General features: G+C 42.1%; 1 protein-coding gene across 5 annotated transcripts; it reads left to right on the forward strand.

The window, feature by feature from the left end:
* Window positions 1-9,549: 9,549 nt before the first annotated feature.
* On the forward strand, window positions 9,550-31,561 carry zdhhc18a (zinc finger DHHC-type palmitoyltransferase 18a). Of its 5 annotated transcripts, XM_064945201.1 has the most exons (11): window positions 9,557-13,551; window positions 14,969-18,620; window positions 18,964-19,124; window positions 19,355-19,504; window positions 19,583-19,720; window positions 19,847-19,898; window positions 20,428-20,530; window positions 22,796-22,908; window positions 24,709-24,811; window positions 30,121-30,192; window positions 31,440-31,561. In XM_064945201.1, exons 2-10 carry the CDS (start codon window positions 18,394-18,396, stop codon window positions 30,160-30,162), a joined length of 1,089 nt encoding a protein of 362 aa, XP_064801273.1. In that variant the 5' UTR covers window positions 9,557-13,551; window positions 14,969-18,393; the 3' UTR covers window positions 30,163-30,192; window positions 31,440-31,561. The 5 variants fall into 5 exon arrangements, 4 of the variants coding, with proteins under 4 accessions (XP_064801274.1, XP_064801273.1, XP_064801272.1 ...); XM_064945200.1 differs by having other exon boundaries at window positions 9,557-18,620; XM_064945203.1 differs by lacking the exon at window positions 9,557-13,551 and having other exon boundaries at window positions 18,393-18,620; window positions 19,052-19,124.
* Window positions 31,562-72,089: the final 40,528 nt, after the last annotated feature.

The raw sequence follows: 72,089 nt of genomic DNA on the forward strand, positions 1-72,089 counted from the left end.
CACACACACACACACACACACACACACACACACACACACACACACACACACACACACACACACACACACACACACACACACACACACACACACACACACAGAGTCTATCTTCTGTGTTGCATTTGTGTAATTGCAATGAACCCAACAATTGACATAAATACAGGAGTCTTGTATAGGAGTCTATAGTGTTTCTCCTGTTGGAACACTTTTACAACCAAGTCCACGACTGCCGGATTTTAAATTAACAAAATATGTTGGTTGTGTGACTAAACTACATAACGTGTTATCGTGTGCAATGTGTGGATAAAGCCTGCAGACACACGAGGTGTAACAGGTTGTAAAATATACTTTATGTATTTCCCGAAAATCCCTAATTTATTTTAATTTATTATTTAAAAGTTATTTTGAGAAGTATTACCCTACTTTCAAGAGTGAATTATTTTATTGTATTTATTTAATCTAATTTATGTTAATGTGGTGATGTCATCAATGGGAGCCATGATTTTACTCAGTTTGCTCAGAGCCTGATGAGGGGAGCTATGTGTTATGTATGCTCCAATCTTTTGAATACACATGTTCACAAATGCACAAGAAAAGACAAGCAAAAGTTATATTGTCACTGATTTAGTGTTGCATTACTGTTTATAGTAATACATATTTAGGTGAATAGGAATAATGTTCGAGTGCAACTTTGCATGGCTAACCCAGCTACCGTTAGCTTTGTTGCAGGAGTGGGTCTCTTCAAGGTGCAGGCAGCTTGAGTTTTCTGATGATTTTCTTACAGGTATTCTGCACTGTCTTTTGTCTTTTATCAGGCAAATATACTTGTATGGGAGTCCAGACGGCAGCATTAACGTTTGCCTTGTATTTGTACTCATTCCATGCAGTCATTAAAAGAGAGACAACCTGCAGAATTGTGTCCAGAGCCTTATCTTCCACCTACACCTTATCAGAACACAACGCAGAAAGGTACCGGTACAGAGTCAGTTACATTGGTGCCGTGACCCAGATCAACATGGATCATTGTGAATCGCCGTTGATCAACACCAGCTTGGTCGCCGGGAGTTGCTATGCTATAAATAGGTTGGAAGTGAAATATCTTACACAAGGGAAAAAACAAATGTTTTGTTGGGTAAATCTCTTAGATTAACTGATTCATTTGAAATTGTTGATACATATATTTTATTTGTGTATATTGATAGTGAATATGACTTATATTGTTGGAAAAGGAGACTGTGTTTTCAGTGATGAGCTTGTACTAGGTCTTGGGAGAGGGAGGTTTTTCAGGGAGTTGCCTCAAACCCCAGCTAGAAATATAGATGTAGATTCACGAATTTTTTTGCTCTACTCGGGTGCCTAACGACACACCCTTAGCTCCTATAATTATGCCTAGTGACACCCCCTCAGATAGTTCAGAGGTGGCCAATCCTGACTTTGGAAATCTTATCACACAACTCGCTCATCAGATAGGACAGTCTGTATCAGCTCAGATTAGGAAGGAAGGTGAGAGGTAGGAGGATAGAGGCGTACATGCTCAGAGCACCAGTGCAGGCCAGACATTCACTGACACACCTTCCCTGAATTTATCTGGTATGAAGTTGGTCATATAGTCTGATGTGAGTGAGCCCCCATGTTTCAGAGGGGATGGGTCTGACAAGTACTCAGGCCATGAATGGGAGGAGCTCATGGATGTTTACCTGAGAAAAAGGGGTGTGCCGGTCATAGAACAGTCACAGGAGATCATGTCCAAGCTTATGGGGAGAGCAAGAGACATCGTAAAGATAACACTCTGCAGCAATACATCTCTGACACCTCACGAGAACCCTAAAGTGATAATAGATATACTGAAACAGCATTTCAGTGAGTTGACATACTCATCCATCATCCATGCCTCTTACCGAACACTTTGCCAGTATTAGGAGAAAATGCCATGGAGTACTGGATCCGTCTGAGCAAGGCAGTAGATGTGGCCGATGAGTGTTTGAGGAGGCAGGGTTGGAGCATCGAGGACTCCACCCGAGAGGTAACGATGATGTTTGTGAAACACTGCCCAGATCCTTCTTTCTGCGGTTTTAAAGTTCAAAACAGCTGATAGGTGGACAGCAGCTGAGATACAAGAACTTCTAGACGAGTATCAGTCTGAAATGATAGCTCAAATGCTGACCAGGTCAATGTGCCCTGCTGCTGCGAGACAGATGACCACACATGTCCAGATGCCTGTACTTGAAGATGAAGTGCCATCTTGTCCAGTGTCTTCTAGCCAGAGTGAGGTACTTGTGAGGTCACACCCTCTAATCAAACTGAGGGAAACTGCATGCAAACCTTGATGAGCTTACTTGATCGTGTACTAACGCAGAACACGCAGACAACAGTAAGACTGCAGCACCCACCTAACCAAGGGTACTCTTACAGGAAATATTGCAAGGTGTGTAACGATACAAACCACTATGCTTGCACACTAGAAGGGAGGGTCTGTGTTTGTCATGCTTTGAGTCAGGTCACTGGTAGAACAATTGTACTAAGTCTGGGTCTAGATATAGTGAGGAGCCCACACAAGCAACCCATGCATCCGTTAAACTAGCAGGCCCGCATTTGGAGGGTATATATTTTATTTATCTATTTCACCTTTACTTAACCAGGTAGGCCAGTTGAGAACAAGTTCTCATTTGGAACTGCGACCTGGCCAAGATAAAGCAAAGCAGTTTGGCACATACAACAACACAGAGTTACACATGGAATAAACAAACATACAATCAATAATACAGTAGAAAAATCTATATACAGCATGTGCAAATGAGGTAGGATAAGATAGGTCAGGCAATAAATAGGCCATGGTGGCGAAGTAATTACAATACAGCAATTAAAAACTGGAATGGTAGAATGTGCAGAAGATGAATGTGCAAGTAGAGATACTGGGGTGCAAAGGAGCAAAAAAAGAAATAACAATATGGGGATGAGGTAGTTGGGTGGGCTATTTACAGATGGGCTATGTACAGGTGCAATGATCTGTTAGCTGCTCTGACAACTGATGCTTAAAGTTAGAGAGTGAGATATGAGTCTTCAGCTTCAGTGATTGTTGCAGTTCGTTCCAATCATTGGCAGCAGAGAACTGGAAGGAGAGGCAGCCAAAGGAAGAATGGGCTTTTAGGGTGACCAGTGAGATATATCTGCTGGAGCGCATGCTACGGGTGGGTGCTGCTATGGTGACCAGTAAGCTGAGATAAGGCGGGGCTTTAACTAGCAGAGACTTGTAGATGACCTGGAGCCAGTGGGTTTTGCGACGACTATGAAGCGAGGGCCAGCCAACGAGAGCGTACAGGTCGCAGTGGTGGGTAGTATATGGGGCTTTGGTGACAAAACGGATGGCACTGTGGTAGACTGCATCCAATTTGTTGAGTAGAGTGTTGGAGGCTATTTTGTAAATGACATCGCCGAAGTCGAGGATCGGTAGGATTGGTCAGTTTTGTGGGTCAAGAGAAACAAACCCTCGAGTGTGATGAAGATTTAGAACGACGATATGTGAACACATGAAGTGCAGCACCAGAAGGGGTTGGGTCATAGCGAAGAATATACAAAGAGTAATGCCATTTGTTTGATGCCCCAGTCACTGTAAATAACTAGTTCCAATTGAAAGGGATGCTTGACACCGGCTCCATGGCCTGTACTTTAAGCGAAGCAGAATAACAAAGAATGCTTGCGGAAAGTATTAGTCTAGAGAAGAAGCCACTATCAGAGCCAGTCATTCTTGTTGATGTAGGGGGGAAAACGGCACAACCAAAATGCATGTATGAAGTTGACCTTAACGTGTATGGAATGAGTTGTTTAGTTCCTGTGCTCATAGTCCCAGGTCAGCATGATGATCTCATTCTCAGTACAAACTTGATAAAGCACTTTATGCATCAAATGAAGGGTACTGACAAGCACTGGAGACTCATATCAGAATGTACTTCGCAGTCATAACCTGCAGGTGAATACTTCTTGAACACGATGACTAGCCTGACATGCTGGCAGAGTGAACAAACGCCCAGAAAAATATCATGCTTAATCATCATCTCTTCAGTAAGCTTGAGAACTTTATCAAAGTCTCCCCCTGAGTTTTCTCTGAACATTGAAAAGCTGTTTTTGAGGATTTCAATTAAGCCAATACAGTACGTCACAGATAATGTAGAGCTTTGTAATCCCTTCGTAGCGAAATCACTAGTGTCAAACAATTTACTTAAACGTGACTAATAGGAATAAAAACATCTTGTTCTGGATTTGTTGTAAGTGGGCACCGGCTTCTAATTTGGTTTGTCCACAAGCCTCTTGTCCTCTTTGTCCACAAACCTCTAAAATGACATCTAGCAGTAACAGCACTTTACTCACAGACCCTGATTTTGAACTCTACCGTTCATCCGTGGATCTTTCTAGCTCGATACATGGTCTATCGGGATGCAACACTTTCTGTACTTCTATGAATCGAGCATGTCTGTGAGATCCACTCATAAATGTGTGTAGCTGGTTTACTGTGTCAAACAAAGTACTGACATGCCCCGACACTTTTGCCGTGGTGCACAGAACTAAATTCAGACGGTGGGAGTAACAATGCACATATACCGCTTGCTTAAATGTTTGCTTTAGTAGGACATGTACCACTCCTCTGTTCCCTGACATGACTGAAGCGCCATCGAAACAAAAACCCATACACAGATTAGGATCCAATTCCAGGGGTTGCAACACTTAAAGTATTTTCCTCTTGGTGACTGGCCCAACGCTACCTTCCGCCGCAACTTAACTCATTGGTAAAAAGAAAGACGCATTACAGACACCTTCCGCGTCTGCTGTATAGGTTAGGGATCGGCATCCCGTCAACGGGACAGTTGTAAATCGTGCAGCGCCTTGTGTCAGGATTGCAGATTTTAGAGAAACAACAAATGTCGGTACATGCACTGCTCCTAAAAATAAAGGGAACACTAAAATAACACATCCTAGATCTGAATGAAATATTCTTATTAAAGACTTTTTTCTTTACATAGTTGAATGTGCTGACAACAAAATCACACAAATTATCAATGGAAATCAAATTTATCAACCCATGGCGGTCTGGATTTGGAGTCACACTCAAAATTAAAGTGGAAAACCACATTACAGGCTGATCCAACTTTGATGTAATGTCCTTAAAACAAGTCAAAATGAGGCTCAGTAGTGTGTGTGGTCTCCACGTGCCTGTATGACCTCCTTACAACGCCTGGGCATGCTCCTGATGAAGTGGCGGATGGTCTCCTGAGGAATCTCCTCCCAGACCTGGACTAAAGCATCCGCCAACTCCTGGACAGTCTGTGTGTAACGTGGCGTTGGTGGATGGAGCGAGACATGATGTCCCAGATGTGCTCAATTGGATTCAGGTCTGGGGAACGGGCGGGCCAGACCATAGCATCAATGCCTTCCTCTTGCAGGAACTGCTGACACACTCCAGCCACATGAGGTCTAGGATTGTCTTGCATTAGGAGGAACCCAGGGCCAACCGCACCAGCATATGGTCTCACAAGGGGTCTGAGGATCTCATCTCTGTACCTAATGGCAGTTAGGCTACCTCTGGCGAGCACATGGAGGGCTGTGCGGCCCACCCAAAGAAATACCACGCCATGGGGTCAAACAAATCTAGCTAGATAGCCAATGAGCTGAGCTTTATGGGAGTATCCGGAAACCATGTGTCTGTCGCAAATAGTAGGTGCTAACCGTTTGCGACAGCATGCCTTTTCCCTTTTGGGCAAAAATTCGAAGAATATTCAGAGGTATGAAAACTGGTTGTTTTGCAAATGTCGAACTTATATGTCTACTTATACTGGAAAAGCTAAATCAAAGTCGAAGTATATAGATGTGACGATATTCTTGCAGAAAAGTTAATATGAATGCAACTGTCTCCTTCACGATTTGCCCATATGTAGTTGGATGACATCACACTAAATGTCATGGAGAATGCTCATACTTCAAGTTTTCCGTCTGAAACTTTGCACATACACTGCTGCCATCTTTTGGACACCATCGGAATTACCAGAGTGATGGCTAGAACTGGGACCTTTTTCTTTCATTTCAAAGATGGCGGTATTTTCTTCTACCAGCTCTATTGTGTTATTCTCCTACATTCAATTCACATGTCCACAAACTATGAGGTTTCTGTGTTATGCACTACAGTCCATTACCATATATATGATTGAATATTATCTGCTGTTGGCTTGTGTGGATGTATGTATGTGTTATGCAACATAGCTGACTTGAAACATTGTTAACAGTTTCAGGGCCATGGGACTTTCTCATTATGGAAAAATACAGAGAAGCATGAAGACAGGAACTGTTCAAATTAGTTGGGAGGGGGGCACATTCAGAGCGGGGTGTTGCGAGAACAAGCGGCCTTTTGTTAGATAACAGGAGCCAGGTGCGAGATAACGGTATGGAGCATGAGAACCTGGATGTTCTTCACGAGCAAGTTACATCTGTCAACAGAAGCGCCAAGAGGCGGGGACCCGCCTGAGCGCATGCAATAGGCTGGACAAGTTTAAACCACGCCCAGTCTCTACTGTGATAGGCCAACAGACGGGTTGGAACTGTCTATCACAGTATAAAGAATACTGTTTTACATACGTCTTGTCAGTTCTCTGTTTTGCCCTGCGAGGTGGGACAGAGAGCCCATATATACGAAAATTGCATTTACCACTTATTGCTTAGCTAATAAAAAATACATAGTATACAATCGGTGACTCATTGTCATATTTATCCTGATACCAGATTCGAATTGACGCAATTCTAACAATTGGTGACCCCGGACGTGATCTGGTGAAGGATTTCGCTGGACATTGGTGTGCCAGCCGATTGGCCAGTATTGTCGTCGGACGGTGTGTCTCACAAATCCTGACCGGTCAACTAAAAAAGGTAGGCAGACACCTGTTGTGAAAAACTAAAGTTCTGCACATTGGAGTTATCCAAATTTAGTTTTGTGAGACACCTGTTTGATGTAAGTAACAATTCTATTAATTTATATTGGTAAAGGATCATAAGTATTACATAGTGGTAAATGCAATTTTGAACTGATCGATCACTTTTATAGTATGACAGTGAATGTAATGTACTAGGTAGTTCGGCGAAGCTACTGGTTTATGTGAGGGTGGGTTGGCGAACCTACCAGTGTGAATGTGAGGTGAACGGCAATATAACTGCGAATGTAATGTACTAGGTAGTTCGGCAAAGCTACTGGTTTGTATGAGGGTGGGTCGGCGAACCTACTTGTGTGAGTGTGGATGAACGGCAATATAACAGCGAATGTAATGTACTAGGTGGGTCGGCGTACCTACTGGTTTGTGTGGGTGAGTCGGCGTACTTACTTGTGTGAATGAAGATTTGATAAGACAAATCGAATGATTGTGGTACATTAGTTATCAGTCGGCGTACTGATGACGGGCTGAATGATCTAAGGATAATAGTACAGGCAAGAGACCTGTGTTATATTGGAAATAAGATAAGTTCCTCGAGTGACTGTGGTACATTAGTTATTAGTCGGCGTACAATAACAAATCAAATCAAATAAAATAAAATTTTATGTCACATACACATGGTTAGCAGATGTTAATGCGAGTGTAGCGAAATGCTTGTGCTTCTAGTTCCGACAATGCAGTAATAACCAACAAGTAATCTAACTAACAATTCCTAAACTACTGTCTTATACACAGTGTAAGGGATAAAGAATATGTACATAAGGATATATGAATGAGTGATGGTACAGAGCAGCATAGGCAAGATAGTATCGAGTACAGTATATACATATGAGATGAGTATGTAAACAAAGTGGCATAGTTAAAGTGGCTAGTGATACATGTATTACATAAGGATGCAGTCGATGATATAGAGTACAGTATATACATATGCATATGAGATGAATAATGTAGGGTAAGTAACATTATATAAGGTAGCATTGTTTAAAGTGGCTAGTGATATATTTACATCATTTCCCATCAATTCCCATTATTAAAGTGGCTGGAGTTGAGTCAGTGTCAGTGTGTTGGCAGCAGCCACTCAATGTTAGTGGTGGCTGTTTAACAGTCTGATGGCCTTGAGATAGAAGCTGTTTTTCAGTCTCTCGGTCCCAGCTTTGATGCACCTGTACTGACCTTGCCTTCTGGATGATAGCGGGGTGAACAGGCAGTGGCTCAGGTGGTTGATGTCCTTGATGATCTTTATGGTCTTCCTGTAACATCGGGTGGTGTAGGTGTCCTGGAGGGCAGGTAGTTTGCCCCCGGTGATGCGTTGTGCAGACCTCACTACCCTCTGGAGAGCCTTACGGTTGAGGGCGGAGCAGTTGCCGTACCAGGCGGTGATACAGCCCGCCAGGATGCTCTCGATTGTGCATCTGTAGAAGTTTGTGAGTGCTTTTGGTGACAAGCCGAATTTCTTCAGCCTCCTGAGGTTGAAGAGGCGCTGCTGCGCCTTCTTCACGATGCTGTCTGTGTGAGTGGACCAATTCAGTTTGTCTGTGATGTGTATGCCGAGGAACTTAACTTGCTACTCTCTCCACTACTGTTCCATCGATGTGGATAGGGGGTGTTCCCTCTGCTGTTTCCTGAAGTCCACAATCATCTCCTTAGTTTTGTTGACGTTGAGTGTGAGGTTATTTTCCTGACACCACACTCCGAGGGCCCTCACCTCCTCCCTGTAGGCCGTCTCGTCGTTGTTGGTAATCAAGCCTACCACTGTTGTGTCGTCCGCAAACTTGATGATTGAGTTGGAGGCGTGCGTGGCCACGCAATCGTGGGTGAACAGGGAGTACAGGAGAGGGCTCAGAACGCACCCTTGTGGGGCCCCAGTGTTGAGGATCAGCGGGGAGGAGATGTTGTTACCTACCCTCACCACCTGGGGGTGGCCCGTCAGGAAGTCCAGTACCCAGTTGCACAGGGCGGGGTCGAGACCCAGGGTCTCGAGCTTGATGACGAGCTTAGAGGGTACTATGGTGTTGAATGCCGAGCTGTAGTCGATGAACAGCATTCTCACATAGGTATTCCTCTTGTCCAGATGGGTTAGGGCAGTGTGCAGTGTGGTTGAGATTGCATCGTCTGTGGACCTATTTGAGCGGTAAGCAAATTGGAGTGGGTCTAGGGTGTCAGGTAGGGTGGAGGTGATATGGTCCTTGACTAGTCTCTCAAAGCACTTCATGATGACGGAAGTGAGTGCTACGGGGCGGTAGTCGTTTAGCTCAGTTACTTTAGCTTTCTTGGGAACAGGAACAATGGTGGCCCTCTTGAAGCATGTGGGAACAGCAGACTGGTATAGGGATTGATTGAATATGTCCGTAAACACACCAGCCAGCTGGTCTGCGCATGCTCTGAGGGCGCGGCTGGGGATGCCGTCTGGGCCTGCAGCCTTGCGAGGGTTAACACGTTTAAATGTTTTACTCACCTCGGCTGCAGTGAAGGAGAGACCGCATGTTTCCATTGCAGGCCGTGTCAGTGGCACTGTATTGTCCTCAAAGCGGGCAAAAAAGTTATTTAGTCTGCCTGGGAGCAAGACATCCTGGTCCGTGACTGGGCTGGATTTCTTCCTGTAGTCCGTGATTGACTGTAGACCCTGCCACATGCCTCTTGTGTCTGAGCCGTTGAATTGAGATTCTACTTTGTCTCTGTACTGACGCTTAGCTTGTTTGATAGCCTTACGGAGGGAATAGCTGCACTGTTTGTATTCAGTCATGTTACCAGACACCTTGCCCTGATTGAAAGCAGTGGTTCGCGCTTTCAGTTTCACACAAATGCTGCCATCAATCCACGGTTTCTGGTTAGGGAATGTTTTAATCATTGCTATGGGAACGACATCTTCAACGCACGTTCTAATGAACTCGCACACCGAATCAGCGTATTCGTCAATGTTGTTATCTGACGCAATACGAAACATGTCCCAGTCCACGTGATGGAAGCAGTCTTGGAGTGTGGAGTCAGCTTGGTCGGACCAGCGTTGGACAGACCTCAGCGTGGGAGCTGATTTTTTTTTTTTTTAGCTTTTGTCTGTAGGCAGGTATCAGCAAAATGGAGTCGTGGTCAGCTTTTCCGAAAGGGGGGCGGGGCAGGGCCTTATATGCGTCGCGGAAGTTAGAGTAACAGTGATCCAAGGTTTTTCCGCCCCTGGTTGCGCAATCGATATGCTGATAAAATTTAGGGAGTCTTGTTTTCAGATTAGCCTTGTTAAAATCCCCAGCAACAATGAATGCAGCCTCCGGATAAATGGTTTCCAGTTTGCAAAGAGTTAAATAAAGTTTGTTCAGAGCCATTGATGTGTCTGCTTGGGGGGGATATATACGGCTGTGATTATAATCGAAGAGAAATCTCTTGGTAGATAATGCGGTCTACATTTGATTGTGAGGAATTCTAAATCAGGTGAACAGAAGGATTTGAGTTCCTGTATGTTTCTTTCATCGCACCATGCCTCGTTAGCCATAAGGCATACACCCCCACCCCTCTTCTTACCAGAAAGGTGTTTGTTTCTGTCGGCGCGATGCGTGGAGAAACCCGTTGGCTGCACCGCTTCGGATAGCGTCTCTCCAGTGAGCCATGTTTCCGTGAAGCACAGAACGTTACAGTCACTGATGTCCCTCTGGAATGCTACCCTTGCTCGGATTTCATCAACCTTGTTGTCAAGAGACTGGACATTGGCAAGAAGAATGCTAGGAAGTGGGGCACGATGTGCCCGTCTCCGTAGTCTGACCAGTTGAATGACCTAAGGGTAATGAGATGGGTTTTTATTGGAAATAAGATAAGTTCACTGAATGAATGTAGTACATTGGGTATTGAGTGGGAATAGCTAATACCAGTTTGAACGACCTACGGGTATTTCTTGAAGTCATACTGTTTATTGACTAAGGAGGGAGCAACGTTGACATGAAAAAAAGTGGTGAATTGGTTTTGGAAATAATTCTAAAAATTATATGATACACACCCCAAATGTACCTAACAATGACTAGTCAAGAGGCTTAGAAGGTGTTGAAAACTTTGAGGTCCACTTTAGAAATAATTGGTGGTAGAAGCGGGGAGAAAAGCCATACAGGGAGTGGACAGAAGAAGGCAGCATTGCCGCGCCCAACGGGCTCCCAGTCGACAGGGAGCCTGGTTTGATATTGGAGACGCTAAAACGGAGAATAAAGAGAATCCTCGCTGGGGAAAAGCTTGGGCCTTTGAATTGTAATGTTTTCTGGGAATTGTCTCGGTGCCGGAGTTTGCTAGTATAGACAATTATAATTTTATGGTTATTGGCGGGGAAACTCAATCAGTTGAATGGCGTTGGGGTAAAGTTTTCGCCTTCGATGCGGGGGACTGGGGTTCGTGTCTCAGCCTTGACATCGATAGGCTAAAATTTATTCTGATTGTAATTCAAATATTTATGGGTTTTGCCCGGATTGATACGGTTATTAGTATTTGTTCAAGATATGACTGAACATTTTGATAGTTTGTTTAGGTTGAATTGAGAGACTAATTCGTTCGAGATAATGGCGAGGCAATTTCTATGGAGTCGTATTTTTATTTTTTAATATATTTTTTATTTTTCAAAGGCGCTGGGTCATGGGATGAGACCGTTATCTAAATCTGATGAATTCTAAATAATATCGAAGAGACAATTACGATTTATGAGCTTTTCCCCTGATACGTAGACATCTGTAACAGGGGCAAGTTTTTTTTTTTTCCCCTTCTTGAGGAACTAGCAGATGTAAACGTGATGGTCAATTTTGGGGTTTGATTTAATTTAAGTAAACATTGTATTCTGGCATGTTTAAGTAGGATTCTTCATTTCGGGACGGATGGAAGTTATCTAAAATAAGTAAATTAAAGGAAGCATGGGAGAATGCGAATGCATATTTATTACATTTCAGGGATTAAATTACGGATTTCTTACACTGAGAAATGTACGACATTTGCGGCAGAGGGAAAAGGTAATACATTGGATAGTAATGTTATCAGGTTTAATTGTATCTAAGGGTAGCATGTTCATTTAAGTAAACATATACGTAGACAATGTTTAAAACTTATGATTAATGATTTGAGTCAAAGGGGAATTATCATTAGGTTTTAGTTATAGTTCACTTATTGAGTTTCTGAATTGAAGTAGCATAGTGAATGCTAGTTAGGCGTGTTGTGTCTCACTTTTAGAAGCCTCCTGGGATTATAATTTTGGGGAGAGTGGGGGAGAGAGCGGCCATAAACGACCAAATTGAAAAAGGTCTGCAAATATATACACATAAAACAATTGTTAGAACTATTTGTTTTAGTGCAAAGGTATTTTAAAGAGGACGCTCACATATGGAACATTATGAGTTTTTATTTTATGGGTTTTAATTACACAGGTGATTATTTTTATTTTAAGGATAAAGGGTTCTTTATGTCTAATACGGTATGACCTTTTGACCTTATCGTGGCTATCTTTTGGGGTCTGATCAGCCCCGGGGGAGAGCCATTTGTATAATGAATTGTGGTCAGTTGGGTTACTAATTTTAAGGTAAATGAGTTATAATGGAGTTTAGTTTGGGGTTTAGAATTATTGTTTGAATCACTGAAGCTGATTTACAATATTAGCTGTGAAGTTTTTGAATTGGCTATTATGGATTTGATATTACAACAGAAAATAGTTATATTTGTCATTGAGAATAAATAGGGGTGATAAATTACTGTAGATAAGGTATTCCACACTATGCAACATATATTAAATTCCATGTTATTGTCAGAATACTGCGGCTTCCTGAAGTAAAGAGCTTGTAAAGTGTAGGAAGGATTTCGATATGGTGAGCATTGGTTCAGGGTCTGGTTAACCATTAGGAGGTCTTTTAAATATTATTACATTTGACAGGAATATAGGACATCTGTGGTGATTTAGGATTATTGTAAGGATTAAGATAGATTCATTAAGGAAATGTAAGGACTTTAGAGATTTCCACTTATAAACATGTTTTTTGTTTTTTTTCTAAAATCAAGGATTTTAGATAGTCAAACAATGAGACGCTTAGTGGCATTTTGAGAGATAGCAGAGAAAGGAATTACTGTTTAAATCGGTAAATATGTATATTTAAGAACATATATAAATAGCACAGATACTTCTTAAACTAGATAAGTCACTGGACAGAGAATTGATACAGGATTGGGATGAATGGATGCCCAAGAGAGAATTGGACATTCATGATAATGTCAGAAAATAAGGATAATTTTTCTAATCCTACCTTAGTCATTATTTAGGGTATATAAGATTGACACCTGGGCAGAGCCAGGTATCAAAAGGGGGGTGGGTAAGTTAAGTTAGTGGCCTATTGGATAAGAAACTAATAATAAAAATAATAAAAAATAAACATTTTTTAGCTAAAGATATAATCAGGTAAAACATATGAGAAACTGTGTGTTAACCAAGCCTGTATGTCCAGGATTTTATGCATTACAGGTGAACTACAGGTGAAGTCCCTCAATCCAGTCCCAGAGGCTTGTTGGGGGGACCATACCAAGGACTCCTGGTGACAGCTAGCTGAAAGAGCTACCCGGATTCATATCGCACGGCGGGAGGGTAAGACACACTGACACTGTCAAACAATAAACAGTGTTCGAGAGGAGAACTGGAATTAACAGAATTCCGGGGGCCATCTCTCGAATGAAGTAACCCTCCCTGTCCTGTCACCCCTGTTTTTGTTCATAGAAGTGAAGATGTGTCTGGCTCTTGCTAAGTGATGTGTTCTCGGGGAGGGGGTGGGGCTTCACATGGAAGCTGTTCTTCTGAGCTGTCTTATCATGGGTGACATATTCCTGATACAGCACGTCCTACTTGAGTCTGCGGAGAGTGGTAATTTGACCCATGGTTTTAGACGATGAGGATTTTGTTCCAAAATAAGCATAAGAGATCCCTAGATCTGGGTAGACAGGAAGTTAGAGTAGAGGTTGGGAAGGATCTCTCAATGGAGTTTTATGTAGATCAAAATGGAGTCTCTAACTACATGGCAGTCTAGGACACTGAGCCATTATGGGATATATTGGTGCAGGTTCCCATATTGATTGTGGACACAGGTCATAGCTCATTTGGAGAGAGAGAGGGCTATATGAATCCACTCACCCAGTATGGAAGGACAAAGTATACATTGATAACATTGGGGTTCCACGGACGTGGACTGGATTAATTATATTTATTATAATCAACAGCGCTTTAACAATTATACCAGAGATGCTATTAAAGGTTTTGCAGAACAGACTGAAGCAACCAACCTGATGGCTTGGCAGAATAGAATTGCATTAGATATGTTATTGGCTGAAAAGGGAGAAGTATGCGTGATTATAGGGACCATGTTTGTGCTTACATCCCAAATAACACAGCTCCGGATGAATCAGTGCCCGAAGCCTCAACTGGTTTGACCACCCTGGCTCACGGTTTGGCAGAAAACTCTGGGGTGGATACTTCTCTGACTAATTGTTTTGATAAGTATGTTCGGAAAATGGGAAAAAATATTATGATCACTGTATTATGGGCTACATTCACCTGTGTGACTGTTTAGTTTTATGGGGCTGTTGTCTAATTCCCTGCGTATGAGGCCTTATTTCCAGGACTCTGGAGAAATCGATGGCAATAGATAGTGAGGTACCAGCGGATTCCAGGTTCTGACCTGTGGAGTGCTGAATGCATGTCTACAGAACAAGCGGACGAAAATTATAAATTAAATTATATTAAATTGGGAGGGTGTCCGTATGGGGATTACATGATAACCGACTTGGAACAATTCTGGGATTGGAGAAGAGGGTATCCTTATAGCATAGGGGATCCCACAAAGGTGGATAGGTTTTCCATGATATGGGGAAAACCTGGGAGCACTGTTGAACTTTGTAAAGGTGATGAAGTCCCACTAACCATCAAAACTATTAAGCTCTCTGATGCAGGCACTTACACCCTCGGACTACAAAGGACCAGGACAGACATGATGGGTATGTTTTCTATTAAGGTGCTGCCAAAACCAGAGGTCCCAGAAGAACCAGAGCCAGACACACTCCTCTACCACCCCTGGACTGATCCTGCCACCACTGTGTTAAATCCCATTCAGGTAATTAATGTTAGAGACTATTTAGCTATTGATCAATTAGGCATTGAGACTGGTTTTGATGGTAGTGACAATTTGTGGCTGTCCGATATGAGGTATACAGCTAAGACCCTGAAAAGAAAGGACTGCATTATTTGTAGTTTTGCTAGACCTGTTCTGGCTACGCACCCATTTGCTATAGGAGAAGGAGAGGGGTGGTTGTGTATTCTGAGAGGTTTTTACCAGGTTCAGCCCAATTCAACTCTCTGTTCCTCTTTGAGCCTTGTGTTTCCTACAGTACCTCCTCATCGGGCCCCTTGGGGTGTTAAGGCATACGGGGGCAATTACAGTTGCATCACGGGTACAGGTAATGGCATTGATTATGGGAGATTATCTGAAGCTGATTGCAGTAGTGTACATAACCATTAATTCCACCTGGCCAGTTACAGGCCTAAACCAAACTAGTGGTCTGGCTGATGTGTGGTGGATCTGTGGACCCAAAAGAGTGCTGAGACCCATTCTTAGAGGAGACTGGCAAGGTACGTGTGCTCTGACCAGTTTGATAATTCCACTGACCATTGTTGATGTTACTGCTGAGCAGCTGTTGGGTTCTGTATCCAGGGGACCTGAAAACATTCCATCCCATGGGAGACATAGACGTAGTGCTCCATGGACAGAGGATGTAGTTGACATATACACTAACCTGTTGGGAGTGCCAGTGGGGGTTTCTCATGAGTTTCAGGCCTTGGGTAGGAATGATGGACTCTGGCACTTACTACCTATTATAGGTCCAGCCATAGTGGATGCAAGACAGACTGCATGGATTAATTATATCTACTATAATCAACAGTGTTGTGTGAATTACTCCCGTGATGCACTCACTGGTAAATCTGAACAGCTTGAGGCCACATCTAGGGTTGCCAGACAAAATAGACTTGCTTTGGATATGCTTCTTGCCAGTCAGGGGGGTGTCTGCAAGATGTTCGGTGAACAATGTTGCACGTATATTCCTAATAACACCAGTCCAGATGGTAGTATATCTAAGGCCCTTAGTGGGCTTGATGCACTATCTGCTGAGATGAGGACCATGGCGGGGGTGTAGGAGTCTGGACTGTTCTCTTGGTTGGGAGCCTGGTTTGGTAAGTACACTGGTATGGTGGTTACTGGATTTCTGACCCTAATTCTTGTATTTTTGTTATTGTTGTGTTGTGCTGCTTGCATCATACCGTGTTTTAAGAAGTCTGTTACAGATGTGGTGAAGGCTTCAGGTATGATGCCCTTGCTTGATGCTCCTGAAGGAGATGCAGATACGGAATCTAACTTCCGGAGACAGATGGGGCTGACTAAGGATGACCCCTGGTTTGCTGTGGGTGAGGTTGTGGAATGATAACTTCTTAAATACATAACGTGTACGATATAACTTGTCCTCTCTTATGTGAAGGTTTAGAGTCCCTGGGTGGCAAGCAGCCCACCTGGTACAGGATAGGAGTAGCTGAGAGGACCAGATGGTTTATAATAATGCTTTGCTCTGCTTTACTCTGTTTTCCATGACCAAAGTTATCCTATATCTTACATGTCAATAAACAATAAAGTTTTATCCTGTTTTTGATAAAGGACAACCTTGAGGGTGTCAAAAGGGGGAGACAAAAGCATATATCATTTGTTGATTTTTGTTTCTATTTTTCTTTATTGATTTTCAGTTTTTCTGTTAAAAAATAAAAATAAATAATAAACTTTTTATTATTTTCATGAAATGCTATTAACATATTACTATGTTGGGACCGCTGGAATAAAGGATAATGATTGACACCCTTGTGGGTGTCAAAAGGGGGAATCAAAAACTCCAGTTTATATATATGTTAATCAACAAAGGGACGTGCATCACTTCATATATTCACAAAATAAAGGTTTAAAGTTTCTGGGTTCATTAGCAACCTAGTATATCGGATGGTATGGTTACACCCCATAGGGGGTGTAAAAAGGGGGATTATGAGGTTTCTGTGTTATGCACTATAGCCCATTACCATATATATGATTGAATATTATCTGCTGTTGGCTTGTGTGGATGTATGTATGTATGTGTTATGCAACATAGCTGACTTGAAACATTGTTAACAGTTTCAGGGCCATGGGACTTTCTCATGATGGAAAAATACAGAGAAGCATGAAGACAGGAACTGTTCAAATTAGTTGGGAGGGGGGCACATTCAGAGCGGGGTGTTGCGATAACAGGAGCCAGGTGCGAGATAACGGTATGGAGCATGAGAACCTGGATGTTCTTCACGAGCAAGTCACATCTATCAACAGAAGCGCCAAGAGGCGGGACCCGCCTGAGCGCCTGCAATAGGCTGGACAAGTTTAAACCACGCCCAGTCTCTACTGTGATAGGCCAACAGACGGGTTGGAACTGTCTATCACAGTATAAAGAATACTGTTTTACATACGTCTTGTCAGTTCTCTGTTTTGCCCTGCGAGGTGGGACAGAGAGCCCGTATATACGATAATTGCATTTACCACTTATTGCTTAGCTAATAAAAAATACATAGTATACAATCGGTGACTCATTGTCATATTTATCCTGATACCAGATTCGAATTGACGCAATTCTAACAAAACATCAAAGTGTTTCCTTTCAAATGGTACCAAGAATATGCATATCCTTGCTTCAGGGCCGGAGCTGCAGGTAGTTAGATTTGGTATGTCATTTTAGGCGAAAATTGAAAAAAAAGGGGTCTATCCCTAAGAAGTAAAGGAACTATGTCCATTCGTCAGGCTAGGACGCCGAGGGATGAGAACACGTTGGTATGACGGTTACTGGTCCCCCGCAGTTATGTTATTAACGACGGTGAGGGTATGTGTTCGGCAGGCAGATGCAGGAACGCCTCGAAATGCAGGCTGCAGTTGCACACTATTGAGTTTTTTTGGAGGAAGGCAAAGATGGCCACACCGCTTGTTGAGCATTTATCTAGCTAGAACATAATATAAGCTTGTCGTTAACTGTGAAGCAAAGGACTAAATAGTGGAGTCTGGCAGTCGCATACAACGAACGATTGATTATATGTATGTGTGTGAGAGACACCGTCAGAAGCTGTTTTGGTGGCGTGTCGATGGCTAGCTAACTAACGTTAGTATGAATGGGAACGCGGTCGCTGTTTTGGCTGCAACGAGCTTGATAATTGGCTAAATAAATTGCTTGCATGGTCGCTTAATGAACTCGTAGCTAGCAGAAACATTCGATTAACGTTAGGTATTTATCTAACGTTAGCCAGCCCGGTGGTTAGTAAGCTAACGTAAACAGCTACTGTAGCTAGCTAACTAACTTTAATTTGATCACCGGACCCTTTTGCATTATGAAAAACTGTGAGTACCAGCAAATTGACCCACGGGGACTTTCAACACCCTCGTCAACGCAACCCTGTACCGAAAATGTGCAGAGGTCTCGGAGAAAATGGGAAGTATTTCCAGGGAAAAATCGCTTTTATTGCGATGGACGGATTATTCTGGCCAGACAAAATGGTATCCTGCCTCTGACACTCGGCCTTATCATTATCACAAGTGGCCTCTTCTTTGCATTCGAGTAAGTGGCTATGCATCATAATTTTGCTTCGCTTTTTTAAAACTTAATGTTACCAGTCTAGACAGCCATCTAACGTTAGTTGCATAGGCTGTTAACATTACTTCGTTGAGTAGGCTTCCTCAGTTATTCAAAGTTGCTGACTAGTTAACTAACAGTGAAGCTCAGGGCCATACAGGCTTACCTAAAAATCTATTTTTACTTTAGTTTATTTTGTCTATTTGAATTGAGCTTGTCTCTGGCTCATGTAGATTTTAGGGTTGTACAGTAGGCCTATTAGAATGGGTGTCTCAACCACTCAAGGCCAGGCACCGACAAGCTCTCATATCCACTCTTGTTCTTGCAGTTGCCCATTCCTGGTGACTCACCTGACCGTCTGCATACCTGTGATTGGTGGAGTGTTGTTTGTGTTTGTGGTCACCTCCCTACTGCAGACCAGCTTTACAGACCCTGGAATCCTGCCTAGGACCTTGCCAGATGAGGCTGCAGACATTGAGAAGCAGATAGGTAAGATGGATATAGTGTAACAGACTGGGGTGATGGCTGAAGAGCTAGACCAGCTGGGGTATATATGGGGTCAACTGTTTCAGTGGTGTTCATAGTACGGATTAATATCATTCAGCAGCATTTGTATTCAGTTAACATTTTGTTTCATATGTGATCTTGTTGATGTCAACAACACAATTGTATTGATGTCAGAGAATCGATCCCTCCCTCTAACCCTCCCCTGATTCAAGACACCTCAGGTTCGTCCACGTACCACCCCCCTCCGCGCACCAAAGAAATCCTCATTAACCGGCAGGTGGTGAAGCTTAAGTATTGCTTCACCTGCAAGATGTTCCGCCCTCCTCGGACCTCACACTGCAGCATGTGTGACAACTGTGTGGGTAAGGACTGTATGGGTGGTGACTGTTGTTCAAATTGTCCAAATATACCATATCTCAATTTTAATGTTCTGCCCTCAGAGCGGTTCGATCACCATTGCCCGTGGGTGGGGAACTGTGTGGGCAAGCGCAACTACCGCTTCTTCTACAGCTTCATAGTCTCTCTCTCCTTCCACACCTCCTTCATCTTCGGTTGTGTTGTCACACACCTCACGCTACGTATGTATGCTCACTCGCAAACAAACACGAATGCACTATGTTGTTTCCTTCCCTGCTGTTCTGTGACAATATTGACTGTGGAGTGTTCGTATTGGGTTGCTGACTTTTTACCTTCCTGTTTTTCAGGATCCCAAGGAGGGAATGGCTTAGTTCTGGCCTTACAGGAGAATCCTGTCAGATATCCTTTTCACACCAAACATTCTCTCTATCTCATTAGAATCCCTATAGTGACTTGGATGCCCACGCTGCTGCTCTTGCTCTTAGCCCAGAGATAGAAGTTGACAAGGATTTTGTTTCTGGTTCTAAGACCTTGGCCTAAGCCCACTAATTCCTAATTAGGATCAGTTCCCTGTAGTCCATTCTTCACACACTGGCAATGGTGTAAGCCTGTGGCTTTTAGACAGATGGCAACACTTCAAAAGCAGGTGTGGAACCTAATGTTGTCACACTGGCTGGCTTGACACATTATGTGGTTTACAATAGTGGGTTTTGTGATTTCTTATAAACCCAGAACAGTTAGTAATATGGTATAATTGCAGTTCAGGGAAACCAGTAGTTAGGCCTTCATGGCTCTGATATTGTGACTGATTGTGATTCCCTAAGATTCACACAATAAGGCCTTCTTATGATCATGTTGCTCTTGTTATTGATAGTCATTGTTGATAACCTTTGCTAGTGTATGTTGAAGCCTTGACAAGCCCTCTCACTGTGGTTGAACTAGTTATTTGCTTCTTCTCCATTTGGTCTATTCTGGGGCTTTCAGGTTTCCATACATACTTGGTGGCCTTCAACCTCACAACAAATGAAGATGTGAGTACCAACCATAGATCTTGAAAATAGTAGATAGTGATAGCGCTGACATCCTCCATGTATTCCTATAGAAAACTCCAGATGGTGTATGAGGCCAGAACTATTTGAATTTGAAGTGCCCCATACTGCTGAATGGCACCAAAAATCGCTAAGGATCATGGTCAACGTAGTTGTTTTCATCCTGCCTGATAGTCAACACACAGCCTGCCGGCCTGTGAATGGTCTGTCAGCACGTGGTCCTGTGTTACGACAAATGTAGCGAACCTTAAAATATTTCAGTGGGGATCGAACTTGATCATGCTAGTTGATCACACATTTTATTGCACATTTTAAAGTCAAAACCTCTGTCTAAAAAAGTGTTTGGCCTGTTTTGGCGATGGTAATTTACATAGGTTTTCTAGGAAAGACCAGGGCTTTTGGCACCGCTAGGTTGATACTCAGGACAACTCATTACTGCATTGGAGAAATTAGAGGCTTCACAAGTAACTGAAGATTAACTACCTATAATAAACTCAGCAAAAAAAGAAACATCCTCTCATTGTCAACTGGGTTTATTTTCAGCAAACTTATGTGTAAATATTTGTATGAACATAACAAGATTCCACAACTGAGACAAACTGAACAAGTTCCATAGACATGTGACTAACAGAAATGGAATAATGTGTCCCGGAACAAAGGGGTCAAAATCAAAATTAACAGTCAGTGTCTGGTGTGGCAACCAGCTGCATTAAGTACTGCAGTGCATCTCCTCATGGATTGCACAAGATTTGCCAGTTCTTGCTGTGTAAGATGTTACCCCACTCTTCCACCACCAAGGCACCTGCAAGTTCCTGGACATTTCTGGGGGGAATGGCCCGAGCCCTCACCCTCCAATCCAACAGGTCCCAGGCGTGCTCAATGGGATTGAGATCCGGGCTCTTCGCTAGGCAATGGCAGAACACTGACATTCATGTCTTGCAGGAAATCACACACAGAACGAGCAGTATGGCTGGTGGCATTATCATGCTGGAGGGTCATGGCAAGATGAGCCTGAAGGAAGGGTACCACATGAGGGAGGAGGATGTTTTCCCTGTAACACACAGTGTTGAGATTGCCTGCAATGACAACAAGCTCAGTCCGATGATGCTGTGACACACCACCACAGACCCTCCATCTCCAAATCGATCCCGCTCCAGAGTACAGGCCTCGGTGTAACGCTCATTCCTTCGACGATAAATGCGAATCCAAACATCACCCCTGGTGAGACAAAACCACGACTCATCAGTGAAGAGCACTTTTTGCCAGTCCTATCTGGTCCAACGAAGGTGGATTTGTGCCCTTAGGCGTTGTTGTTGCCTGTGATATCTGGTGAGGACCTGCCTTACAACAGGCCTACAAGCCCTCAGTCCAGCCTCTCTCAGCCTATTGCGGACAGTCTGAGCACTGATGGAGGGATTGTGCGTTCCTAGTGTAACTCGGTAGTTGTTGCCATCCTGTACCTGTCCCGCAGGTGTAATGTTCGTATGTACCTATCCTGTGCAGATGTTGTTACAAGTAGTCTGCCACTGCAAGGATGATCAGCTGTCCGTCCTGTCTCCATGTAGAGCTGTCTTGGGCGTCTCACAGTACGGACATTGCAATTTATTGCCCTGGCCACATCTGCAGTCCTCATGCCTCCTTTCAGTATGCCTAAGGCACGTTCACGCAGATGAGCAGTGACACTGGGCATCTTTTGCTGTTTTTCAGAGTCAGTAGAAAGGCCTCTATAGTGTTCTAAGTTTTCATAACTGTGACCTTAATTGCCCACCGTCTGTAAGCTGTTAGTGTCCTAACGACCGTTCCACATTTGCATGTTCATTAATTGTTTATGGTTCATTGAACAAGCATGGGAAACCATGTTTAAACCCTTTACAATGAAGATCTGTGAAGTTATTTGTATTTTTACAAATTATCTTTGAAAGACAGGGTCCTGAAAAAGGGATGTTTATCTTTTTGCTTTATATTTTGTTTAGTACACTACACACACTTTTTTTTGAGGATTGTTTCTAAAATGTTATTGAACAGATGGTGAGAGAGACAGAGGTCGAAGATAAGAGTGGTTGGGTGAAGGGGCAGGTGGCAGATTTCAACCTATTCAGACACGGTAGACATTGTGCCGGAGGAAGCGGTTTTCCTGCTAGACCACAAGGCTGCCCCACACATTCTAATCACCTAAATATACAGTACTTGAATGTTTGATCCTGCTTAGTCTCCAGACTGCTTCATAACTTTGTCTTTCCTGTGCAGATAAAAGGCTCCTGGTTGAGTAAAAGAGGTGCAGAGGACTCTGGGAATCCCTACACTTACGACAACATCTTTACCAACTGCTGTGCAACGCTGTGTGGTCCCATGCCCCCCAGGTCAGTATGTATGGCTAAACCCCACGTTAGTCAAAGTTGCTACTGTCATATGAAATGTATCTCAGTTCACCCTTTGTTAAACTTGGCTCCCGAGTGGCGCAGCTGTCTAAGGCACTGCATCTCAGTGCAAAAGGCGTCACTTACAGTCCCTGGTTTGAATCCAGGCTGTATCACATCCGGCTGTGATTGGGCACCGCCCTCTGACTCCCAATCGACCCAGCATTGTCCAGGTTTGGACGGGGTAGGCTGTCATTGTAAAAAATAATTTGTTCTTAACCTCTCTAGGGTACTTGGGACACTAACGTCCCACCTGACCAAAATCCAGTGAAAGTGCAGGGCGCCAAATTCAAACAAATCTCATAATTAAATTCCTCAAACATACATGTATTATACACCATTTTAAAGATAAACTTGTTGTTAATCCCACCACAGTGTCCGATTTCAAAAAGGCTTTACGACAAAATCATACCATGCGATTGTTAGGTCAGTACCTAGTCACAAAAAAACAGCCATTTTTCCAGCCAAAGAGAGAAGTCACAAAAAGCAGAAATAGAGATAGAGACTAACCTTTGATCTTCATCAGATGGTACTCATAGGACTTCATGTTACACAATACATGTATGTTTTGTTTGATAAAGTTCATATTTATATCCAAAAATCTCTGTTTACATTGGCGCATTATATTTTGCCTCCAAAACATCCGGTGAAAGTGCAGAGAGCCACGTCAATTTACAGAAATACTCATAAATGTTGATGAAAATACAACTTATGCATGGAATTAAAGATATACTTCTCCTTAATGCAACTGCTGTGTCAGATTTCAAAAAAGATTTACGGAAAAAGCACACCATGGAATAATCTGAGTACAGCGCTCAGAGACCAAAACAAGCAATACAGATACCCGCTATGTTATGGAGTCAACAAAAGTCAGAAATAGCATTATAAATATTCACTTACCTTTGATCTTCATCAGAATGCACTCCCAGGAATCCCAGTTCCACAATAAATGTTAGTTTTGTTCGATAAAGTCCACTTATGTCCAAATACCTCCTTTTTGTTTGCATGTAGTACAGTAATCCAAATACGCAGGCACTAGGTCAAAAATGTATATTACAGTTCGTAGAAACATGTCAAACGATGGATATAATCAATCTTTATGATGTTTTTATCAAATCTTCAATAATGTTTCAACCGGAGAATTCCTTTGTCTTTAGAAATGAAAGGGAACGGCGCTAACTCTCACGGGCGTGAGCCTGACTGAGCACATGGCCTTCTGGCAGACCCATGACTCAATCAGCTCTCATTCTCTCCCACTTCACAGTAGAAGCCTGAAACAAGGTTCTAAAGACTGTTGACATCTAGTGGAAGTCTTAGGAAGTGCAATATGAGCCCACAGACACTGTATATTGGATAGGCTAAGACTTGAAAACCAACAAACCTCAGAATTCCCACTTCCTGTTTGGATTTTTTCTCAGATTTTTGCCTGCCATATGAGTTCTGTTATACTCAGACATCATTCAAACCATTTTAGAAACTTCAGAGTGTTTTCTATCCAAATCAACTAATAATATGCATATCCTAGCATCTGGGCCTGAGTAGCAGGCAGTTTACTCTGGGCACGCTTTTCATCCGGATGTGAAAATACTGCCCCTACCCCAAAGAAGTTAACTGACTTGCCTTGTTAAATACAAATAAATGAATACCTCAAGGATACAACTTGCAATCAATGAAATGTCCTCTTGGGTATGGAAATTGTCTATGTATCTTTCTAACATTCTCTTTTCCTCTCATGTCTTTCAGTCTAATTGACAGAAGAGGCTTTTTACCCCTTGAAGACATTCCACCTGCTGTTGCAGTGGACATTGGGCGGCCCCCTTTCCTGGCCAAGAATGAAACAAACATGGTAGGGCCACCATCTCGTGGCTACATGTCTTGACCGTGCTGTAGCTCAAAAGTCTTCACCTTGATCCTTGGAGAATCTCAATTGTATACTCCTCGTGTCTTCTCACCTTCTTCAGGAGAGTGGACGCGAGGAGTATGCATTTGAGATTCTGCCCCTGTGCCTGTCCTGCATGAGCCCACTATATCCCCTTCCCCAAATGTAGTTACATGTTATGTATGTTACATATTGTGTCATAAGAGGGAGGATGGTGCACATAATATTCTTATTATGCACATTAGGGATAGGACACTGCATCCATGAACATTACATCTTGCTTTTAGTGTTTAAAAAAAATATATATATATTTTTAAATAATTGTTATTTTCCTGAATTGGAACTACCTCTTAGCTGTACCCGTTTTTTTGTTGTTGTTGCAAGTTTGTATAGTTGAAAGGTTTCCACACTCGTGTTTATTGCACTTGTGTGGACCAGGCAATAAATGTAGATATCCACATTGGAAATGAAATGGCTGAGGTTTGTAGAAGCTAATTTCTTGCAACAGAGGTGCTTTCAGCAAACGGTTGAAAGTTTAGGTTTACATGGGTGAACTCTGGGTTTACATATAAGTTTAAGTTTTTATTAAGCACTTTATCACCAGTCACATTGTATTTACTTTTGGCAGGTCTTTGAAAATTCAAGGCACTTTATATTGTTGCATCATGTTCATCTAATTTGTCTTGATTATTTATTGTATTGAACCTTTTATTTTACTAAGCAAGTCAGTTAAGAACATTCTTTTCTTTCTTTTTTAAAGAATTGAGCAGTAAAGATAGTCGCACAAGAAGCTGGGATCCTCTTTCAAATAGTGGCCAGTCATAACTCTTATAAGAACACGTTTCACTAGGCTCTGTAGGCTATGTGCTCTCTAACCGTGTTTCAGGGGTCCTAGGCCTATAGTTTACGTTTGGAGTTATTTGGCCACTTTAGTTAAAAACCATATCAAAACATGTAGGCAGGCCTATGAGCTAGGCTACATGATGTGTGTGACTGATTTGAAAAAGTGGCTGTTTCTTGCCTTACTGCACATGCTGGGCATCATTCACAAGTGATAATATTGTCACTCATCAGACTATTCTTAATTTAATCTTGTCTTTACATATTGTTAGGTTCTAAATGAACCTAGTAAAACTTAGACAATTAGTAAAGCTTAAACCAAGTTTATTCGCCCATTGGGTCATACAGCTGCACAAGACAAAATATATATTCACACATGCACTGATATTGAACACTATACGGAGTTTCCTCCTACACATCTGAACAGCCAATGTATCTCTGTTGCTAGACAGAACCTTAGTGATATCTGTTCTTCCTCACCTCATTTGACCTGGCTTCGGCCCCAAATTGCTCACTCCTCCCCAACTCACGGCTGTCATATTGACGTGTACAAGACTGTGTCTCTTCTCCTCCCATAGGAGCCCTGATGGCTAACAATAGGACAGATTGTAAACGTTATACATTCCCCCTTCTCCCTCAGTGACATGAATAAATATATTTAATATTTTCAGAACCCAACAATATACTAAATAATACGTGTGAAATTAGTTCTGATTTAGACTAGACCATTATCATGCACCTGTCGGAACAGGGCAGGGAGTCAAAAATACAGTGGCAAGAAAAAGTATTTGAACCCTTTGGAATTACCTGGATTTCTGCATAAACTGGTCATAAAATGTAATCTAAGTCACTACAATAGACAAACACATTCTTCTTAATCTAATAACACGCAAACAATTATACATTTTTATGTCTTTATTGAACACACCGTGTAAACATTCACAGTGTAGGGTGGATAAAGTATGTGAACCCTTGGTTGACCTCCTTTGGCAGCAATAACCTTTCTGTGGTTGTGGACCAGACCTGCGTAATGGTCAGGAGGAATTTTGGACCATTCCTCTTTAATAGCCTACCAAACTCGCTAACTGCCAGTCGCTGACAGCCAGGTAACCAGTGATTTATTGTCCCTCTAATCACTCTGACATTAATGCAAATACACTGCTCAAAAAAATAAAGGGAACACTAAAATAACACATCCTAGATCTGAATGAATGAAATATTCTTATTAAATACTTTTTTCTTTACATAGTTGAATGTGCTGACAAGAAAATCACACAAATTATCAATGGAAATCAAATTTATCAACCCATGGAGGTCTGGATTTGGATCACACTCAAAATTAAAGTGGAAAACCACACTACAGGCTGATCCAACTTTGTAATGTCCTTATAACAAGTCAAAATGAGGCTCAGTAGTGTGTGTGGCCTCCCTAAAACACCTGGGCATGCTCCTGATGAGGTGGCGGATGGTCTCCTGAGGGAACTCCTCCCAGACCTGGACTAAAGCATCCTCCAACTCCTGAACAGTCTGTGGTGCAACGTGGCGTTGGTGGATGGAGCGAGACATGATGTCCCAGATGTGCTCAATTGGATTCAGGTCTGGGAAACGGGCGGGCCAGTCCATAGCATCAATGCCTTCCTCTTGCAGGAACTGCTGACACACTCCAGCCACATGAGGTCTAGCATTGTCTTGCATTAGGAGGAACCCAGGGCCAACCGCACCAGCATATGGTCTCACAAGGGGTCTGAGGATCTCATCTCGGTACCTAATGGCAGTCAGGCTACCTCTGGCGAGCACATGGAGGGCTGTGCGCCCCCCCCCAAAGAAATACCACGCCACGCCATGACTGAACCACCGCCAAACCTGCAGGATGTTGCAGGCAGCAGAACGTTCTCCACGGCGTCTCCAGACTCTGTCACGTCTGTCACATGTGCTCAGTGTGAACCTGCTTTCAGGGGCGGCAGGGTAGCCTGTCTAGTGGTTAGAGCGTAACCGGAAGGTTGCGAGTTCAAACCCCCGAGCTGACAAAGTACAAATCTGTCGTTCTGCCCCTGAACAGGCAGTTAACCCACTGTTCCTAGGCAGTCATTGAAAATAAGAATTTGTTCTTAACTGACTTGCCTGGTTAAATAAAGGTAAAATAAAAATAATATCTGTGAAGAGCACAGGCCGCCAGTGGCGAATTTGCCAATCTTGGTGTTCTCTGGCAAAGAGAACACCTGCACGGTGTTGGGCTGTAAGCACAACCCCCACCTGTGGACGTCGGGACCTCATACCACCCTCATGGAGTCTGTTTCTGACCGTTTGAGCAGACACATGCACATTTGTGGCCTGCTGGAGGTAATTTTGCAGGGCTCTGGCAGTGCTCCTCCTTGCACAAAGGCGGAGGTAGCGGTCCTGCTGCTGGGTTTTTGCCCTCCTACGACCTCCTCCACGTCTCCTGATGTACTGGCCTGTCTCCTGGTAGCGCCTCCATGCTCTGGACACTACGCTGACAGACACAGCAAACCTTCTTGCCACAGCTCGAATTGATGTGCAATCCTGGATGAGCTGCACTACCTGAGCCACTTGTGTGGGTTGTAGACTCCGTCTCATGCTACCACTAGAGTGAAAGCACCGCCAGCATTAAAAAGTCACCAAAACATCAGCCAGGAAGCATAGGAACTGAGAAGTGGTCTGTGGTCCCCACCTGCAGAACCACTCCTTTATTGGGGGTGTCTTGCTAATTGCCTATAATTTCCACCTGTTGTCTATTCCATTTGCACAGCAGCATGTTGAAATTTATTGTCAGTGTTGCTTCCTAAGTTAACAGTTTGATTTCACAGAAGTGTGATTGACTTGGAGTTACATTGTGTTGTTTAAGTGTTCCCTTTACTTTTTTGAACAGTGTATAATGGCAAATCTAATGAAACAATTCATGAGAGCCCATGAGCTCATGTTGTGCAACATTTCTATAGGCTATGCAAGTTTTGATCGACTCTTAAAAAGAGCATCCCATCAGCTTTCTATAGGCTAGGCCTACTATATTTACTTCTAAACTTTCCTAATATTAAGCGCAGTGCTTCGCTTTACAACAGGGGTATAGCCTACCTGTCGGAAATGAAAATGAAACGCAGGAAAAGTGTCCTCCATTTGCTATTTAAGTGCATAGATTATGTACAGTCGCAAGAAAAAGTTTGTGAACCCTTTGTAATTACCTGGATTTCTGCATAAATTGGTCAATTTTTGTTCCTCTAATTCACAACAGACAAACACAGTGTGCTTAAACTCACAACACTTGTATTTTTGATTAGAGGGACAATAGATTGCTGGGTACCTGGCTGTTAGTGACTGGCCGTTAGCGAGTTTGGTAGGCTGTTAATGAACATCAGCAGCATCAGAGCGCAGTTTTGGAGAAGCTTAGTTACCGTGACTGAACGGTCAGGTGGAATTTGACTGCAGTCATGACACATGACCGCCGGTGTGGCAGTATTACGGTAACCGTAACAGCCCTAGTCTCAAATCAGAAAAGTAGCACTGCGTCAGCTAGGCTGGAAAAATGAAAGCTACTTGACAGGCTTACCATTGGACCGTCGTCTTCTCAAATCCGGAGGACATAAAACAATATAGAGGTAAGATAGATATCGATTTTGAGACATGACATGGTTGTCATATTTTAGTACATGCTGTTCATATTACTGCAAAGTTCTTGTTATTTTTTCGAAGAGACTGAAATGTCAATGGAGCACTGTGTGTACTGCAAGCTCTTTATTTTCAAAGCCTTGTCATGCTAATTTAGCTATTTGCGGCCCGCGGAAACAACTTTTAAGACAACGGCCCAAAATTGTCAAATCCTTAAGTTTCGGTGAAAGCTGCACTTCTCTGTCAACTGAGCTCAGTGCTTATTATCGGATGCATTAGCTCACAAAATCTGACTTTTTAGATATAATGTGAGTGATATGTTAGAAAGAGCCCAGTGAACGATTCGGAACATGAAATATCATATTTGTCTTGGTAAAATTGATTTTATAACATAATGAAGTGAAATGTCATAACCAAAGTGTGTTTTCATCCACTCTGGGCAGAGTGGGTGAAAACACCCCACTGAATTATATATTTTTATCCTATAATGAGGCATTGTAGAAGCATAATTATAAAGTGTTCCCATCTTAAATATGAATTTTTAGGGTTGGCCTCTAAGTTTCCTTCATATTTGCTTAGTAATGATCTTTACCTGTTTTTATTCAATGATTTTCTGTTTTTAATCTTTCAGTAACTCCATATTACCATCAGTTTATCCTGCAGTCCTGAGACCTTTTTTCCCTTGGTAGCTTTTTACAATTTGAGTGATTCTCCTTTTTATACCAGAACTAAACTGACCATCTCTGTGCTCCACAGCGTGTAACACTTTTAACTCTCAGTTTTGTGATGTGTCCCTCCCTCCCACCCCACTATAGGAGGAGAATTGTCAGGATTTTGCTCTGTCCTGCACAGCCTGAAGGGAAACTTCCGCATGTAGAGGGTCGATGGTAAGAGTAGGGCTCAAGCTCCAATCCATCACCACATGTTTATTTTTGCTGTTATCTGTTCAGTTTGCATGCTCATCATGTGTGGCTGCTATCATAAGTAACTGTGAAATGACATCACAATTTGTGAGAAATAACTGTTGGGATACTGGCTTATCACCCATCCAATGTTATGGTTTTAATTTCAGTTAGTACATTGTATTCATCACTCAGTAGAGCAAGTGGAAAGGTGTTGTGAATTGAGCCATGGTATGTTGTGGGGCATCATGATGTGCCTTACCTCTGGAACTGCATGCCACTCTGCCACTATATGAGCCTTAACTTATCCTTCATCTCTAGGCATGTGGATGTCATGTTGATGACTTGATGTAGAACACACAGCTTAGAACAACTGTAGCATCATATTCTCAAACTTGGGCCATTCCTATTATCAATCATTCTCTTATGCCCTGGGGCAGCTGAGCAGATGTGGTAAGGTCGGAGGTTACGGTAGCCTTAATGCTAAACACTCATCTATTGTTTGTCTCTTATCCAGTTTGATAAGGAAAGGTACTTACCCATATGCAATTGGGGGAGGAAAGTATCATATAACCCAGTGTAATGAGGATATGGCCTGATGGTGTACTGATGAACACACCCTATTCTTATTTACTGTACTTTTCATTGTATTTATTCACTAGGTGTCACTGGAAGCATAAATACAATGGATAGGATAGACTTCATGTCACAGCAGCCAAACTAAAGTAGCCTAACTGTAACTCATGACATTCTACCCTCTACTACTACAGTATTGCTTTCCTTGCTGTTGCAAATAATGGATACTTTCCCTGGTATAAACAAGCCCATCTTGTCAACCCCGGTGACCCAAGGGGAACCATACACTTTGTCCTTTCCTACATGTCCCATCACTCCCCTAACAGGAGGGAAGGGAAGCTTCCCCAAGCTTTGTATCTAATTGTCTCTTTCGCCTTTGTTCCTCCCTGTCCTGTGCTAACAGGATTGTCGCCAACAACCCACTCTTTCTCCATAATGCCATGCTGTCACACCTAACCTGGTTATTGCTCTTACGTTAATCTCACTGTGCCGCTCCAAACTAATGCTTGTTTTCAGCTCCTGTGCATTTCCCTTCATTAACCATGTTCTGCCATGTCATTGCTGTCCGTCTCTCACTTCACATATCCCTTCATCTTTTTCCTTTCTCACTTTTCCCTTTTTCTTGACTTCTCTGCCTTCCTCCTTTCTTCACACAGTGCACTCGGAGAACTAAGGACCTTCTGGAGAGGGTGTTCCGCTCTTCTGAGCTCCAGGGCCTCTGGCCCTCTGGCACCCCCAAGACTGCCCCTGTCCAGGGGTTGAGAGTCAGATCAGAGTCCAGGTCCCCAGCCCTCTCCTCCTCCGCTGGACCTCCCACCTCGAGCTGCTCAGGGTCTGCTGATGGGCCTCTCCCCACCGGCTGTTCTGGGTCCGCCAATGGGTTTCCCTCCACGGGCTGCTCTAGTTCTGCCAATGTGCATCCCCCCACAGGGTGCTCAGGGCGCCAGGCCTCGTCCATGGAATGTCCCCCTGTGAACAGCAGCAAGAGACCCTCACTGCACTCCAACAACCCGGCCTAGCGCCTGGCCAGTCCCTCTCCCTCCTTCACCCACAATACCATCATCCTGGGAGACGCTCCTGACATGGGCTTCATCCCACTGCACTGAGCGGACTCAGTGGCTCCAGTAGCACAGCTTCAGTGAACATTCCCCTTCCACACAGCTCCCTGGAACTCATTAATGGCTACACTGCCATTAACCTTTGGTTAAAAGAAATTCCCGTACATTCTCTTTTTCATGGAACTTACTACGTCTTCTTCTAAACTCAGGACTTAAGCCAGTGTTTTCCCCTGTCCTGTTGGTGATGAATTAGCTGGTAAACATTATTTTCATAGAATGTTTTATTCCTCAAAGGAAAGATATCCTACTGGCAGCAAGTTAAACTTGGTAACACTGACAAGCACAGATGATTTATACAAGTTTTATACACTGATTCATAGAACATTGTTTCACAAAGCTTCAAGCCATATGTACTCACTTGGCTGGTGTTCCAGCATAGTAACTAAGTAAGCAGCCTCTTTGCCTTTTATGTACTCAGTTGTATTACCTCTTATGCAAGTCATTCATACACTTATGGCAGAATAGGGGTGTGTGAAAGGGCTTTTGTTAGTGTATAAGTAGGTTTTGGGCTACCTGGCTTTCTATGCTCTTGGTCTTAGCTGTAGTGAAAACACCCAAGGTCTCCCAGTGTAAAAGGGCTCTTTGAAGTTCCACTCCCTCCTTCTCTACTGGCTTTTGGATCGGCCATGTTGTGGACATTGTTACGTATGTTTAGTCCTTGGCTGCAGTTGAGACAGTGACTCATTTTGATTGGATGAGATGAGCTATTGTCCATAGTGGGCTGTTTCCCAAGGTTGCTGATGACTGACATCGTAATCTGTTGGGCCTCTGTTTGTTATTTATCTTCTACTTGGGCTCAGTGTTCAGATTGATTGTTGGATTTAAACTGTATATTTATTTCTCACTGTGTTTATGAGAGTGTCTGAGGCAGGGGGAGGGTGTAAATGTGATAGGGAATTTATTCTGTTATTCTGTGTTTGAACTGGCTGGTACTAGACTTTGACTGTCCAAGCTAAAGGAACATGTGCTTTAGGAAAAAAGTTCATTGTGAGCTTGCATTTTTGATTGTCCTTTTTTAAATGTTCCTTTTACATGTATTCTAATTTAAGCACTGATCCAAATACAGATCCACTACTGCCTGCTGAGTTTCTTGTGTTTTGGAGGCCAGTTAATATATTTTGACACAATGTTAACTGTTCAATTAACTTGCTAAGGATATTGAAATGTGACGCCTGGTTCCCTGTTTTTCCTCATGTATTTTTACTGTAATGGCACATTGTTTTTTCATAGAGAAGTAATGTACAGATTAATAATGTGATATGTAACCATTTGAAGCACAGAACATCTAGAAGTGTAAGATGATACCGCTTGCAGGCATTGCCTTGAAGTGAACTTTGCGTGCTGCTAGTGGCATGAAACCATATATCCCTTGGACAGGTCGTTTATCATAGACTACTATCTGTAACTCGACATTACACTGAAGGTAATGCCGTTGGCCACAAGGGGGCATTATTTTTTCCCCAAATAACACCATTATTACGTTCCAGGTACCTTTTTATAGACTGTAGAGCAATTGGGGTAGGTCCATTGAGGCCTACTTTTCCTTCAATATACTTAAATGAACTGTGTGTGTAGTTGTGGAGGACCGCTGTGTGGTAGTCAACCATTTGTGTATTCGTTCATTTGAAACCTTATAACTCGATCAGTTGTATGAAAGATGTTCAGCGCTCCTACAACTGTTATTATGACTATAAGCTGTGCTTGTACTATTATGGGCTGTTTGGTTTTGTAGTCTGTAGATCATTCCTATGAGGATTAAACGGAGGAACTGTACCATTGCTTTCTACTCTCTGTTTTTTCCGCTGCCTCGGAGTCTCGTTCAGATTGTTTTCCACTTCAGTTGTCATTTGTGAGGTTTTGCAGTAGCAACACTGACATGACAATTCTACTCAGTGGAGGCTGGTGGGAGGCACAATAGGAGGACAGGCTCATTGTAATGGCTGGAATGGAATTGTATGAAACGCATCAAACGTATGGAAACCATGTTTGACTTCATTATTTTTATTCTATTCAAGTTGTTACAATGAGCTTGTTGTCCTATAGCTCCTCCCACCAGCCTCCACTGTTTCTACGGTATACCCAGGCTTTCTATGAGCACACAGAATCTCTGTGACCAATTGGGTCAGACTACAATGCTCCCAAACTGGCACATGGCTACTTTTAATTAAATAATCGGAGGGTTCCCTCTTATGAAGAGCACACAATGAGAAAGTGTATGGTAACCACATGTCTTTGCTTGGAGAACATCCAATAATGAAAAGGGTCTTGTGCATGTGTGATACCCTGGTCAGGCCAGGGTATCACAGACCAGACTACCAAGTTTCCTAGCAGAGTTTGTGGGTGTATGTTTATGAAACGGGTACAAAGATGTGTGTGTGTGTGTGTGTATACATGTATGTGTGTGTATATGTATGTACACGTGTGTGTGTGTGTGTGTGTGTGTGTGTGTGTATACATACATACACAGTTGAAGTTTCCATACACCTTTTGACACAAATGATGTCAATTAGCCTATCAGAAGCTTCTAAAGCCATGACATTTTCTGGAATTTTCCAAGTTGTTTAAAGGCACAGTCAACTTAGTTAATGTAAACTTCTGACCCACTGGAATTGTGATACAGTGAATTATAAGTGAAATAAGCTGTCTGTAAAAAATTGTTGGTAAAATGACTTGTCATGCGCAAAGTAGATGTCCTAACCGACTTGCCAAAACTATAGTTTGTTAACAAGACATTTGTGGAGTGGTTGAAAAACGAGTTTTAATGAATCCAACCTATGTGCATGTAAACTTCTGACTTCAACTGTGTGGTGTGTGTGTGTGTATGTATATATATATTAGGAACGGATAAGAGGTTGCACAACAATGTTTTGTCACTCTGCTACTGAGCGACGCTCTCTCTGAGCAGTTTTGTGCTGTTGTATAAACATTTTTTAATACATTTCTGAAACTAATCTCTCTTATCCTCCCATACATTTTTGCCATGCCATTATACAGTGCCTTCAGAAAGTATTCATAGCCCTTGACTTTTTCCACCTTTTGATGTTGAGATTGTTTGTCACTGGCCTACACACAGTACCCCATCATGTAAAAGTGGAATTATGTTTTTTGAAATGTTCACAAATGAATTAAAAATGAAAGCTGAAATCTCTTGAGTCAATAAGTATTCAACCCCTTTTTGGCAAGCCTAAATAACTTCAGGAGTAAAGTCACATAGGTTGCTTAGACTCCGATAATAGTGTTTAACATGATTTTTGAATGACTACCTCATCTCTGTACCCCACACAATTATCTGTAAGGTCCCTCAGTGGAGCAGTGAATTTCAAACAGATTCGACCATGGTTGTTTTCCAATGCCTTGCAAAGAAGGCCACCTATTGCTAGACTGATAAAGACCTTGAATATCCCTTTAGACCAGGGTGAAGTTATTAATTACACTGTGGATGGTGAATCAATACAGCCAGTCGCTACAAAGATACAGGGGTCCTTCCTAACTCAGTTGCTGGAGAGGAAGGAAACCATTCAGGGATTTCACCATGAGGCCAATACTGACTTTAAAACAGAGTTTAATGGCTGTGATAGAAAACAGAGCAGTTGTTACTCCACAATACTAACTTAATTGACAGAGTGAAAAGGAAGCCTGTACATATTAAAAATATTCTAAAACATGCATCCTGTTTGCAACAAGGCACTAAAGTAATAGTGCAAAAAATGTGGCAAAGAAAGTCACTTTTTTGGTCCTGAATACAAGGGGCAAATCCAATACAACACATTACTGAGTACCACTCTCCATATTTTCAAGGATTTTTTTTCAGGATAAAAAATACATGGAATGGAGCTAAGCACAGGCAAAATCCTAGGGGAAAACCTGGTTCAGACTGCTTTCCACCAGACACTGGGAGATGAATTCGCCATTAAGCAGGATAGTAACCTAAAACGCAAGGCCAAATGTGGAAAACTCTTAGAGACTCAAACAGAAAGACTCACAGATTGTCTACAAAGTATTGACTCAGGGGTGTGAATACTTATGGAAATGAGATTGTTCTGTATTTCAATACATTTGCAAACATTTCTGAAAAAATGTGTCATTATGGGGTATTGTGTGTAGATGGGTGAGAAAAAAAATTGAACCGTAATATCCATTTTGAATTCAGGCTGTAATACAGCAGAATCTGGAATAAGTCAAGGAGTATGGAAACTTTTAATACTGAATTTCCTGTATTATATTATTTAATAGGCTGTAAGTAAGAGCCTGTATTATAGGTTATGTGTGTGTCCTTTTCACAAGTGATTCTGCATATACACACAAAAGAGAAACTGGAGCGTGAACAAACCAATCTTAGTCTAGGGACTATTACATAACTCCCTCTAAAACTGTATGTTGTATCTCATCCCACATCAAAAGCCTTCTCACTGCAGCATGTCAATGTTATAAATACATATCCTAACTTCAAATGGCTGGTCAGAAATCAAGTAGATGCTCCTCACAAAATGAGGAAGCCATGGCATCAGTGTTTCAGCATGTTACATTTTGACCGTAATATACTTTAAAACAGATGTTGTAATTTCGTTGTTCTATTTGGCTGATATTTACCACCCTTATTATTATACAGAATCAGAGTAACACCTAGTTGTGCAATTGTGTGACATCTGGACCAGAACACATTAACCAGTAGATGACTTGTTTCATTGCTGTTTATGTGTAACCTTCATTTAACTAGGCAAGATAGTTAAGAACAAATTCTTATTTACAATGACGGCCAAACCCAGACGACGCTGGGCCAATTGTGCACCGCCGTATGGGACTCCCAATCACGGAATGATGTGATGCAGCCTGGATTTATACCTGACTCGGTTTGGATGGCGAGGCTGAGGCGTACTATTATACATGTTAACCCCAAATATTTTATGGGACAGAGGCCAGCTCAGGCCAACCAGAGTATTGGGGGTGCATAGCCTGCCTTACCACTGAGGGTTGAGCTGGAGGGCATGTTTGGAGCTGAGGGAGAGCACATGAGGACGTAAGGAGTGAGCAGATCAGAAAGAAGGGGCAGCATTTACAAGTAGGTGTCCAGGCCAATGATAGGGGTGAGAAACAGATGCGTCTGTGTTTCAGAACTGATCCACCTCCAGGGCTCAGAGGATTGTAGGTTTGGGTGATATACTGACGGTACGATTTTCAATGTGTCAGTTAAAGATAACTAGAAGAAATCTAAAATGTGCGTGCACAATAAATTATATCCAGCTCCAGCTATGCATTTGTTTTGGCAACTTGCTAGCTAAGTGGATAGATGTCAAGATCAAGCTTCTTGGTTACAATGGAGACATTCAATACCTTCCTGGATTAAGTTTTTTTAATATATATATTTTGAAATAGCGCCCTTCTGTGCACTTCTGGTAGTACCGTATATCCAGGTTTCGTACAGAAACGGTATGACAATATGAAAATCTTGATACCATCCAACCCTATGGGCGGCAGGTAGCCTAGCGGTTAAGAGTATTGGGCCAGTAACCGAAAGGTCGCTGATTTGAATCCCTGAGCCAACCAGGGGGGAAGTTTGCCGTCGAGCAAGGTACTTAAGCCTAATTGCTCTTGTAATTCGCTCTGGATAAGGGTGTCTGCTAAATTACTAAAATGTAAAAAATGTAGAGGAATAGATTGTAGGGTTTAGGCTTGCTCGACAACTGGCCCTGTTTTTGATGGGTCTGCAAGTGAGACTTCTGACTGCAGTAGAAAAATTTGGCAACAGCATTGTCTTCAGTAGGCTGGGAATGGGAGTGTTTTGATATAGAGTTAAATGAGGAGGTACTAGGCTTAACTTGTCAATTAAGAAACGCTTCAGCTTATTTTTTAAATATTTTTTATATATATATATATATAGTTTGCCTAGGGATTTTCCATTCAAAAGGATCTGCTGGCATCAATATCTGAATGGAATGACATTAGTATAATGCAGATAGTGTTTTTCAGAGTTTGATGGTAATGGTTTGAGGTAATTCACATTTGTTTGTCTACAACTTTCAGAGATTCACATTTTCTAAATGAGAAATAAGCAAAAGGAAAATGTAGGTTGAAGCAGAAAAGTCTTTCATTTTAAAAGGCTGTGCCTCCCTTGGATAAATACATATGTGTTTGGTCAAATTGAAGCCAGGCTTATGGCTTTGAACATAGAGAAATTTAACTGGAGTGGATTGATGGAATATCTTTTATTGATTTAGCATCGTATGTACTTGAAGAATTTACACAACATAGTTCATATACTGTTTATATATACAGTATATACAGTGGCAAGAAAAAGTATGTGAACCCTTTGGAATTACCTGGAATTTTGCATAAACTTTACATACAATTTGATCTGATCTTCATATAACAACAATAGACAGCAATTCTTAAACTAATAACACACAAATTATTGTATTTTTGTTGTCTATATTAAATACATAATTTAAACATTCACAGTGTAGGTTGGAAAAAGTATGTGAACCCCTAGGCTAATGATTCTCCAAACACTAATTAGAGTCAGGAGTCAACTAACCTGGAGTCCAATCAATGAGACGAGATTGGAGACGTTGGTTAGTGCTGCCTTGTCCTATAAAAAAACACTCACAAAATTTGAGTTTGCTATTCACAAGAATCATTGCCTGATATGAACCATGCCTCAAACAAAAGAGCTCTCGGAAGACCTAAGATTAAGAATTGTTGACTTGCATAAAGCTGGAAAGGGTTACAAAATTATCTCTAAAAGCCTTGATCATCAGTCCACATTAAGACAAATTGTCTATAAATGGAGAAAGTTCAGCACTGTTGCTACTCTCCCTAGGAGTGGCCGTCCTGCAAAGATGACTGCAAGAGCAGCATGCGAGTGTCAGCTAAAGACTTACAGAAATCTTTGGAACATGCTAACATCTCTGACGAGTCTACGATATGTAAAACACTAAACAAGAATGGCGTTCGTAGGAGGACACCACAGAAGAAGCTGACGCTGTCCCCAAAAAACATTGCTGCACACCTGGGAAACACACACTACTATGTGTGGAGAAAACAAGGCACAGCACACCAACATCAAAACCTCATGCCAACTGTAATTTATTGTGGAGAGAGCATCATGGTTTGAGGCTGCTTTGCTGCCTCATGGTTTGGACAGCTTGCTAACATTTTGCAGGAGAATGTTAGGCTATCTGTCCGCCAATTGAAGCTCAACAGAAGTTGGGTGATTCAACAGGACAGCAACCCAAAACACAGAAGTAAATCAACAACAGAAGAAAATACGCCTTCTGGAGTGGCCCAGGCAGAATCCTGACCTCAACCCGATTGAGATGCTGTGGCATGATCTCAAGAGAGCAGTTCACACCAGGCATCCCAAGAATATTGCTGAACTGAAACAGTTTTGTAAAGAGGAATGGTCCAAAATTCCTCCTGACTGCTGTGCAGGTCTGATCCGCAACTACAGAAAACGTTTGGTTGAGGTTATTGCTGCCAAAGGAGTGTCAACCAGTTATTAAATCCAAGGTTTCACATACTTTTCCCACCCTGCACTGTGAATGTTTACACGGTGTGTTCAATAAAGACATGAAAATGTATAATTGTTTGTGTGTTATTAGTTTCAGCAGATTGTGTTTGTCTATTGTCACCTAGATGAAGATCAGATCAAATTTTATGACCAATTTATGCAGAAATCCAGGTATTTCCAAAGGGTTCACATACTTTTTCTTGCAACTGTGTGTGTGTATGTAAGTATATACTGTTCAGTTGAAGTCGGAAGTTTAATACACTTTTGGAATCATTAAAGCTCGTTTGTCAACCACTCCACAAATTTCTTGTTAGCAAACTATAGTTTTGGCAATCGGTTAGGACATCTACGTTGTGCATGACACAGTCATTTTTCCAACAATGGTTTACAGACAGATTATTTCACTTATAATTCCCTGCATCATAATTCCAGTGGGTAAGAAGTTTACTTACACTAAGTTGACTGTGCCTTTAAACAACTTGGAAAATTCCAGAAAATGTCATGGCTTTAGAAGGTTCTGTTAGGCTAATTGATGTAATTTGAGTCAATTGGAGGTGTACCTGTGGATGTATTTCAAGGCCTACCTTCAAACTCAGTGCCTCTTTGCTTGACATCATGGGAAAATCTAAATAAATCAGCCAAGACCTCAGAATTTTTTTTTTTAGACCTCCACAAGTCTGGTTCATCCTTGGGAGCAATTTCCAAAGCCTGAAGGTTCGTCTGTTCATCTGTACAAACAATCGTACGCAAGTATAAACACCATGGGACCATGCAGCCGTCATACCGCTCAGGAAGGAGACTCGTTCTGTCTCCTAGAGATGAATGTACTTTGGTGCGAAAAGTGCAAATCAATCCCAGAACAACAGCAAAGGAACTTGTGAAGATTCTGAAGGAAACAGGTGCAAAATTACCTATATCCACAGTAAAACTAGTCCTATATTGACATAACCTGAAAGGCTGCTCAGCAAGGAAGAAGCCACTGCTCCAAAACAGCCATAAAAAAGCCTCACTACAGTTTGCAACTGCACATGGGGACAAAGACGTACTTTTTGGAGAAATGTCCTCTGGTCTGATGAAACAAAAATAGAACTGTTTGGCCATTAATGACCTTCGTACTCATTCAAGGGTTTTACTATTTTCTGCATTGTAGAATAATAGTAATGGCATCAAACTATGAAATAACACAAATGGAATCATGCAGTAGCTAAAAAAGTGTTTAACAAAACAGCATATATTTGATATTTTTCAAAGTAGCCACCCTTTGCCTTGATGACGGAGTTCCCACATATGCTGAGCACTTGTTGGCTGCTTTTCCTTCACTCTGCGGACCAACTCATCCCAAACCATCTCAATTGGGTTGAGGTCCGGTGATTGTGCAGGCAAGGTCATCTGATGCAGCAGTCCATCACGCTCCTACTTGGTCAAAAAGCCCTTACACAGCCTGGAGGTGTGTTGGGTCATTGTCCTGTTGAAAAATAAATGATAGTCCCGCTGAGTGCAAACCAGATGGGATGGTGTATGCTGTGGTAGCCATGCTGGTTATGTGGGCCTTGAATTCTAAATAAATCACAGACAGTGTCACCAGCAAGCACCCCCACACCATCACACCTCCTCCTCCATGCTTCATGGTGGGAACTACACATGCAGAGATAATCAGTTGACCTACTCTGCATCTCACAAAGACACGGCGGTTGGAACCCAAAATCTAAAATTTGGACTCATCAGACCAAAGGACATACTTCCACCGGTCTAATCTCCATTGCTCCTGTTTCTTGGCCCAAGAAAGTCTCTTATTCTTATTGGTGTATTTAGTAGTGGTTTCTTTGCAGAAATTTGACCATGAAGGCCTGATTCACGCAGTCTCCTCTGAACAGTTGATGTTGAGATGTGTCTGTTACTTGAACTCTGTGAATAATTTATTTGGGCTGCAATATCTGAGGCCGGTAACTCTAATGAAGGTGTACTCTGCAGAAGAGGTAACTCTGGGTCTTCCTTTCCTGTGGCGGTCCTCATGAGAGCCAGTTTCCTCATAGCACTTGATTGTTTTTGCGAGTGCACTTGAAGATACTTTCAAAGTTCTTGACATTTTCTGTATTGACTGACCTTCATGTCTTAAAGTGATGATGGACTATCGTTTGTCTACTAATTTGAGCTGTTCTTGCCATAATATGGACTTGGTCTTTTACCACATAGGGCTGTCTTCTGTATACCCCCTACTTTGTCACAACACAATGGATTGGCTCAAATACATTAAGAATTAAAGAAATTCCACAAATTAACTTTTAATAAAGTACACCTGTTTATTGAAATGCATTCCCGGTGACTACCTTTTTTTAACCTTTATTTTAACAGGTAGGACATATTGAGACTCTTTTACAAATGCTGCCGGAATGTACCACCACCATGTTTGACCGTATGGATCATGCCAGGTTTCCTCCAGATGTGACACTTGGCATTCAGGCCAAAGAGTTCAATCTTTGTTTCGTCAGACCAGAGAATCTTGTTTCTCATGGTCTGAAAGTCTTAAGGTGCCTTTGGGCAAACTCCAAGCGGGCTGTCATGTGCCTTTTGCTGATGAGTGGCTTCTGTCTGGCCACTCTACCATAAAGGCCTGATTGATGGAGTGCTGCAGAGATGGTTGTCCTTCTGGAAGGTTCTCACATCTCCACAGAGGAACTGTCAGAGTGACCATGGGATTCTTGGTAACCTCTCTGACAAAGGCCCTTCTCCCCCGATTGCTCAGTTTGGCCTGCCGGCCAGCTCTAGGCAGAGTTTTGTTGGCTTTAAACTTCTTCCATCTAAGAATGATTGAGGCCACTGTGTTCTTGGAGACCTTCAATGCTGCAGAATCTTTTTTGGTTCCCTTCACCAGATCTGTGCCTCAACACAATCCTTTCTCGGAGCTCTATGGACAATTCCTTTGACACATGGCTTGGTTTTTGCTCTCGCCTACACTGTCAACTGTGGGACCTTTATATACACAGGTTTGTGCCTTTCCAAATCATGTCCAGTCAATTGAATTTGACACAGTTGGACTTTTATCAATTTGTAGAAACATCTCAAGGATGATCAATGGAAACAGGATGCACCTGAGCTGAATTTTGAGTCTCATAGCAAAGGGTCTGAATACTTATGTAACTGTGATATTTCTGTTTTTACCAACATTTCTAAAAACCTGTTTTTTCTTTGTCATTATGGGGTATTGTGTGTAGATTGAGAGAAACAATTACTTTTAACCATATCAGAATAGGGCTGTAACGTAACAAAATGTGGAAAAAGTCAAGGGGTCTGAATACTTTCCGAAAGCACTGTATTTAGAATTTTGTTCTAGCAATACAGTGAATTAAAACTAAAAGCAGATATACCTAATTCAGTATAGACCCTAGGAACCTCAAGAGTTCAATCCTGTGAATGGTTTAGGCAACTCAGCAGTCTAGACTTCAACAGCAAAGTTAGATAAGACAGTTAGATAAGTCCTATGAAGTAGGACCTTGGAAACATAAAGGGGGTAGTGTAGAGATCTACGGGTCTTTAGCAAAGTCCAACTAACCTTTTGATACAGGATGCATTTTGATTATTTGATGATTATCAAAACTGTCAACTGTAACAAAACGAAGGGCACTATGGTAGATGGCATCCAACATTTTAAGATTAGTGGCAGCTGCATTCTTTGATTAAAAATTGGTCAAATAACTCAAGCATAGATTGGTAACATTGTTTCTAATTTGGCACACTTATTGTAAACTGGAGGCCAAGAGTTTGGTCAACAAGAATGACACCGATTGGCCGATAGGTGGTGCTGTTATAAGCAGTCTCACTTAAACCTTTGTATCCACCACCCCGTTTGACCTAGAGAATTTAAACACAAAAGGTCCGTCAGGATAGATTTCCCTCCATCTTCAAAAAACGACCATGGTACGTACATCTCATGATGTAGTTTGAGAAAAGCTAAGGAATTGGTTAAGATATAGTTGAGTTACTGATACATCAGATTTTACAAGTCCATTTAAATCCTTTGTAAATCCACTTCAACTATCAACTTGAAACATTTTAGCGTCATCAAATACTTGATGAACCATGTTGAGTTTGGCATTGATATCTATTAACAATTCACTTTTATTACTATGTAACACTAATGTTTGAAATAATCATTAAAAATAATATTCTCATGGACAAAGTCAGATTCACTCAAAATGTGGTCTTTGAACTCATCACAATAGGCCCTGAAGTGTTTGAGAAAATAATGTTGATGCATTCAAAGATTAAAATCTTCTTCTCATGAACTACAGGACCAAATGACACCATGAAATGTAGGGCCATGGTACGTCTTAACTTAGTTTGAGAAAAGATAAGGGATTGGTGAAATGATGGCTGAGTTATTCACAATTAAAATATCACATTTTACGTGTCCAGTTGAACCACTGTAAATCCACTCCACAGTGGCCGATCAACTTGAAACTTGTCATTGCTATCACGGACGTCCCTAAGATTAACCACACTGAATTTGGTATTGATATCGCAAAAGACAAGGAAACTATTAACAACTCATTCAACTATATAATGCTAATGCTCAAAATCATCTTCTCCTCAGGGACCATACGTCAGATTCACTCCAGATTTTGTATTTACATCGATTGGACATAAAGGAAGATACAGCTAACTTCCAAAATAAAGGAAACACCAACATGAAGTGTCTTAATAGGGCATTGGGACACCACAAGCCAGAATAACTTCAATGCACCTTGGCATAGATTCTACAAGTGTATGGAGCTCTATTGGAGGAATGTGACACCATTCTTCTACAAGAAATTCCATAATTTGGTGTTTTGTTGATTATGGTGGAAAACGCTCTCTCAGGTGCCATTCCAAAATCTCCAATAAGTGATTGGGTTGAGATCTGGTGACTGAGACAGCCAAGGCATATATGATTTATAGCATTTTAATGCTCATCAAACCATTCAGTGACCACTTGTGCCCTGTGTATGGCGTAATTGTCATCCTATGGGGGCATAACCATGGTAGCCAAAAATAATGTCTTGCCTAGAATTTTTATATATGACCCCTAAGCATGATGGGATGTTAATTTCTTTATTAACTCAGGAACCACATCTGTGTGGAAGCACCTGTTTTCAATATACTTTGTATCCCTCATTTACTCAATCAAATGTTCCCATTATTTTGTCAGTTACCTGTAGTTCCTACATGATAGAGTGCCTGCTTTGTTATCCAATGGATCGTGTGTCCTTTCTGTCATTGTGTGAACCCTGTTCATTGCTGCTCGCACCTATATTTATGTAATGTTTTTACATGGACATTAATCAACATTTCTGTAAAAGTGCCAGTTGGCTAATTTTCGACCGCAGTCCCTAGGCAGGTTATTAAAAACACTGACAATACAGACTGACAATAAGCACATACAGAGCAACATATAACTAGCAAAACTATGCCACGCAGATAGACAAAGTAAAAACACAAAAAGCAAGCAAATAAAATTACAAAAATGTGTCCATGTCTAACAATGTACAACATAGAAAGTGGCTATACACAGCTAGAGATTGTTCACACACCTGATTATTCTTTAGCCATGTCTTTAGGTTCCCAGCTAGCATATAACATATTTTTAGCACATATTTTTCTTAAAGCTTGATGAGAGCATGGTTGTCCTATGGTTATGTTGCATACAACCTTCCCTCAATATTTTGGGAATAGTGGCGGATACCCAGCTTGCGCCTAACGTTTTGAGAACCATATGTTTCTTAGGTGGAAATTTCAGTACTTCAGCATAATGGGGTGGCACGTAGCCTAGTGGTTAGAGCGTTGGGTTGCTAGATCGAATCCCCAAGCAGACAAGGTAAAAAATCTGTCGTTCGGCCCCTGATCAAGGCAGTTAACCCACTGTTCCTAGGCCGTCATTGTAAATAAGAATTTGTTCTTAACTGACTTGCCTAGTTAAATAAAGGTTAAATACAATAAATCTTCATGGGTGTATTTAAAGTCATGTTCTGGGGAACGTTCCGAGAATGTTAAGAAACAACGTTCTTCTGTGGGATTTCAGTTCTTCAGCATAACATTTTCTGCAGATTTCCTCATGGTTATATTTAATGTTATGTTCTCAGAACATTAAGACAACTTTCCATAAAAACCACAAGAAAACATTAGTAATATTCATAGAACGTTCTAAGAATGTTATTGAAAAACATGTTTTCAACATTCTCAACTTCAACAAAACTCTCTATCTTGTTAAGTGTGTTCAGGTGTGTTGGCCGCGCCCACTAATTGGTCACACTTGAGCTTAATGAGTGCTTTTTTCCTTTGAAATAGGGTCTGTTTGAATAGACAAAAATGAACAGCTTTGTATGAGTTAAAAAACATGGCATGCTTGCTCCATCTTGGTGGGGCAGTGGACTTATTCCATGGATAGAGAATCGAAGATCATAGGTTTGAACTTATTGATGCTGTGCCACAATAAAAAATACATGTGTCTGCATGATGTTTGCATTAATGCCTAAGCACATTAATTTTCAAGTGTCCTATCTGTGCTTGGAGTTCAAAATAGTTAACCTAAGCTAGCAGTGTTATTAAAAGTCTTATTGAAACATGTTCTGGGAATGTTAATTTAATTACCTTCAAACAACCTCCCTGCACCCTAAAATGAAGAGTCCCAGAACAGGCAACATTTTCACTTCTGTTCTCAGAACGTTTAAAAAATGTTATATTTTACTGGTGAGGAAACATATGTCTTCATTCCCAGAACCAGTGGGGAACCAAAAATGTACGTTTCCACAACTTCCAAGGAACCAAATGTGCTAGCTGGGTTATGTGTGAAAGTGCAGTAGGTGGGGCAGTTCCATGTGTCAGAATGGAAGGTGAGGACACCCACATACAGTACATGAATCAAAGCCAACTAGGCCTGTGGAGTGTAAGAACATGAACATGAACATGCCTTGGGTACCTGAAGGTATGCTCGCTCTGCTTGCTTTCTACTGACACCTGATGGATCGAAATTCTTTATAAAATAGCTGGACATTGAGGGTGTGTCCCTATTTGCATGCGTAGCCGTGGGAAGTCATTTGGGGGTGGGGGAGCTGAGAATTTTTTGTTGATGACAACGACGGCGCTACAGATGGCTATATCTGTCCACTAATAAAGGACTAGTAAAGGCACGGTGCACTGCTTTTGTGAGATTTTTTTTCTTCCAGAAATAAAATAAAATACGTAATTCAGATTTTTCAGGGGGTGCTGAAGCACCCTCAGCACCCCTACTTCTCACTGCTATGTCTGCATGTCTCCTTTCCACATTAGTAAGACCATTTTCTATGTGAGTCACACCTACCTGCCAGTTGTTTATTATGACATATAATAAATGCATAAGCTCTTTGCACCCTGTGAGACTTTCGGCCCCAATGTAACCCAAGTGTAGCCATTTCTTAATCTTGAAGGAGCATTTTTCATCTTGACTGGGTCCGATATTGATTCAGGTTGTTTCAGCAATCTCCCTAATATGGCTCTCGGTGCATCCTGTTCTGTTCTTATTGACGTTGTATGTTGGTGGGTTCAGGGAAAGAAGTGCATGAGTGGTCAGCCAGTCCAAAGATCAGTGAGACCACCCCCTCAGCATTTTACAGTGTTTGGGCCTGCATGCACATTTCAATAGTTTACCATGTATGAGGTCATGACCAGATTTTGAGGTAAATGATTGAACAGGCCTTTGGACTTGCTTGCCTTTCTATCTCTCTGATGATGTGCGGTGCATATAGGCTACATGAATGTACTACAATTCTTTATGTAGCCTGTATCGATTTCCCATCTACATCAGGAACTCACTGTCCACATTTGATAGCAGAAAAAAAGTATATTTTGCAAGCTGCTATCAGTCATATAAATAGTGTTGAAATATGTTGGTAATATTATACATAGATATATTAAGCTTCTATTGTGGAAAAAGTATACAATTGTGGAGAATGTTTGGAAACCTGAATGTGTGCCATGGAAAAGTCTTGGTGTACCAGGGTATCTATGGTTCAGGGCTTATCAGAGCAGTGCTTATCATAGTGGCTCTGTGATATGGATTTAATCACCATAAAATACCCTGGTTGCAGACAACACATTAAACAGCAATCCTGACTTGTCAGCACTTTGGCTACTTGTCTGCTTACAGAGTAATGTTTATCTAAAGACTGAAGGGAAACAAAGGCTGTGGAACTTCCAGAGAGACTAGATCCTAAATCCAGCGCCTTAGACCCCTCGGCCACACTAACCAGCTCTGTCCTCATAGCCATACTTTCTCATCTGTTACTTAGGCCTGCTGCGCTCCCATTAATTTCGATCTCTTATTTTTTTCCTTTTATTTTGTTAATTTATATCATGTTGCTTTTTCTTTAGGGCGGCGGGTAACCTAGTCGTTAGAGCATTGGGCCAGTAACCGAAAGGTTGCTGGATCGAATCCCCTGGCTGACAAGGTAAAAATCTGTCGTTCTGCCCCTGAACAAGGCAGTTGTAACGGCTTTCTTTATGTGAAGGAGAATCGGACCAAAATGCAGCGTGGCTATTGAGATTCATGTTTAATGAAACACGAATCAATACAAAAACAACAAACGTAACACGAAAACCAAAACAGCCTATACTGGTGCAAACTATCACAGGAACAGGAACAATCACCCAAAAAACCCAACACCAAACAGGCTACCTAAATATGGTTCCCAATCAGAGACAATGACTCACACCTGCCTCTGATTGAGAACCATATCAGGCCAAACATAGAACTAGACAAACTAGACATGAAACATAGAATGCCCACTCATATCACACCCTGACCAAACAAAACATAGAAACATACAAAGCAAACTATGGTCAGGGTGTGACAGCAGTTAACCCACTGTTCCCCTGTAGGCCGTCATTGTAAAGAATAATTTGTTCTTAATTAATTGACTTGCCTAGTTAAATAAAGGATAAATTAAACATTTAAAAAAAAGCGTTTTCGAAGAATGTGAGTTTACTTATTGAAAGGTTAACCCATATTTTGGCAGATTTCTGCTCTTTGATTATGTACCAACTGAGGCCACATTAGATATCAAAATGTACTTACACAATTGCATCACTATAAAAACCTTTTAAAAAAGGAATTTATTACTCATGATCAAACAATGGTCAACAAAAGGTCAACAGCAGTTAACATTTTGATTGGCTGTTGCATGGAACTAGTTGCATGGAGTTGAACAATTTGGAACTGGATACAACTAAAAAACAGATCAGTTTTTTACACATTGCTAACTAGGAGTGTTGCAAATCTCAATTGAACTTAGTTGCAATCAATTACATTTGTGTGCAATTGTGTAACAAAAGCCTAACAATAATAGTTCCAGTGCCTTCAGAAAGTATTCACACACGTGGAATTGTTCCACATTTTGTTGTGTTACAGCCTGAATTTAAAATTGATTAAATAGAATTTTAAAAAATTCACTGGACTACACACAATACCCCATAATGTAATTTTAATTTTTACAAATTTATATTTATTTTTATTTAACCTTTATTTAACTAGGCAAGTCAGTAAACAATAAACAATTAAAGCTAAAGGCACTGTATAATGGAGTTTATGCACTGTTCCGAGTCCGTCATTGAAAATAGGAATGTTTTCTTATTAACTGACTTGCTTAGTTAAATAAAGGTCAAATAATAAAATAAAATAAATGCTTGCCATCGGTCATTTGGACCTTGAAGGACTGAGAGCATAGACATTGAATATCTCAAGGACATTACTCAATAATGAACCATAAATGCTGTCCCTTGTATTATCTATAAGAACCATTGACAAAGCAAAACTTGCTAGGACAGTAGTTTGACTGAACTTCAGTCACTTGGACATGACTTCTTTAGGAGCAATAACAATAAAGAAAGGTTGACAAGGCCTTGGTAATAAAAATGTATTGATGCTCAATAGCGTCGTGTCATGGTGGGATATGCAAATACATATACCCATACTAACAGGGCAGGGACACAGAGACAAAGAAATAGGCAGAAAACAAAGAGACAAATAGGCAAAGAAAGCTCCAGAAATACAGACTGTGAGGCAGAAACTGTGAGATGTACTGTATATTGATGCGTAAAGTCATTGTGGGCAGCTACTGTTGGGTCTGTAACTCCAAACAGGCTCTGGCCTGCCTGACCAATAACGCCTGTCCTGGGCCTGCTTTCATTTACACTTTTAAATCATAAAACTTAAAATGCCTCTTTTCAACTTCTGGCATCAGTTTGATTGCTATACATGTTTTATCTTTGCACATCAGTGTTCACAAATAAGACAAGGGCTCAAGAATCAGGGAATTGACCATTATAATGGTGATGTTTGAAAATATGGAAATAATAGTAATTATCACTGTGTTTATGGTTGAATCAAAGTCCTGATTCAAACCACCCAGCTGGTGCCATTTGCCTCTCAGCACATTGGGAAAGAATTGATTAAAACTTATCTTAGCTTTCCCTGGAGTGTGATCTAAGAAAACCAACTGGCAAGTTACATGGCAACATATTGTAGCTGATAAATGTTAAAGTAAGTTGACAGACAGGACATAAAGCTGCTAATCCTGCACCAATATTTGAATAGGCTATCTTTTAGAAGTGCTGAACTGTGCTAGATGTGTGTGTGATCATGACCTTAGCTGACACTGCCACTGCAAGTGTTGTGCGTGCTAGTAGCGATTAGAAAGAGGAGTAGCTCTGTGTCTCTGATACTTTGCTGGGCCTGCAGGACTGTCTGTAGATTTATACAATGGCTTTCCAATGTGTTTTCCCCTGTTATATCCCAGACAGATCTCTACTTTCCCTATCAGCTCCTGGATGGGAATGGGGTGTTTTCTGGGAATTAAATCAGAAATTGTCTTTCAAGAGGGTTCACCCCCCATTTCTGTGAAATGGAACAGAGAGAGGAGGGGGTCACTTCCTCAAGTGTGTTTTTTCCCTTGCACACATGTCATTTACATGCTACTGGGCGATGGGAGAAAGCAATGGGGTGTCGTATTTGTTTATCGATGCGCATTCCCCAGCTGATTCGATTCGAGATTTTATCCCCTCTGTGTTGAGTAACCTAATACACAGGGAGGAATCATAACTGATTTGGCTTGCATCATGATTATCCCACTCTGATCAGAGATAATATTGTTGATAACAGGGATACTAGCTTGCTGTGAAACTCAAAGCTTGTCTGCAGCTAACTTTACAGTATAGGTTTTTGTTTAGCAGAGCTCAAGAAATGTCTTAATGGGTTCCCTCTGGGTAGCAGCCAGGGGCTGCTTTGCTCCAGTCCTGGCAGGAAGGTGCTGTTGGGCGAGTGGGTTCCAGCCTCGGCTTTTTCTGCCTTTTGGGGTGTGAGTTGGCTGATGCGTAACAATGTTCCAAGACCCCAGCTATTTTTTTCTTCATTAATCTAACTTGAATTTATCTGCATGTCCAGTCCTTATATTTAGGCTCACAATTTTATTTTCAGGACAACCAAGTAAAACAAAACTATTTGAGATAAATAGTTACATTCATGAGTTTAAGTGAAAAATGTCAATAAAAGTAAACAATTGATCAAAATGAATGTATATGAATGCTATAAATACAGCAATTGTTTGCTCAGTCATTAGCCCCAGGCCCCTTCAGGATCCGCCTTTGTCTCACAAACACCGCTCTAGCTCAGCCTTTGTTAATCACACAGAAATAGACAAATACAATGGTACAGCCCAGAAGTCTGTAGCTCAAACACACAATGTTTAAAATGGGTTAGAAGTCCAAAACGTGCCGACGTCACAGTGAGACTGTAGCAGAGGAAGCAGTTGGTGTTGGGATGTCCCAGACAGAGGGGGTAAGAGGACTAGATTCTCTGGATGCCTCTTCCCGATAGCTAAACAACCACATGCCTTCTGCACATGTGCTACTTGAAAGGCATGTTGTGCAAATTTATTTGCTGTAACTATAAATTACATAATGGACATGTTGTACAACCATCTTTCCCTGAAGTGTTGTAACTATAAACAACATAATAGACAAGTAGCCTACAAACATTGATTGCAACTATAACATTGACATGTTGTACACAGTTGTATATGACATTTAGGAGTACACCACATCAGTCACTGGCTTCATCAATAAGTCGTCCCCACAGTGACTGTACGTACATATCCCAACCAGAATCCATGGATTACAGGCAACATCCGCACTGAGCGAAAGGGTAGAGCTGCCACTTTCAAGGAGCGGGACTCTAACCTGGAAGCTTATAAGAAATCCCGCTATGCACTCTGACGAACCATCAAACAGGCAAAGCAGGACTAAGATCGAATCGTACTACACCGCCTCCAACGCTCGTTGGATGTGGCAGGGCTTGCAAACTATTACAGACTACAAAGGGAAGCACAGCCGAGAGCTGCACAATGACACAAGCCTACCAGATGAGCCAAATTACTTCTGTGCTTGTGTTGTGCATGGAAGATATCTTCGTGGGCTATACTTGGTCTTGTCTCAGGATGGTAAGTTGGTGGTTGAAGGTATCCCTCTAGTGGTGTGGGGGCTGTGCTTTGGCAAAGTGGGTGGGGTTATACCCTGCCTGTTTGGCCCTGTCCGGGGGTATCATCAGATGGGGCCACAGTGTCTCCTGACCCCTCCTGTCTTAGCCTCCAGGAGTTTATGTGTCGGGGGGCTAGGGTCAGTCTGTTATATCTGGAGTATTTCTCCGGTCTTATCCGGTGTCCTGTGTGAAGTTAAGTATGCTCTCGCTAATTCTCTTGCTTTTTCTTTCTTTCTCTCTCTCCCTCTCCCCCTCTCTCCCCCTCTCTCTCTCTCTCTCTCTCTCTCTCTCTCTCTCTCTCTCTTTCTCTCTCTGAGCCCTAGGACCATGCCTGATGACTCCTTGCTGTCCACCTGGTCGTGCTGCTGCTCCAGTTTCAACTGTTCTGCCTGCAGCTATGGAACCCTGATGTTTTCAACTCTCTAGAGACAGCAGGAGCAGTAGAGATACTGTGAATGATCTGTTATGAAAAGCCAACTGACATTTACTCCTGAGGTGCTGACCTGTTGCACCCTCGACAACCACTGTGATTATTATTATTTGACTCTGCTGGTCATCTATGAACATTTCAACATCTTTGCCATGTTCTGTTATAACCTCCACCCGGCACAGCCAGAAGAGGACTGTCCACCCCTCATAGCCTGGTTCCTCTCTAGGTTTCTTCCTAGGTTCTGGCCTTTCTAGGGAGTTTTTCCTAGCCACCGTGCTTCTACACCTGCATTGCTTGCTGTTTGGGGATTTAGGCTGGGTTTCTGTACAGCACTTTGTGACATCAGCTGATTGATTGATTGCTCGCTTTGAGGCAAGTAACACTGAAACATGCATGAGAGCATCAGCTGTTCCGGACGACTGTGTGATCACGCTCTCCGAAACCAATGTGACTAAGACCTTTAAACAGGTCAACATTCACAAGGCCGCAGGGCCAGATGGATTAGCAGGACGTGTACTCCGAGCATGCGCTGACCATCTCACAAATGTCTTCACTGACATTTTCAACCTCTCCCTGTCTGAGTCTGTAATACCAACATTCTTCAGGCAGATCACCATAGTCCCTGTGCCCAAGAACACTAAGGTAACCTGCCTAAATGACTACCGACCCGTAGCACTCACGTCTGTAGCCATGAAGTGCTTTGAAAGGCTGGTCATGGCTCACTTCAACACCATTATCCCAGAAACCCTAGACCCAATCCAATTTGCATACCGCCCCAACAGATCCACAGATTATGCAATCTCTATTGCACACAACACTGCCCTTTCCCACCTGGACAAAAGGAACACCTATGTGAGAATGCTATTCATTGACTACAGCTCAGCGTTCAATACCATAGTGCCCTCAAATCTCATCACTAAGCTAAGGACCCTGGGACTAAAGACCTCCCTCTGCAACTGGATCCTAGACTTCCTGATGGGCCACCCCCAGGTGGTAAGGGTAGGTAACAACACATCCGCCACGCTGATCCTCAGCACGGGGGCCCCTCAGGGGTGCGTGCTCAGTCCTCTCCTGTACTTCCTGTTTACTCATGACTGCATGGTCAGGCACGACCCCAACACCATCATTAAGTTTGCCCTATGACACAACAGTGGTAGGTCTGATCACCGACAACGACGAGACAGCCTATAGGGAGGAGGTCAGAGACCTGACTGTGTGGTGCAAGGACAGCAACCTCCCTCAACGTGATCAAGACAAAAGAGATGATTTTGTGGACTACAGGAAAAGAAGGACCGAGCACACCCCCATTCTCATTGACGGGGCTGTAGTGGAGCAGTTTGAGAGCTTCAAGTTCCTTAGCGTCTACATCACCAACAAACTAACATGGTCCAAGCACTTCAAGACAGTCGTGAAGAAGGCAGAACCAAACCTATTCCCCCTCAAGATTTGGCATGGGTTCTCAGATCCTCAAAAGTTTCTACAGCTGCATCATCGAGAGCATCCTGAGGGGTTGCATCACTGCCTGGTATGGCAACTGCTCGGCCTCCGACTGCAAGGCACTACAGAGGGTAGTGCACACAGCCCAGTACATCACAGGGTCCAAGCTTCCTGCCATCCAGGACCTCTATACCAGGTGGTGTCAGAGGAAGGCCCTAAAAAGCAGAATGTTGAGGACAGGTTATCTTAAGAGCGGGTGAGGTGGTGATGATGGGACTGGCTTCCTCTCTCACATCAAAATATACCTGCAGAAGAGAGACAGATGGATAGAGAGATAGCATGATTAAGCCTTGTTTTTTTTATCCTAACACAGTCAGTCATCATAATCATCAGGAGGTGAAATGCAAAACTAACCTTGGATCATTAACTCTGGGACTACTACATCTCTGTCTGTATTTTAATGTAAAGCATATCTTTAATAATACTTCCTGTTGACCCGACCAAGTGACCTCTCACCTATGATCATGCTGTGCCCTCTGTGTTAGCCAGTTCAGGTGCGGCAGGGGGTTCACCAAAACAGCTGATATAACCTAGAGTATTTAGGGAGAAGGGGGAGAGGGATTAAGTGAAGGAGAGAGACTGTTATTGTGAGTGTGTGGTCTCACCTGGTGTCCACACTAAGTGGCTACAGAGTACTTTATGCTGAAAAACAGACACATGAGGACAAACTATAGTAGATAACAATAGAAGATAGTGTAGGTGACGGAGACACCTATCGGAGTGTACCTGAAACATTTTAATATAGAGGGCTATGTGTCTCACCTCTTGGTTATTGCAAGGCTAACCCCCAGGGAAATCATGACTTGGCAGCAACAGATAGTCCAGTGAAAATGGATGTGTTTATGTGGTGTAAATCTGAAAATTAGCAGCTGACATCTTAAGTTTTTTTTAAATGAATGCATGTGAGACAGGTTCCATGTACAACAAGACAGGCTGAAGAGAGAAAAAGAACACAGAACAGTTTAATTACCTCTGGTTATGGACACATCTACATTTTCGACCCCTTGATCAGCTCGCTCTCTGAAAGTAAAGAAAATAGCTTATTTTTTAGTAGATATGAAAACAATAACTGAAATATGACAGTTCAATCTAAAGCAACAGATATCATTTTCAGGATACGTCAATACAGCACAGAAAGTTAAACACCAGACTGGTGTTGTTCATTAGGTGATGGGAAATATGCAATGATACCTGCACCATCTACACGCTGCAAAGACAACCCTAACTCTTTGTAACAGACATATTGTGTTCTATCATCCTTCTGTAAAAAAAGCTAACTGTTACACTGTCATGAAATATGATTATATATTGACTATGAAATAAATATGACATGGCCTGCTTATGAGTTGGCATGAAAGAAAGTTAGATTAATTCAACTGGAAATAACAAGAACAGGCGTTCATAGCTAAATGCTTTTGGTTAGCTTAAGAAAAATCATTATTATTCATTCTATGGTATGTATGTAATATAGTAGAGTGTTATGAAATGACACTGAATCGTAGGATCTAACTAATAACTATGTAAAAGTTGGACGGAAGAACGCACAGTGCTGCTTACTTGAGATGCCATCATCACAGTCCTTCTTCATAGGTGTCCGCTATGACTTCCTTTTGTGTCTGAAAAAAGTTGCTTTCATAACAATTATTTTTGATTGAAAATAAAAAAAGTTTTTCTCTCGACAAAAAGACACAAATGTTCCTCCATAGCATATAACAATTTGCCTGTGAATAGCCACACCTTCATACAAACGTGCTACTGTATGCAGAATTCTTGACGCACAACCGAAGATGCTGCCATATCCTGCCAGCACTCCCACAAGTGAGCCACTCAGGCGCAGAATGATGACGGGTGGAAGAGGGAAAAGAACAACAACAATTTGTTGCAAGTTGGGGAGGGAGCTAATAGCTGAACAACCTTTACTAAAGAACATTCAACCTTTACTAAAAATAGTTTAATAGGGGGTGGCAGGTACCCTAGTGATTAGAGCATTGGACTAGTAACCGAAAGGTTGCAAGATCGAATCCCTGAGCTGACAAGGTAAAAATCTGTCATTCTGCCCCTGAACAAGGCAGTTAATTCACTATGCCTAGGCTGTCATTGAAAATAAGAATTTGTTCTTAACTGACTTGCCTAGTTAAATAAAGGTAAAATAATAGCAGAGCTAGGTGTGAAACCCCCCCTTATATCACAGGCCAGATTTGCCCTAATAACCAAGGGGTAGCTTGCTACTCAATATAGTAAAGTAATGCCACTTTGTTTACATACTCATCTCATATGTATATACTGTACTCGATACCATCTACTGTATCTTGCCTATGCTGCTCTGTACCATCACTCATTCATATATCCGTATGTACATATTCTTTATCCCCTTACACTGTGTATAAGACAGTAGTTTAGGAATTGTTAGTTAGATTACTTGTTGGTTATTACTGCATTGTCGGAACTAGAAGCACAAGCATTTCGCTACACTCGCATTAACATCTGCTAACCATGTGTATGTGACAAATAAAATTAGATTTGATTTGATTTAATGACTTTTCAAATAAGTTACCTTACATGTTATGTTGGCTGATAATTTGTTATTTACGCTGTCCTTACGAACCACATATCATATCATTACAGCAGTATGTACCAGTATGTTAGCTAGCTACCTAACGTTAGTAGTTGTACATAAAACTTGCCAGTATATTAACTATAGGCTATCTAACTACCCAATGTTTATTGACTTGATTATTCCCGTCATTCTTAGCTTAGCTGAATGGTATAGTTGTTGTGCGTTCTCAATGGTCATTCGGGTGCTTTTGTAAATTTGCTCTGGCTATCTATAGGCTGGACAATAGAACGAGTCAAAATTCACCCAAGGCTGAAAAACATCTAAACAACTTTGGCTATGCTGGAAACCAAGCGCAAACCCATAGCAAATGAATGGAATCAAACATTCGCAGAGCATGCTTTTACTGGAGTGATGCTTAGAATTCCAGTTCGCCTAAATGGCACAAAAAATGTATCCCTTTTTATTTTACCATGACAATCTATTCGTTGAACGAAACTAGAAAAAACGACTTGTGTAGAAAGTGAACATCCGCACCTCGATGATGCCAACTGTCTGCGTAATGAGAAAGTAGGGAAAAAAACGTTGGACTATTTTTGGTCTAGCGATCGATGACAAACAAGCTCACTGCCCAGACATAATTACAAAGAGGAGATTCTCCTGATTAAAAGGTGCCCGACTTGAAAAAATGTAAATATACACAGTGAGATATTTTTCAAAATGTTCCATTTTTCACTGAATAGAAACACCATAATATTAATCAAATAAATTAAGCCAAATTTCTTAAAATCAATCCCTTATACTATGTTTTACAAAAAAGGCTTTAAATTATCTGGTAATGCCAATATGGAATATTATCAAATGCTTCTCAAAGATGCCTTCTGGTGGTCAAACTAGCAGTAACTTGCAGTAACAGAAAAATGGCTGACAATTTAATGACGTGCCACAGAATTCTGTGGCAGCACGCAAGGTGTGTCACAGGAGGAACCACTGTAGTTTCTAGGCCTTGTCGAGTTCAACGAGGTGACCCACTTGACCATAGCTCGCTCGGTCTGACCACAGCGACCGTGCAAAAAACTAGGCCCAAATTGAAGCCTGACCTAAATTTGAGGTGCTTTTGGGTTACAGTGGCAGAACCGTTAAGGCTAGAAGCACAATTCAACCACAGAAAAGTTCCTAAGGTCCTCCTGATCTGTGCAAGCCTAACCGTGACCTTGTGGAATTAACCCGTAACAGTGAAAATGGGTGTATTTCTTATAACACTTGACCTCGACCTCTTTCCCCATAGGAATACATTGCCTGTTGCCCTAACTTCAACCTGATGCCTGATTATGATTGCCATATCAATCTATCTTCAATGACAATCCATCAGGCCAATATAAGGATTACCTGTGTTGATTTTAAGCTTCCTGGATCAACCGGAAGTGGTTAAATTGTTAGAGAAAAACACTGCATTCAAACCCTCTGTAAATCAGTCAGTTCTTAGCGTAAAGACTTGAAAAGACTGGATTCTGTATAAGCGTGCCCCTAGGAAGATATGTGTTTACTTTCAGCTTCCCGTGACAACTGGAATTGCCTTAAAATGGGGTCATAGGGGCTGTTTCGAAGGGTTAAAAAGGTCACATCTTTCCAAAATGTCATATGTGTGATTAGCTGTAGAACAGTCATTTCTCCCATCAGATGTCCAAGACAAAACTCTCATACACACAGCCAGGATGGAGTGACACAACGTGGGGCTTACAGACACACAGAGCCTGCAATCGTAACCGGCATTCGCACCATCATAGAACCGTCAGACCTAGAGCTCTGAAACTTTATAAACCTGTTCTAGAGCTTAAGTCGGTAGTGCACCGTGAGTTATGTGGCTCTAGAATGTTTTAAGGCAGCCTCGTCCATTTGCAATGTATTAAATTATTTTTAAACATTGTAAAAATGATGACATTTAGAAAAGTCCCAGAATCACAAGACTAGGTGCATTGAAACAGCCGCGGCCCATAGAGACTGACCGATAGCTCATTCAGGGATCCCGCAGCAACCGCCTAAATAGGTGAATTTACAGCATTAATTAAGATCTCTGCTCTGGCTCCAAATGACCTATCGAGCCGAAACTTGGGATTCGGGGTGGCCTCAGTGAGGCCTTCACATAATGTCAGAACTGGACCCGCAGCTCAAACGTAACTATGTTTTAGATTTAAAAAAAATATTGTTTTAAAAGAAGGCGCTATGAATTGTGGGCCAGCTCTGAAATATGTGATAGTTGGCTTCTAAAAGAGTTGGACAAAGTGAGTTTGGTGTCAGTATGTATAAGTTTGGTTTCAGTATGATATCTTATTGACTGATGGCTGACTTGATGGCAGTATAATTTATTGGCAATGTACATTTTATATTGCAACTGGACAGTGTAGATTTCCAATGTATTAATGAGGAATTTACCATCACCAAATGGACAGGCTGAAATCAACACCAATGAGAGATTGGACAGTGTCCATTACAGTCAATGTGAACATGCTCATCTGCAAATTGACAGTGTCCATTGCCAATGTATATCAAAACCAATGAGAAATTCTGACATCCTATGATCATAAATGGCAAATGGTCATAACATAGTGATTTAGTACGTTCAATACTAATATATGCCACACTGATCCTTAACACTGGGGCCCCTCACGGGTGTGTACTTAGTTCCCTCCTGTACTCCCTGTTCACCCATGACTGCGTGGCCAAACATGACTCTAACACCATCATTAAGTTTGCTGACGACACCGACAACGATGAGATGGCCTATAGGGAGGAGGACAGAGAACTGGCAGTGTGGTGTCAGGACAACAACCTCTCTCTCAATGTAAGCAAGACAAAGGAGCTGATCGTGGGCTAAAGGAAAAGGCGGGCCGAACAGGCCCCCATTAACAATGATGGGGCTGTAGTGGAGTGGGTCGAGAGTTTCAAGTTCCTTGGTGTCCACATCACCAACGAACTATCATGGTCCAAACATACCAAGGCAGTCGTGAAGAGGGCACAACAAAACCATTTCCTCTCAGAAGACTGAAAATATTTGGCATGGGTCCCCAGATCCTCAAAATGTTCTACAGCTGCACCATCTAGAGCATCCAGACCGGTTGCATCACCGCCTGGTATGGCAACTGTTCAGCATCTGACCGTAAAGGCGCTACATAGGGTAGTGCAAACGGCCCAGTTCATCACTGGTGCCAAGCTTCCTGCCATCCAGGACCTATATAATAGGCGGTGTCAGAGGAAAACCCATAAAATTGTCAGAGACTCCAGTCACTCCAGTTATGGACTGTTTTCTCTGCTATCGCACGGCAAGCGGTGCCGGAGCACCAACTCTAGGTCCAAACGGCTTCTCAACAGTTTCTACCCCAAGCCATAAGACTGCTGAACAATTAACAAAATCGCCACTGGACAATTTACATTGACCCCTCCCTTTTGTACACTGCTGCTACTCACTGTTTATTTACCAATGCATAGTCACTTCACCCCTACCTAAATGTATAAATTACCTCAACTAACCTGTACCCCCGCTCACTGACTGGGTACCGTTGTCCCCTGTGTATATCCTCGTTATTGTTATTCTTATTGTGTTACTTTTTATTCTTATTTTTTACTTTAGTCTACATGGTAAATATTTGCTTAACACTTATTGAACTGCACTGCTGGTTAAGGACTTGTAAGTAAGCATTTCACAGTAAGGTCTAAACATAAAGTTTGTTTTGATATGCCATTTGGACATGGTTCACTGACTTTTGGGTTCGGAAGCCTACTTCCTATGATCATATATGGCAAATGGACATAACATAGGCCTTATTGACAAACTCAATAAAATAAGACAAATGTATGTCCATACGGTTACTGGCAAATGGACATAACATCCTAATTTAGTACTTTCAATACTTATATATGCAATTTAGACATTTCTTATGCCATTTGGACATGGTTCACTGACTTTTGGGCTATGGCCGATTTTCTGTGATCATATATGGCAAATGGACAAAACATAGGCCTTATTGACAAACTCAATAAAATAAGACAAATGTATGTCCATACGGTTACTACATATGTATTATTGACAAAGAAATTGACAAATTTTGAAAAACGGTACAAAACACACTTAGAAATGTCAACCTTGACTTTGTGACCATCTCCCATATGAAATCCTACGTTGGAGCGCGCTCGCCCCCTTTGGGATTTTTGGATTATGACACCCATAATTGCCATGTTACGCTTGCAATATGTTTTTGATGACCTGATGTCCATTTGAGTGGTATTTGCAATTGTGTATATGGTTCGCCCAATGCCAATAAGTAGCCATTCATTTTTGTCCATTTCATGTGCGCGTTTGTGGAATAGACTGAGAGGAGTATTTTTGTATACCTCCTACAGTGCATTCTGGAAGTATTCAGACCCCTTGACTTCTCCACTTTTTTTTTACGTTACAGCCTTATTCTGAAATTGAATAAATAGTTTTTTCCCCTCATCAATCTACATATAATGACACATAATGACAAAACAAAAACAGGTTTTTATAAATGTAAGAAAAATAAAAAGCTGAAATATCACATTTACAGAACTATTCCGACCCTTTACTCAGTATTTTGTTGAATCACCTTTGGCAGCTATTACAGCCTTGAGTCTTCTTGGTTATGATGCTACAAGCATTGCACGCCTGTATTTGGGGAGTGTCTCCCATTCTTCTCTGCAGATCCTCTCAAACTCTGTCAGCTTGGATGGGGTGGATTGCTGCACAGCTATTTTCAGGTCTCTCCAAAGATGTTCGATCGGGTTCAAGTCCAGGCTCTGGCTGGGCCACTCAAGGACATTCAGAGACTTGTACCAAAGCCACTCCTGTGTTGTCTTGGCTGTGTGCTTAGGGTTGTTGTCCTGTTAGAAGGTGAACCTTCGCCCCCAGTCTGAGGTGCTGAGTACTCTGGGGCAGGTTTTCATCAAGGATCTCTCTGTACGTTCATCTTTCCCTCGATGCTGACTAGTCTCCCAGTCTCTGCCGTTGATAAACATCCTCACAGCATGACGCTGCCACCACCATGCTTCATCGTAGGGATGGTGCCAAGTTTCCTCCAGATGTGACGCTTGGCATTCAGGTCAAAGTTTTCAATCTTGGTTTTTATCAGATCAGAGAATCTTGTTTCTCATGGTCTGAGAGTCTTTAGGTGCCCTTTGGCAAACTCCAAGTGGGCTGTTGTATGTATTTTACTAAGTAGAGGCTTCCGTCTGGCCACTCTACCATAAAGACTTGATTGGTGGAGTGCTGCAGAGATGGTTGTCCTTCTGGAAGGTTCCCCACATCTTCACAGAGGAACTCTAGAGCTCTGTCAGAGTGACCATTGGGTTTTGGTCACCTCCCTGACCAAGGCCCTTCTCCCCCGATTGTTTGGCCAGCTCTAGGAAGAGTCTTGTTCGTTCAAAACGTCTTCCATTTAAGAATGTTGGAGGCCCCTGTGTTCTTGGGGACCTTCAATGCTGCAGACATTTTTTGGTACACTTCCCCATATCTGTGCCTTGACACAATCCTGTCTCGAAGCTCTACGGACAATTCCATCGACCTCATGACTTGGTTTTTGCTCTGACATGCGCTGTCAACTGTGGGACTTTACATTGACGAGTGTGTGCCTTTCCAAATCATGACCAGTCAATTTAATTTACCATAGATGGACTTCAATGAAGTTGTAATAACATCTCAAGAATGATCAATGGAAACAGGATGCACCTGAGCTCAATTTTGAGTCTTATAACAAAGGGTCTGAATACTTATGTAAATAAGGTATTTCTGTTTTTTATATTTAATACATTTGCAAAACATTCTAAAAACTTGTTTTCACTTTGTCATGGGGTGTGGATTGCGAAGGAATATTTCTTATTTAATCCATTTTAGAATAAGGCTGTAACATAACAAAATGTGGAAAAATTCTAAGGGTCTGAATACTTTCCAAAGGCACTGTAGGCAGGACACAGACAGGCAGTCTAAGGCCGTATCTAGCTACAACATACAACATTCCAAAATAATGGAAACAGTAAATGAAGGATACAAAGAATATTGAAAGCAGGTGCTTCCACACAGGTGTGGCTCATGAGTTAATTAAGCAATTAACATCCCATCCTGCTTAGGGTCATGTATACAAATGCTGGGCAGTCCATTATTTTGGCTACCTTGGCTATGCTCCCATAGGATGACAATGCCCCCATCCACAGGGAACGAGTGGTCACTGAATGGTTTGATGAATATGATGAATATCAAAGACATAGTTTTCCACCTGTCACGACTTCCGCCGAAGTTGGTGCCTCTCTTTCGACATCACCGGCTTTCTAGCCTCCACCGATCTACATTTCTTTTTCCATTTGTTTTGTCTGTATTGTTGTGGCAGTATTACTTTTGAATTATTTCCCTATTTAACCCTCTGGAGCCATCATGGTTTTGTGCGTGTTTATTGTTGTCAGTTGTCTCGTTTATGTGATTCTGGATTTTCATTCTCCTTGTTGAAAGATTATTTTTAAGTAAAGTTACTCATCTCTGTGGCCTGCGCCTGACTCCGCCTTACCCACATCACCTAGACTCTGATAGAAACACCTTCAATGGAGTCAGCAGGTGCACACAGCCCTCCTCTACCTATGGAGGAGCGCGTCCAGCAGCACGTGACTATGTTGCAAAGTCTCGGCACAGCTATGGATTGCGTGCTGCAAACCACCATGGAGCGATGGGAGAGAGGGGGTTTTCCAGCAACCCCATCATCATCACCCCAGCTCCCACAACAACCCACACCGCTGTCCACTCCTCCTTCACCTGGATCTAGTGGGATTTGGCAAGCGCTCCCGAGGGTATACGATGGAACGGCTGCCGGGTGCCAGGGGTTCCTACTCCAGCTGGGGCTCTACCTGGCAACTGTTCACCCAGCTCCTTCGGGACGCGAGAGTGTAAATGCCCTCATCTCCTGTCTGAGTGGTAGAGCAATCGAATGAGCCAACGCAGTCTGGGGAAGGGAAGGACCGACGTTGGACAATTATGAGGATTTTACCCGCTTTCGGGTGGTTTTCGATCATCCACCTGAAGGGAGAGCGGCGGGGGAACGCTTGTATCATCTCAGACAGGGGATGAGGAGCGCACAAGACTTCGTTATGGCCTTTCGAACTCTGGCCGCCGGCGCTGGATGGAATGAGCGGGCCCTTATCAACCACTACAGGTGTGGTCTACGCGAGGACGTTCGTAGGGAGCTAGCTTGCAGGGACACCACCCTTATCTTTGACCAGCTGGTGGACCTATCCATCAGGATGGATAACCTGTTGGCCTCCCGCGGACGTCCGGATCGAAGTCCGTCAGTTCCATCCCCCAGCACCTCAGATCCGACGCCGATGGAGCTAGTAGGTACTGCTATGAAGGGGACCGGTGGGGGGGCCATTCCCTGCACCACCTATGGCCGCAGAGGGCACACTGCTGGTCAGAGCTGGGGAGGTTCTCCAGGGAGTCGAGGCAGCAGGCAGGACACTGGTGGATAATCCCAGGTATTGAATTTCATGAGTTTTCCCCGCATTCCCAACATAAGGCGCTAGTAGATTCAGGTGCAGCTGGGAACTTTATTGATTGTTCATTTGCAATTAGATTAGGGATCCCTATTGTTCCTGTTGATCTGCCCTTCCCTAAACATGCCTTAGATACTCGTCCATTAGGGTCGGGACTGATCAGGGATGTCACAGCTCCACTATGTATGATAACGCAGGGTGATCATAAGGAGAGAATTAGTCTCTTTCTGATCGATTCATCTGTGTTTCCTGTGGTGTTGGGGTGTCCCTGGTTGGCCGATCATGACCCCACTATTTTGTGGAAAAAGGGGGATCTCAAGGTTTAGTCATGTCAGTGCTCAGGGAGGTGTGTAGGTGTTTCCATAGGTGCAACTACGGTGGAGAGTCCAAAACAGGTCTCCACCATGCACATCCCCCATGAATATGCCGATTTGGCTCTCACCTTCTGGAGGCGAAGAAGGCGACTCAATTACCACCCCATCGACGGGTGATTGTGCAATAAATCTCATGGTAGACGCAGCACTTCCCAGGAGTCACGTGTATCCTTTGTCACAGGAGGAGACGGCATCAATGGAAACATATGTCTCCGAATCTCTGGGGACAGGGATACATTCGGCAAGGTGCTTGGTCGACTGTTGGAGCATGACCTGTACGTCAAGGCTGAGAAATGTCTGTTCTTCCAACAGTCCGTCTCCTTCCTAGGGTACCGCCTGTCCACGACAGGGGTGGAGATGGAGAAGGACCGCATTTCAGCCGTGCGTAATTGGCCGACTTCAACCACTGTAAGGGAGGTCCAGCGGTTTTTAGGGTTTGCCAACTACTACCGGAGGTTTATCCAGGGCTTTGGTCAGGTAGCGGCTCCCATTACCTCTTTGCTAAAGGGGGGGCCGACTGCAGTGGTCAGCTGGGGCGGACAGGGCTTTTGGTCACCTGAAGGCTCTGTTTAACTCGGCTCCCGTGCTGGCTCATCCTGATCCCTCTTTGGAATTTATAGTAGAGGTGGACGCGTCCGAGGCTGGGATAGGAGCTGTGCTGTCTCAGTGCTTGGGTACGCCACCAAGGCTCCGCCCCTGTGCTTTTTTTTCAAAGAAGCTCAGCCCGGCGGCGCAAAACTATGATGTGGGTGATCGGGAGCTGTTGACTGTTGTCAAGGCTCTGAAGGCGTGGAGCCATTGGCTTGAAGGGGCTAAACACCCTTTCCTCATTAGGACTGACCACCGCAATCTGGAGTACATCCGGGCAGCAAGGAGACTGAACCCTCGTCAGGCAAGGTGAGCCATGTTTTTCACCCGTTTTGTTTTCACCCTTTCCTACAGACCAGGTTCCCAGAACGCTAAGGCAGACGCACTGTCCCGGATGTAAGACACATACTTCCGGCTTCTTGCCTGGTGGCAACGGTGGTATGGGAGGTGGATGCGGACATCAACTGGTGGCCCACTTTAGCAAAGGACGTGAGGGTTTATGTTTCCTCCTGCTCGGTGTGCCGCCCAGTGCAAGGCACCTAGACACCTGCCCAGAGGGAAATTACAACCCCTACCCGTTCCACAACAGCCGTGGTCACACCTATCGGTGGGTTTCGTGACGGATCTTCCTCTGTCACAGGGAAACACCACGATCCTGGTTGTTATGGATCGTTTTTCTAAGTCCTGCCGCCTCCTTCCATTGCCCGGTCGCCCTACGGATCTACAGACTGCGGAGGCCCTGTTCAACCATGTCTTCCGGCACTACGGGGTGCCTGAGGATATAGTTTCTGATCGGGGTCCCCAGTTCACGTCTAGGGTCTGGAGGGCGTTTATGGAACGCCTGGGGTTCTCGGTCAGTCTCACCTCAGGTTTTCACCCCGAGAGTAAGGGCAGGTGGAGAGAGTTAACCAGGATGTGGGTAGGTTTCTGCGGTCATATTGCCAGGACCTGCTGGGGGAGTGGGCGGCTTTCATCCCCTGGGCAGAGATGGCCCAAAACTCCCTCCGCAACTAACCTTATCTCCTTTTCAATGTGTACTAGGTTATCAGCCGGTCCTGGCACCGTTCCATCAGAGCCAGATTGAAGCACTTGCGGTGGGCCTCCGCAGAATGTTCCTGTAATGTTTTCTCAGAACCATTTCTATTGCTCTCACATTTTGTTGTGGCAGTATGTTCTAAAAACATTACTGGTACATTGTGTTATTACATAACATGGAGACCTAATGAGAACATTTGGGGAATGTTCTGTGGTGGTTGTTACAGATGTTGTGCACCACGTTCCAAGGATATATCACTTAAAATAATAATTAATAATAATTCTTTGAATGTTTTGGGTATGTTATCATCCTCATAAGTAGAACTTAAAGGGAATCTTAGATAATGTTCTGGGAATATTTCCAATTTGCTGCGTACTTTCCTCCACTTGAATCAACAACTTGAAGTAGCCTAATCTGAAATGGTTTAAGACTGATCAGAAAGTGCCTTTGAAGCAGAATTACATTACCTTCAGCTGTTAGAAACATGTGATGTAACTCTATATTAAAGGTTGACTTCAAAATGACAGAAAATACCTTTGCTCTACCTACAGGGCTGTACCTAACTTCTTCTGTCTGCAATTCAACACTATCTACTAATTACAGCTCTATGGCATATGCATGAAATGTCCACTCTTACATAATTATGCATTCTGAAAAGGTTTTATAGCCTTTTGAGGGTGATAGTTTTATCCTTCCCCCGCCTGCCAGTATGACTGTTTGTGTCCAGTTAGTCATTGTCAACCATATTGTCTGTCCCAAATGGAACCTTTTCCCTATAGTGCACTAATTTTGAGAAGGGACCATAGGGCTCTGATCAAATGATTTAGTGCACGAGACCTATATAGGGAATATGGTGCCATTTGGGACCCAAACATTGTTTGGTAACATCTATTTACAGCTCTGCCTTACAACATGCTGACGTCTTGCGTCATTCAGTCGTTTGAGTGACATTTATTTAACTGGATTCTCTGTTGTCTTTCTGTTGCTCTAGGGCCAAAGGTAGTCTATTAATCATCAATGTAGTCAATGCTGCAACGTACAGCCATTGATTAGCCTCCATTATAATCAGACTACACTTCTCTCATTGATGTCTAAGATTGTGCCCTTAAATCAATTTCTCCATGGAGACAACTCAAGTGTCAAATATATCTTCTGTTCAGGATTAGATTGATGAAATTCATAGTGGCTCCTTTTTTTACCTTGTTTGAGCATGATTAGTGCAGGATTAGTGGTTTGTTTTACGCACCATTTATTCAAGGTGTGATCAAATACTGCAAATCTCACCCCACCTACAAGACTCACACTTCCAGTGTGCAGGACTCCACCAGGATGTGGCCTATGGCTCTGGGTCTGACATAGAGTTGGGTGGCAATAGAGAGTTTATTGGCTCTTGACCATTAGATACAGTAGGGATAGTAACTGATTATAATAGAGAAAAGTATTATCATTCAGCTCACGGTGCACACTATTTCATTCACTGCTTCCTCTGTCCTGTTTTTGCCTTTTTTTCCCACAAATAGTGAACCCTTTACCTTGTTTGTATTGCATTTTGTTATGACACCTCTCGTGATGTCAAACACTGACACATCTGATCCGTCTTACCCATCATCACTAGGGAGCTGGAATGGCAAGTGCTTTGACATTCTACATGGTCCAGGGTTGCCTCCCACAATGCCTGGCTGCCACATGGCAGGTTATTTATAGTTTGATGACGCAGGTGTCTCACATCACCACCTGTTGGACCCTTCGCTGGAGCTGCCTCTGCACAGCTGCCAAACGACCGATGATGTTGTTGCCACGGAAACTGGATTATGTTGACATCAAGGCCTTTGAAATTGTTGTCCATGGAGACAAAATCCATGGTCCATCAACATGCAGGACGTGGTTATCAGCCTCCCATAGCTTCAATGAGTCACTACACAGCAGCCAGCCCAGGTGAGGGCCATTTTGTAGCTGGAAAAAAGTCTAGCCGCCTTTTATGTGTGTGGATGAACGCGCGCACACACACACACAAGCACGAGCACATACGAGCCCACGTAGTTATTCAAAGGAGAAATTAAGTGTGTGTGTTTCTTCAATGCATGACTTAACGAACACATGACAATAAACAAATCTCAATCAGCAAACAAACTTTACAATGTCATTAAAATTGCTCGGATGCTATAATTACCATTAAACTTGGCAGAGTCGAAGGAGATTGGGTGTGGGTATGTGGCTTGTGTAAAACTACTGTCTGAGAACACGAGAGATATAATTGGTTTTAACATTGGGTAAGAGACCATGCTGACAACCTCCTATGTTATTCATTAGTCATCAACACAAGACATTGAAAATAGTCAGCTGCAATGCAAAAAGTTATGTGCATTAACCAAACATGAGTTTCAGTTTCATATGTAGTATATTGCCGTGTAAGGCATAATACGAGGAAAATTGCAGTCTAATTCAGTTATGAGTTCATGATTCATTACCACACTCCATTCTAAAACCGAAATGTAATACAGACAGTACATACAGTATGTGAAAGACACATAAAGTCTACACAGCATTTATACTGAGTATACAAAACATTGGGAACATCTGATCTTTCTATGACATAGACTGACCGGGTGAATGCTATGATCCCTTATTGATAATCCACTTCAATCACTGTTTGGGTTTTTCACGCTCAACAGTTTCCCGTGAGTATCTAGAATGGTCCACCACCCAAAGGACATCCAGTCAACTTGACACAATTGTGGGAAGCATCGGAGTCAAGATGGGTCATTATCCTTGTAGAGTCCATGCCCCAATGAATTGAGGCTGTTCTGAGGACAAGAAGAGGTGCAACTAAATATTAGGAAGGTGTTCCTAATGTTTTGTACACTCAGTGTATATTTAAGATACTGCCGTCATTTTGTTTCTCACATTTTGAAATACAGATGTGCCTATACATTACATATTGAGATGAGGAGTTTTCAACAGCATTATTCCTGCCAGGAACCCTTTGTTTTGCATAATATGACATAATTTCTGGTTTTGTCTGCAAGATTTGCATGCTATTTTAATCCTGAAGAGTCTACTGACACACCCGTGCGTCAATCTAAGTAACATAATAAAAATAATAAAAAATCCGGCAGTTTAAGCTAGAGATATCATGGGCTGCGTCTCAATTCACAGCATCCACCTATGTCAGCCTTCCACATCTGCGGTGGAAGGTGGTGTCATGACATGGCCCTTTTTGGGTATAGATAGTTGCTTCTCCCTCTCTCCTACACCTAGGTTCCGTTATCTCAGATTGTAAATTCTTGGAGGAGACTTTCTCCCCCTCGCCATACAGAAAGAGACACATAGAGAGAATAAATAGTTTCACATGGCGAACTCCTAAATCCCCAAAAGGAGGATTTGATACAAAATGTCCACTTGTGAGAAGGTGGGAATGGTCCGTGGACACTTAAGGGATGGGTATGACGAGTGTGTTTCATTTGGTTCCAGAAAACACACAAAACTATATCTCTGAATATGTACATTTCCCAATTATGGGGTTTGCATCTAATTCTTGTATAAAATGAATGAGTAAAGATGAAACTATTTGTGAAATGATGCATGGTGATGTTAAACCTTTAATGAAATAGAATTTTATTCCCTTTAAAGTTTAACTAAGTCATTGACCGTCCCTGTGAGCACAGACATGATCTGGCATCACGGAATAGCCCTTTTCTACTGCTACGAATAAAAACCCCTCCTGAGGAAATCCCCTTCAGACCATGTGTACCTCGGTCAGCTGAGGGGGCAAAGGTTTGAGTAGAGACCACAAAAACTTCAGTGTCCGCTAAGATTGCAATGGTTGTTGAATTCCTAACCATACCACGTGGAGCATTGGCTACACAGGTGGAAATGGTTCAACTCTGAGACTATCGATCCCAACAGAATAAGAGCAAATCTTAGATACTAATTACTCATCTACAGCTAGAAATTATGTTAACCTGGGATGCGAAGACCGACAACTGACGAAACATCTATTCTATGAGAATATTTCTGAATGGTACTCTGAAGTATCCATCCTAACCACGAAAGACTGATCTTCAGGGAAGCAGAGAGAGAGACGATGATGAACTGACTCTCCAACAGAAGGACTGACGATTCCAACAGAGATAACGACGACACACTGGGCGTAAATATATATTGATTGAAATTATTCCCAAATGAGTGAGCGTTGATGTGCAAAGGATTAGCATTTCAATTAATATAATTATCAACTGTATAGTGACTCCTTTTGTTCTTTACTGCCTTTTCAGTTCACACCCATTTACCTTTGTCAACCAAGCCGTCATATCGGCTTAGCCCACTAGGGAACCTCCCCTATCATTTCCATATCTACTGTGTTGTTTGTTTATGCATTTCTGTGATTATTTAGTTAGTTAGTAAATAAATGATTAAGACCATTGATGTATGGATGATTTATAGTAAAGGCTGGGTTCGTGCGGATAACCAACAATATATGACGTTTGGAATGAGACTAACATGAGGTAAAGAATAATTAATTATTTAGAAGACTAATTGATCAAATATTAAAATATCTGATTAATTAGAAGACTGATTAATCAGATATTTAAAGAGTTATATTAGGAAAATTGCAACTTTGTAATCTGAAGATTTTCCTTGGTGTCCCGACTTCCTAGTTAATTACATTTACATGATTAGTTTAATCATGTGATAATAATTACAGAGAATTGATTTGATAAAATAATTGTCTTCACTTTTATGATGCCAAAGACACGACAGTGGCCAAGCTAAAGCGGTGTTCGTCAGACCACGAAAACGTCTGTAGCGCCCGAACCGTTTGGCCTACATACTATGATGGTGTCCTCCGTTTTGCTCGACGACCCCCACAAGTGTCATGGGACTCGTCTGAAGGTAACCCATACAAATGAATGGAAATATATGGAGGTAGTTTCAAAACCTTATTCCTTATGATTTTTATGCAGTCTTTTTTTGCCATTCATAAATGTGTTATTGAATGCATTTCTATGGGCTATAGCAGTATAGGCCAAATTCAATATTTTATTAAATAATCTTTTAATATTCGTTTTTGTTATACATAAAGGGGTCCCCCCCCCCCCGTCCCCGTCCCCTGGCTTTGACTTTTAGAGGGTTAATGACATTCCAAAGGATAAATATGTACTTTGTATTCTATGTTATTATACGAATTAAGGGAACAACATGTTCTTTAGATGAAGAGGGGGAGTGGAAACAGGTGGTGATACTGTATCAGAAAGTATATAGAAAAGTGCAGCAGAAAGCTGTATGTGAATGATGGCTTTCCACATAACGGTTATCATTGACTTCCAACATTAATGAAATCAAAACACGACTGTACAAAACACACTCACAAGTGCCACGTACAGCAAATAGACTTCTTCTGATACGCTTGTGGATATTTTCCATTAGTTGACTCAGACTACAGCAAAATGATTACATTTCTCCCCATATCACATAATGCCACTCATTATTGATAATGGAAATTTGAAAGCTGTGTGCGCTTGGAAAACAGAACATTTGTTTCATATTCAAGAGTTTCATGTTATGTAATGCTTATGTAGTTTAAGCATCAGTAGGCTTAGCCCATGCTTTTTGCTTTGCAAGTCTTAGCTTTTGCACCTCAAGGTAAACAACATAATCAAAAGGCAATACATTCTCATAAAATGTTGCACAGTAACTATATGCTTGTGATATTATTGTTATGGTATGCTTTTTGACAAATAATTTCAGCATTCGGAAAGTATTCAAACCCCTTGACTTTTGCCACATTTTGTTACATTACAGCCTTATTCTCAAATTGATTAAATACATGTTTTTCCTCACAATACCTAATAATTTATTTTGCAAAAAAAAAAAAAAGATATACAGTACCAGTCAACAGTTTGGACACACCTACTCATTATAGGGTTTTTCTTTGTTTGTACTATTTTCTAAATTGTAGAATAATAGTGAAGACATTACAACTATGAAAAAACACATGGAATCATGTAGTAACCAAAAACGTGTTAAACAAATCTAAAATATATGTTGATTTGTTTAAGTAGCCACCCTTTGCCTTGATGACAGCTTTTCACCTTCTTGGCATTCTCTCAACCAGC

The sequence above is a fragment of the Oncorhynchus masou genome, chromosome 29 (genome assembly GCF_036934945.1).
Source record: "Oncorhynchus masou masou isolate Uvic2021 chromosome 29, UVic_Omas_1.1, whole genome shotgun sequence".
NCBI classification, from domain to species: Eukaryota; Metazoa; Chordata; class Actinopteri; order Salmoniformes; family Salmonidae; genus Oncorhynchus; species Oncorhynchus masou.

Excerpts from the sequence above, each read along its gene's own strand:
- zdhhc18a (XM_064945200.1), top strand. The coding sequence starts at position 18,394 with ATGAAAAACTGTGAGTACCAGCAAATTGACCCACGGGGACTTTCAACA. Across the intron at positions 19,899-20,427 it reads TTACAGGAGAATCCTGTCAG|TGTGGTTGAACTAGTTATTT; the intron begins ATATCCTTTTCA and ends AAGCCCTCTCAC. Across the intron at positions 22,909-24,708 it reads TGTGGTCCCATGCCCCCCAG|TCTAATTGACAGAAGAGGCT; the intron begins GTCAGTATGTAT and ends CATGTCTTTCAG.